The 60948-nt window shown below is 40.5% G+C and overlaps 1 protein-coding gene, 1 long non-coding RNA gene and 1 other non-coding gene across 4 annotated transcripts; 1 reads left to right on the plus strand and 2 right to left on the minus strand.

The window, feature by feature from the left end:
* Positions 1–31513: 31513 nt before the first annotated feature.
* LOC141573185 (uncharacterized) lies at positions 31514–35323 on the minus strand. The gene is made up of 2 exons (XR_012498854.1): positions 35116–35323; positions 31514–31699 (listed from the first exon to the last, which is right to left on the minus strand). It is a non-coding gene; the product is annotated as an uncharacterized LOC141573185 (long non-coding RNA).
* A 39-nt stretch (positions 35324–35362) lies between these two features.
* On the plus strand, positions 35363–59953 carry SYPL1 (synaptophysin like 1). 2 transcript variants are annotated; one of them, XM_019745376.2, is made up of 6 exons: positions 35368–35483; positions 35734–35805; positions 51041–51165; positions 52446–52653; positions 56832–57017; positions 58524–59953. In XM_019745376.2, the coding sequence occupies exons 1-6, from the start codon at positions 35433–35435 to the stop codon at positions 58656–58658; spliced, it is 777 nt and encodes a 258-aa protein (XP_019600935.2). In that variant the 5' UTR covers positions 35368–35432; the 3' UTR covers positions 58659–59953. The 2 variants fall into 2 exon arrangements, with proteins under 2 accessions (XP_074196683.1, XP_019600935.2); XM_074340582.1 differs by lacking the exon at positions 51041–51165 and having other exon boundaries at positions 35363–35483.
* On the minus strand, positions 50833–50906 carry LOC141567013 (small nucleolar RNA SNORD113/SNORD114 family). The gene has a single exon (XR_012489414.1). It is a non-coding gene; the product is annotated as a small nucleolar RNA SNORD113/SNORD114 family (small nucleolar RNA).
* Positions 59954–60948: the final 995 nt, after the last annotated feature.

The following is a 60948-nucleotide window of genomic DNA, read 5'->3' on the forward strand; positions in this document are numbered from 1 at the left end:
AGCCCCACAAGACTGTCAAGCAAGAAGTTCTTAACAGGGTTCAAAGCACCCTCCCTTGGCTGTACATCCAGGCTCATGGTTCCTCCCTGGAATGAGCCTAATTGCCCAGCTGCTGCCTGGGTCCAGCTTCCGACAGGCCTGCGTCTAGGTCCTGACTGCGACCCTCCCCTTTGGGGCACTTATGGGTCTTGACACACCCCCAAGTCCTGAGAGCCACAAAGAATGCAGCTTGGACAATCACAAAGGTTTGAGAGGCCACCGGGAGCAAAGCCAGGCTGCCTGACGAGATTCATCTCTTACACAGACTACTCAGTCGAGATTGGGAAAGGTGACTGTGGTATCTAATGCAGACATGACACAGAGTCCAGAAGAAAGAAGGAATAGAGGAATATGTTCCAAACAAAAGAACAAAACTTCTGAAACAGATCTTAATGAAGTAGAGATAAGTGATTTACCTGATAAAGAGTGCAAAATAACAATGAAAACAGGATCTTGAAGAAATATCCGCACCCCCATGTTCATTACAGCATTATTCACAGTAGCCAAGATATAGAAACAACCTAAGTGTCTGCCTTCAGATGAGTGGATAAGATGTGGTGTATATATGTATGTATATACAATGGAATATTTCTCAGCCACAAGAAAGAAGGGAATCCTGCCATTTGCAACCATATAGATAGACCTTGAGGGCATTATGCTAAATGAAATAAGTCAGAGAAAGACAAATATTGCATAATCTCACTTATATGTGGAATCTAAAAGACCTGAACTCGTAGAAACAGAGAGCAGAATGGCAGTTACCAGAGGTTGGGGGCCGGGGAGTGGTAATGGGGAGACATTGGTCCAAGGGTACAAATTTCCATTTCGAAGATGAATAAGTTCTGGGAATGTAACATACAGCATGGTGATTATAGTTAATAACATTGTATTATATACTTGAAAGTTGCTAAGAGTAGATCTTAGATGTTCTCACCACAACGAAGAAAGGTAGTTATGTGAGGTGATGGAGGCGTCAGCTAAGGCCATCGTGGTAATCATTTTGCAATATACACATCAACACACTGTACACCTTAAACTTTCACAGTGTTATATGTCAATTACATTTTTAAAAAGAAGTAAACATCATAATCCTGCTGAAAAACAAGGTCATAGAACTGCGGCTTTTCTTCAGCAGCGTTGCAGTGTCTCATCTCCATCTTTTCGAATGTTGAGAGTTAGTTTTGAGAGTGGTAGCACTAATCTCCAGAAACTTAAGTCCGGTCCCTGGCTTCAGGGGTGTAGTGAGACAGGGGTGTGGTGAGGAAGGCTGCTTCCTGATCCCTGGATTGTAGCCTGGTGGTCTGTCTTCAACTCAAAAGCCCCAGTGCCACCACAGACTGCCACAAGACACCCCCCCCCACTCCCCCCACAGCCTCTGGTTCCCATCTTACTGCCTGTGGTGGAGGTCAAAGCAGTTACACTCAGGACATTTGTTCTGGAAATCTCTGGAAGCCTCACCTAAGAAGTTCACTTCTCTGTCTCTTCCAACAATTTTGTAATTGCCTAGTTCCCAGTATTAATTCCTTTTTTGCCTAAAATTACTCGAGATTTTTTGAGTCACTGCATGCTGAATGATACAGAAGATTGTTTTTGGTGTTCACTATTTACTCGTGTGTCTCACAATTGGATTGTTAGAGAATATGTTCTGTATGATACTGAATCTTTGAAATCTATAAAAGCTAGATTAGTGATCTAGCATGTGGGCAATTTTATTAAATTCTATATGTTCTAAGAACAAAAATGTGTACTCTCCAATTGTTCGTGTATGTTCTTTATACAATGCTTGCTAATTGTGCTGTTCAAATCTTACATCTCTCACTGATTGTTGTATGCTTTACCCAAAACTGACTGAAAGTGATGTGTGAAAATTCTATACTATAAAGATGGATTTGTCACTTTCTCCTGGTAGATTTATCATTTTGCTTTAAATATTGTGATGCTGTTCTACCAGGTACATACAAGCTTAGAATTATTATAACTTCCCAGTGAAGTAGATTTTTAATCATTATGCATTAACCAGCTTTTCTATCCTTTGACTTTTTGCATCCTTATGTCTCATTTAACAGCATGATTTTATTTTAAATCTAGTCTGACGTTCTTTATCTTTTAACTAGATTGTAGTCCATTTACTTCTCTTTCTCTCTCCCTGTCTTCCTTTAATGAAAACCCCTAGATATTTAAGATGCATTTTAATATGCATATTTTTACAAAGACTGAACTTAATCAACACCTTTAACCTCCCAAATAATACAAGAACAGACTGTTTTAACTTCAATCACACAATTATAACCTATGTTATTGGTGTTCAGTATTTTGACTATTTTGTTTTACCTCCACAAATATACACTTATTAATATCATTATTTTAAAGGGTCAATATTAGTTCATATATACCCACACATTAACCATAATCTTTGTTCATTGTTCTTTTTTGCATTTCTAGAAACTTTCCTTTCTTCCTGAAGTTCATCTTTAATTTGCTTCTAGTGGAGTTCTGCTGGTAAACTCTCAAATTTTGTTTCTCTGAAAATATCTTTATTTTGTCCTAATACTTGAGAAAAATTTTGTGAATATATAATTCTAGTGCGAAATTTTTCTTTTAGCAAATTGAAGCTATTATGACACTGTGTTCTGTCTTCCATGTTTGTTGTTAAAAATCAGGCTTTTCTAATTACTGTTCCTTTCTAATATGGCTATTTTTAAGATATTTTCTTTAAATTAGTGTTCTGTGGTTTGGTTAAGATGTATCTCAGTAGATTTCTTTCCATCTATATTGGGATTTCTTGAGCTTCCTGAATATAAGAAACGGTTGCTTTCACCAGATTTGAAAAATTCTCAGCCACTGTCTCTTTGAATGTTGCCTCATTGACACCGCCTTCTAGAACCCTAGCTGGTCATCTGGTAGATCCCGTCTCTTTCCATTCTTGTTACCGCTCTCATTTCTCATGTTTTCGTCCCTCTGATCTGCATTATAAATAATTTCTTCGAATTTATTTCCCAGTTGATTAGTTCTCCCTGAAGTTTCATCTAAAATGTGATATTTAAATCATGCTTGTAATTTTTATTTTCAAGTATTACTTTTTTATTATTGAAATTCTATTTTTTTCAAATTTACTTGGACATTCCTTACAGTCTCTATTCCAATCATATTTTCAAGTTGCTTTTATTTAAATACATGAACTATGTCTGTTTTATAGTTTGCATCTGCAAATTCCAATATCCAAAGTCTTTAGGGTCTGTTTCTGATACCTATTTTTTCAACTGGACCTCAGTCATGTGCTTCCTCTTCCCTTTCAAACTTTTTTTTTACCTTGAACTGTTCACTTCCTTGGAAGTGAAAACATTCTCTGTAGACAATCTCTGAAGCTGTTGCTGAGGTTGCATTCCTCCAGAAAAGGTTTATGTTTGATTCTGCCATTTTCCTGGAGGCATTATCAACTGAGAACCATCCTAAATTTAATTATCTGTTTGAGGTCTTTTTCAACACACACATTACATAAATTTGGACCACAACTCTAAGACAGCCAGCTTGTCCTTACAAATTCTTCAGGGAGATTTTTTTATTCGCTTCCATCTGGTGTCAAGGTTGAAACAATGAACTCCTTGCTGCCCTCTGCAGCATGTCAGATTCATTGCTCGCTCATGCCAACCCTCAGATTGTAACCTATTGGATTCCCATCCTCAGCGGAAGGGTCTCCAAACATAAACTTCCCCATTGGGAATGCCCTACCCTCATCCCTTATCACTGAGTCCCTAGCAACTAGCAAAGAGGTAGTTCAGTCTCCACACTTTAGCAGAAACCCTCTGTGCAAAAGCCAGCTTTGTCATTCAATTATCTTACAAGATTCCTGCTTTTCTTTCTTTCTTTCTTTCTTTCTTTCTTTCTTTCTTTCTTTCTTTCTTTCTTTCATTTTTTTAGTTTCAGGTATACAAAATGACATAATGATTAGACATTTACACCCCTCACAAAGTGATAACCCCAACAAGTCTATTACCCATCTGACATCGTACATACCTATTACAATACATTGACTATATTCCCTATGCTGTACTTTACATCTGTGACCAGATAGATAGATAGATAGATAGATAGATAGATAGATAGATAGATAGATAGATAGATAGATATTATTTTAGATTAGTTACAGGTGTTCCTTTCTTTTCTTTTTGTCAACATCTGCATATTTATTTTAGGGAAGCTCGATGATATATTTTTTAAATACTTAGCTAGCATTTTGGTGTTTTTCAACTGGAAGATCATTTAGAATATCTAATCTGCCATATGAACAAAAACAACTATCTCACCCCATGGAGAATGGGTCACCAATGAGCAAAGGTCCTTTGATTCTTGGTCCACAGGTGGCCAGTGCCAGCATAAGCAGGCCAGTGTTTCTGGGGCCAGCTTGTGCTTAGCCAAGTCCTGTGAGAACTGACTACTAAGGGGTGATGCTTAGGAGGCTTTGAGAATCCCAGGACTGCGTAAGATATTAGCATTACCTTTCTATAAAGAAACACTGCCATGGGAAAGCATCTCCTTATAGATGCGGTCTAACTAATAAATGAAATGAAAAAGAAATGATAGTTTCAGAATATGACCATTTCTCAATGCCCAATGAATTAATAGATTTAGACACTGAGAATCAATGGCTGCTGACATCGCACAGTCAGAGGTTTTGAGATAAAAGAAGTCTCATCACCTAACATCTTACCGAAGGGCTCAAACCCAAGTGTGGTCCAGCCTCTGGATCCAGCTTCCAATCTGCAGGGAACATGGAGGTCAGAGGAACACAAGAGATGACAGGTGCTGTTAAAGCCTGAAATCGTCCCCCCCTCAGACAGACAGAGGACACACACAATAATGCAAGTCACACAGCGAGGTTTATTTCCAGCTAGCTGGGGTCCCCGTTTCTGCCCGACGCAGCAGGTTTTAACAAGGACCCCTAGCCCTTAAAGTTAAGGGTTTTCATATCGTTTCTAAGGCACTCAGTAATTTTCCATAGTTTTAGGGAGTACAAGTTAAACTACAATTCTCACATAGCTAAGGCATTTAGTAATTTTTCATAGTCTTAGGGAGTACAGGTTGAGCTATGCTTAGGGAGTACAAGTTGAGCTATGCTTCAAAGAGATTACAGATAAGCTACAAAAGCCTCCATAGCTTCAGAGAGCAGGAGATAAGCTATTAGACATCTGGTCTCTATGCCCACATCCTGGAATTAACAATTAGGCCATTAGGTTATTTTAAGCTCAGGGCTGTTAACCCTACCTTGACCTTAAAGTAGCAGTTCTCATGCTAACTTAAGCTCAGGGCTGTTAACCCTACTTTAACCCTACTTTAACCTTAAAGTAGCAGTTCTCATGCTAACAGTCTCTTACAGTGCATGCAATCACAAGATCCAAACTCCAGGTCAAGTGGCCCAGGCTCGGCAACCAATACATTTTAAAGAAAAGAAAGGGATGGCAGGGGGTCTGTAGATTAAAAATTACCTGAGGGATAGATCAAATCATTTTTATAAGGGGGAACACTTTTAATTACAGTGTCTAGAATTGCACACTTAGAGACCACCTAGAAAGAAATGAAAGAAACTCAAGAAAGTAATTGCTGCAAAAGAATAGTGGTTACTTTTGGGGAGAGGGAAGCAGTTGTGTTTGGATGTTCACACAAGATGGATGTTCACCTCATAATAATTCACTAAGGTATACTTTTGCATTATTTTCTTATCTGGTTGAATTTTACAATAAAAAATGACAAAGGCAGGGAAAATTATTCATATATCAAAATATTATCTCATGTATAGTCTTATTGGTTCAATCCCACATGGCACATTTAATAGCTCTCAGGATTAGTTTCTAAGAAACCCAAGGAAACTTCATACCACTCTTTTACAAACATATAGGTACAAATACATATAGGTCTTTCACATTTGTGTATATATATGTAGATAGTTAGCATGATAGTAAGTAAATTTCGTTTCTTAACCATAAATTTAAAACAATATCAGAACATAGAACAAAGGGGGAAAAGAGAAGTAAATTTCTCCCTGCCTTCCCCAGCTTCTCCCTGTCACTCCATATGCACTCTAAGCTCGGGACACAATTGAAAACTCCCTGATTCCAAACAGGATTCCCTCAGAGACAGAACTCCTCACAGCAAAGCTGCATTGTGCTTTTCCGAGACCCACCCTGATCTCCACCTGAATCGAAGCTCTTTCTTATCGGAGTCCCATCACTATTGGGTACTTGCTCCATGGGATTTATCTTGATCCATTTCAATTTATAATGACTTCCCCTCCTCCTGAATGATACGATTATAAACTCACTGCAAAGAGAAACTGTATAACTCATTTTATGGCTTTAAGGATGAGCACAATATCTTGGACAGTATAGTCATTGATAAGTTGTTTTTAAGAAGAAATTTGTCTTGCCTTTCTTGGTTGGTAATTAATTCTTTCCATCCGTTGCTTTTTTTAACAATAACGTTGCTCAGTCTGTGATAATAAAGCATTGATTTTACTTACTATTCGGTTATAAGTCGCAAAAATCTGTCATTTGCTTGTCAGCTTCTCTGTTACCGACCAAAAAGGAGTATCAAGAATTGGCCAAGAGCCCCAGAAAGCTTTGAGGATAAACTCTAGTGGTGCTGGCAGCACCCTTCCAGCAGAGGGCAGCAGAGGGCCGAGGGAAGGGCGGCAACCTGCTCGGGGCTGCAGGAGGCTTTTAGGAGCTGAGTCAGGGTGGGTGGACCCAGGGAAATCGCACGTTTTAGGGCAGAACGTTTCCAGAGTTAGAAAATAAGCAGAGCTAGAATGCTCCACACGCCTCTGGGATCTCAAAGCGGCCATAGCCCTGATGGGATCTGCACTTGTTCAAAGTTCAGACTGTGGGGGCCGGGGGGGTGAGGGGGAGGGGTCAGAGGCCTCCATTTTCTTTTATGAAATATCCTATGGCAAACTTCCTCCTAACTCAAAATCGGCCTCCTAAGAAAAGCACCTTCCTTCTTAATAATGTTTCTCCCTGGGAGTTCTCCGAGGAGAACTTGCTCTCCGTTCTGAAAGTGGCGCCGATTTTTGAGGCAGCCTTGTTTTCTTCTGTGGACTTACTTCGTCTGCCTTACCTAATTCCAGTCAGCAGTTTCTTTCTAGTTAAAGCGGACCCACTAAGGTTTGGAAAGAGACCATCTTTGTTTCAGGCTAGAAAACATATTTTATTCCAAACTTTAAGGAGCACATGTTTAAAAAGGAAATTCCACTTTTACTCTAAGCATTTTTCTTACAAGAAGCCCAACTCTGGCCATTGGGAGTCTTTGGGTCTCACTGCTCCAGGACCTCCTACCCCCAGAAGGGTGTAGGATTCCCTCTAAAAACTGCAAGGCCAACCATGTCTGCGACTTTAGTAACTGTCAAAAAACCACCAGTGGGCCCTACCGTATGGGCATAGAGAGAAATCCGGGGGGTGACACATTAGAACCCTCTGCTCTTGTACTAAATTTGCTTTGGTCATCCGCATTGAGATCATTGCACACCACTGACAGATGCCAACCCAGCAGCAGGTGGGCACCCCTGAGCCCTTAAGGTGAACTGGAGAAGATCCCTGCTGACCAACTGCAGCTAAAGAACCGTCTTGTTGAGCAGACTCTTCCCATGGGAATCCACAAATCCACCTCCATTCTCCCATCCCTGACTTGCTAAAGGAAACATATTAATGTTCCTTCTCTTTTTATTCTAATTACAAAAGTCACATTAAAACTCATTTAACCAGAAAACTCTGTAGATCCGTAATACAAATACAGAGAACACAAAGACATGAAAAAGTACCAATAATCCCACCCAGAGACAACTTTAATGCCATGGAAATAACCTCTCAGATCCTTTTAGACAGATATCTATACATATACGCATTTATTATTAGATGAGATCATACTATAGGTACAATTGTGGTATTGTAATTGTGGTATTGCCACCCCTTTACAGTGCATGCAAACATCTTTCCATTTCAGTGTAACAAGTGCATCTTTCCCCTGCCCAGCTCCACCCAGGTACTGGACCTGGGACTGTTTTTCCCATACGCCACCTCTCTCTCTGTTTCTAGAAGGGCTTTCAAGGGATCTTCAGAGAACGGCACTGAGGCCAGGGCAGTCACAGTGTCTTCTCTGCACTGTAATCAGCTGGCATGGCTTGGGACAGTGGTGGACTGGCTGGCTGCCCCTGGGCATGCAGACTTTTCTGGCTGACACCAACTACCCCATGCGGTTCCCCCACCCCAGCCCCTCAACTCTCATAGGATCCAACTCTCCACTCCTCTCCAACCTTCAGCCCACCCAGTACACTCTAGGGTACTAGCTGCTTTCCAGTCTGTTAGAGGTATAACCTCATTGCTTCACCCCACTGGGCTATTTCATTTTGGTTCCCCAATAAATTGAACATAAACTATGTTCCCCCTCAGCACCTCAGAAATGCAAAAGGAATATGCTATTTTGCCATTCTCCTAGATGAGTCTCCAAACCCTTAGAAGGAAGAGGAATTCTTCCAATAATGGTTAACATTTATCAAGTACATATTCCATGCCAAGCCCAGTTCATATATTATTGCACTTAATCCTCACAAACACCCATGTTGCAGATACTCTTATTATCCCATTTTACTGACAAAGAAATTGAGGAAGGGGAGGTTAACTAACTTGCCCATTGTCACATGGCTACTGGTTGATATATCTGGGAATTGAACCTGAAATCTAACTGCAGAGCTCATTCTCTCCTCAGGGTGCAGCCCCCAGAGAAGTGTTAATCACTCAGTCAGCCACCCATTTCCAAAAATCAGATAATTTGTCTTAAAAAGGTCACCGGCTATTTCAGATTCAATTTCTACACTTTAGCCTGTTCCAAAAGTAGAACGTAATAAATATGGGGATTCCATCAGACTTGCATGGGCTCAAATCAGATTTTTATTTAAGCCATGGATGGGAAAGCCCCTGGAAAGAACTAACTGGGAAGTTAGATAAGTCACTTCCAAGAACATAGCCCAGGAAAGAATAATAACCCTAGCATACTTATTCCAAAAGGGAAGCTCCAACTTTGAGTCTGTTCTTATGTAAAATGTCAAAATCTTAGCCAAGTCATTCTTGTAATGCAGAGGAAGAACTTGCATAGTTGTATGTGAAGACTTATTATGAAGCTATAGTAACTAAGAGAATATGTTGGTGCAAGGATAGAAGATAGACCAGTGGATAGACGAGATCCCCTCCACACACAGGGACCCTTGGCTTCTGATGAAGGCAGCACTGTGGGGTCCTAGGGGGAGGAGATGAAGTCTGCCCTGGAACTCACCCCATGCACAAAAACTCTCCCAGGGGTACTCTGGATCCAATTATGAAGGCAACTGAGGACAAAACCAATATCTCCTTGACCCCAGGGTAGGGCAGTTTCCTTAGAAAAGTCACAGAAATACTGATATATTGGATATTAAAGTTAAGAACTTCAGCTCATCAAAAGATATCCTTACAAAAGTAAAAAGTCAAACCACGGAATGGGAGAAGATATTCAACACATATTGGAATAAATAACTTCTACACATCAGTGTTATTAGAAGAATAACTCCTACACCCTAGCTGCTTTCCAGTCTGTTAGAGGTATACCCTCATTGCTTCATCCCACTGGGCTCTTTCATTTTGTTTCCCCAATAAACTGAACATAAACTATGTTCCCCCTCAGCACCTCAGAAATGCAAAAGGAATATGCTATTTTGCCAGTAAGAAAAAGAGAGACAATAGAGTACAAAAATAGGCAAGGCCTTGAATAGGCACATCAAAAGTGAAGAAATCAGGTGGCCAACAAACAAAACGGTGCTTAGTCTCCTTAGAAATCCAGCACGTAAATTAAAACGTAAATTAATCAAGTCTTCAGCCCTAAGTACAGTGGCCGACAAAGTGGGCTTTGCCTGCTCCAGATGTGTCTTACATGATCCACTGAGATATATGAAAAAAAAACAAAAGAATTTCTATTTATTTTTATCATGTCTGTTTTCATTTTCGACTACCCCATTGTGATCACGTCTCCCCGTCACGGATCCATGGAATCTGCAGTGAGTCAGTTCTATACAATGTGCTAATCAGAAGTCAGGGCACAAACCTCTGAAGACAACAGCAGATGTACCCTGAAGTGGCAACATCTCCCCACTATCTCTCCTTGCTGGTCTGGTCTGAGCTATGGGTGTCTCCCAGGAATTCCCCCAAGCAGAGAGTAGTGGTCTGTAATTCCTTGCAGGCAATTTCTTCAGGGAGTTTGGTGGATTTTCCATACTAGAGGAGTCTTGGACTCGCAGTTCTGTCTTCAGTCTGATCAGCAGCCCAGGTATTGGTCAAAACCAAAAGACAGGAACCCCCCACACATTCCTGCACATACACACCATCACCCCATCACACTGAACAAGTTGTGCTTTCCTGGCCTCTGGTGGGCTCCCTCTCTCTTGGTAGTTCAGGCCTGCCATGTACAGGTAGACAGATTGTACACTGCACAAGATACCATACCTAAGGAGACATCATTCACATTGTAAATGTGGTAGACTTATTGTGACAACTGTCTGGTATATAGTAGCATCCCGTTCTAACAAAATCAGTACATTATGACAATTTCGGACCAATGTAAAGTGTCTTGAGGAAGGGGTGCCTTTTTCATTCCACAAAGGCATTGCGGGCTAGCAGCAGCCACAGCTACATGACACGTCTAGTAGGTAAAGAATGGAAAAGAAGAAAAAGCACAAAGTACAATAGATTCAAACTCTTCCAGGGAGGAGAGGTCTTGTGAATGCCCTGTACAGTGCAGGGGGACATTCCAGAGGGAGCCAGAGTTTGAGTGCTGAATCGTTAACACAAACCTCTCTAAGAGAAAGGGCCCAGAGCTGATGGTGTACCTTTGAACAGTCACTTTTACTCATGACTGGAGGTGAAGGGACAAAGGAGCAGAAATTATGTCTTTCCCCATCCCGGCTGCTCTCCCTTTCACACAGAGAAGAGGAGCCGGAAGAGGCAGTCAAAGCTGTGATGTCAACCCACACAGAAGCAAGTGAGGAAGTATGGCTCTCCTGGCACAAGAGCCAGTTGTAGTCTTGAGGCTGCCCATTCCCCTTTCTCCTGGTAACAGCTCGCCACTTTCCCATGGGGAAAGTTTCTGGAATTTCCAAACAAAACACGCTGCCTTCTACTGGTTAAAGAGATGTCACGTGACTCAAGCCCAGCCAGACGTGCTCTCCTTCTCCCTCTCTGTGACAATCAATTTTATGTGTCAACTTGACTGGGACACAGGGTGTCCACATATTTGGTCAAACATTATTCTGGGTGTTTCTGCAAGAGTATTTTTGGATGAGATTAACATTTTAATCAACGGCGTAAAGCAGATTGCTCTCCATATGTGGGTGGGTCTTCACCTGAACAGGACAGAATAGAACAAAAAGACCCTCCCAAGGAAGAGAGTTCTGCCGCACACTGCCTTTCGGCTTCGTCTGCAACATCAGCCTTTCCTGCCTGACAGCCCTTGAACTTAAACATCAGCTCTTTCTGGGTCTCCAGCTCCAACCTGCATCCCATCCTGCAGGTTGGGCTCGTCAGCCTCCATATTCGTGTGAGACAATTCCTTATAGTAAATCAATATCTCTATGTCTCTCTAAATACATATAGAGATACAGACCCAGATACAGATATAGATACAGATACAGATGTAAATATATCTCCTACTGATTCTGTTTTTCTCTGGAGAACCCTAATATACCCACTGGGAAGTTAGGTAAGTCACTTCCGAGAACATAGCCCAGGGAAGAAGAATAACGTGAGGATACTTATGCCCAAAGGGAAGCTCCTCCTCTGGATTTTGATGCGTGAATATAAACACAAGAATACAAGAATAACTGAGTATTCATTCCAGCATCCCTGATGAGACAGTCAGGAAGCCAGTTCCTGCTACCTAAACCACCTCCAGAGATACTCTCATTCTTACTCTTTTCTGAAACTGGTTCTCAGCCCTCCTAACAATTCTTTGATCCACCCTATATCTTCTTTCAGTTACAAACATTTACTAAGAGCCGACTATACACAAGGTAGTGTTCTACTGGGGAAATGGCAGTGAACAAACTAGCCCTGCTTTCATGGCCCTTATTTTCTAAAAAGTCCTTCTTAAGTAGGTTAACTCCTATAAAAGAGTTGATTTCTGTTGCTCGCCACCAGAGTCCTGACTGATACTAACCTTCTCCCCTCAGAGACAGCTAGCTCTGCGCCTTCGCTGGCTCATCTTGGATAAGCCAGATGCCAGTCCCCCAGAAGACGCCAGAGGAAAAGACCCCAGAGGAAAAGACCCCGTGCAATTCTTGAAAGCCACTTCTCTATGATTACCTCAAGTGAAAACCTGAGACCCACCAGTGGACTTCTCTAATGTATTCACTTTAGGAGAACGAATGGTTCAATGGAATACGAACCTGCAGAAGAGTGATTTCTCAACTGGATGCCCTCAATCTAAACCAGCTTTTCTCCTCTCCTGCTTATGACCTGAGAAGATACAGTACAATGAGCATTACATTGCTTTCACCTCATTATGACTTGTTTCAAGTTCATCGTCACCCCAGAAGCCTTTTTAATGCACATCTCCCCCCACCCCCGCCCCGCACCCCCCCAAGGCCCACTGGATTTATTCTGGGATTAGATTGGAGACAAGATGAGAGAAGCTGATGGAAGTGGCCAGACAGGGCTTTCTCATCAGGTAGCACCAGACATTTATTTAACACAACTGAAACTCTGTCTTGCACCAAGTAAGCATGCTGTTTGCTCTCTGTAGGGGTTTCAATGGCTATGACTGGGAACTGTCACAGTTTAGTTTAGCACTCCTGGCAAACTTTGGAGCCAGCTTGCATAATGCAGTGTCTAAAGAACATGATTCCACTTGAACAGAGCATGTTTGCAGTTAAAAATAGACTCGGTCACATAACAACTCAGACATACACCGTGAGGCTGGGGGAGGAACAAAATTAAATAACAGTCACTGGGGGTTTCTGAACACCTGCCCCAGTCACTCAGAGCCTGCAGTCTCCGGGAATTGCCAGTACACTGAAGCCAGCCTTGCCCTGAAATCAAATGGCAAAACTCAACAGCCTAACTGACCCAGTTAAATCTAGAAACATGAGTGCACCTTTAAACAGGCAGCAATTCAGGTGGCCTTTCCAGGTCAGGCCTCCATGGGGATTTAGCTCTGTGTTCTGAAAGAATTAACTGTTGTAGATCCAGTGGCGGACATGCTGGGTTTACAGTTGGATTGAAATCCGAGACGGAGTTAGGTCTGAATTCCACCCCCACTGATGCGTTTTCACTGCACCTGCACGTGTTATGCTCTATCCAGAAAGCACCAAACAGGGTCCTGGCTCCTTCTAAATGCACGCGAGAATCTCATGACCCATCACTCTGGCTTGCAAAGAGCTAAGAATTCCAAGTGAAAGATTCAGGTTTCCATACCAGAAAACACATTAAAACATAGTATAGATCTAACTGGAAAGGCTGTCCCAGATAAGAGGGAATCTCATGCCTGTGTACCTATAAAGCTAAGCCTCCAGAACTATTGGTTCTGTAATATACTACCAGAAAAAAAGGGTGTGGAGAACATAAAGCAAAGGAGGCTCCCTCCTACCCCAACCCTGCCCTCACCAGCCCTCTGGCCTGGCAAATCGCTTCTCCTCCCTCTGCCTCTCTTCTCTTTAAACTCGGTCTGCAATGCCTATTTCCCTTCCAAACTCACCAAAATAGTGGAAAGTTTAATTGGATACTTGCGTGAGTTCATTGTTTCTGGTTCTGAAATTCTAGAACAATAATACCCTCTGTGCTCTACAATCACCTGGGGAGCTTATAGAAATTACAGTACCTGGGCTGCACCCCCAGAGATTTGTTGGGTGGGGGGTCCCAGGCAGGGGTAGAGTTAAAAAGCTCTCCCAGGTGATTCTAATATGCAACCAGGACTGAGAACCATGAGCCATGACAAGGAGAATGATCTCTCCACTGTTTCCCCAGGGAAGGGTGGCAGATGAAAGACACGTGGATTCTCCCACCTGCCTCCTCCAGATCTTCAAAGGGTTTCCTTTCATGGGGTTGGACAAATTATCTCGTTCCAGACATTCCTTCACCAACTTCCCCCATCTCTCTGCCAGCACAGGAATCAGCTCAATAGCTCAGAAATGTGGCTAGGGAATTTTTATTGTTTTTAATGGAAGCAAAACTTGAAGTAGCTCTTAAGTGTATTATAGCCTTTACCTCAAAGAAATTTATCTTTTAGGATTTACTCAGAACGGGAACATTTGCAACTAACCAGAAGGTCTTATAATCCTCAGTGTGTGCTGCCTCCACACCCACCTGGTGACACTGCACCCTCTGCTGTGCCTTAGGTCCTCAGTAGTAAGGGATGGTGTCACGCGGGGTGTCATGTGAGGTCTCTGGTCCCGCTCCCCACATAAGAACGCAGGACACAGTGAGGCTGTCATGCAAGGCGGCCTGCGGGGTCTCTGGTCCCGCTCCCCACATAAGAACGCAGGACACGGTGAAGCCAAAAAGGAACATCCATGGAGCCATAGGTAGGGGAGTCATACCACTATAGTCTCACTGGCGGCTGGGTTGGAGACACAGGAGGCAGGAGCCACATTATCCGCAAACTGCTGTCCACTTCTCTCTGCCAACCCACCTCACTTGCTAGCTGCAATCCGCCTTGCTAGCTGCAATCCGCCGTGCTAACCGCAACCCGCAATCTGCTCTTGTTATGTTAGCTCAGCCACCATCTTCTTGCTAACCCCCCTTTTCTGCTAGCATAGCCACAGCAGTTATATTAGTGCCCAATGGCTCACTGGTTACAGCTGATGGCCAATAGCCACAGCTGATGGCCATCCAATCACAGTTGATGGCCATTTACCACCTGAGCCAACACCTTTCCACATGAGGCCGAGAGTCTGGAAACTGTACTCCTGGCTCTGTCCCCTCAGATGCCTTGGTGTTAAGCCTCCATCCTCCTATAAAATGTGAGTGATTTAGAGCAGAGGGTCTGTACTGAGTCCCTTAGTGAGGAACCTAATGCCTCAATGTGGGCTGGTGTGGGGACAGAGCCAGGAGTGCAGTTTCCAGGTTCTCAGCCTCACATGGAAAGGTGCTGGCTCAGATAGTAAATGGCCATCAACTGTGATTGGATGACCATCAGCTGTGTCTAGTTGGCCGTCAGCTGTAACCAGTGAGCCATTGGCCACTAATATAACTGCCATGGCTACGCTAGCAGAAAATGGGGGCTAGCAAGAAGATGGTGGCTGAGCTAGCAAGAGCGGATTGCAGTTTGCACAGCAGATTGCAGCTAGCAAGTGGGGTTTGTTGGTTGGCAGAGAAGCGGATGGCAGGTTGTGGATCGTGTGGCTCCTGCTTCCTAAATCTCCAACCCAGCTGCCAGCAAGACTATAGTGGTATGACTCCCCTACCTATGGCTCCGTGGGTGTTCCTTTTTGGCCTAGCCATATCCTGCATTCTTATGTGGGGAGCGGGACCAGAGACCCCGCAGGCCGCCCTGCACGACAGCTGGTCAGTCCCGTTTTCTCCACCGGCTCCATGCCCATCCTCACTAATACATGTGTTATCGCTTTGCTCTGCTGGTCAGCTGTGTTTCCCGCTGGGGTAAGTCTGGGAGGACCCGTTGTTCATCCTGTGTCCTCCCACAGCCTGTATGTTGGTTTTTGCTCTTGAAAGCACCCTATATATTTCTGCTGTTTTGAATCAGACATTTGGAAGGAACTGGAAGCCTTGAGAGAAAAACCAAAGGACACAACAGGGTCATAGAGTGGAGTGATTAAGAGCTGGGGAACCAAACAGGCCTGGGTTTGAATCCTGTCTCTGTCACTTACTAGCTGTGCACCCTGGGATAACACACCTAACCTCTCTGTGCTTCAGTCTACTCAACTGTAAAATAAGTTTAGTTATAAACTCTATATCATGGGATTGGCATGAGGATTAAATGAGATGTGCCTGGCATCATGTAGCTAACCCCAAATGTTAGCCACTATTACCACTGTCATTATTAATAAAGAATGAGGGGAGCATGGTGGAAAACTGACATCTCCTCAGAATCAATGTGAATTGTGGAGCAACAGGACTTGGGCAAGAAAACCTGAGTTTAGAGCCATTCCCTTTCTCTATGATTTTAGACAAGTCATATCACTTCTTTAAGCTTCAGTTTACCCAATTGCAAAATTTTGATAATAATAATTAAATAATAATGCCTACTTCACAGGGTGATTGGTAGGACTAAATGCAATAAAGCATGTGTCGTGCGGGAGACCCTGCTCGCTGCGCCATTTGTCGTGCGGGGCGGCCTGTGGGGTCTCTGCTCCCGCTCCCCTCATAACGCAGGATATGGTGAGGCCAAAAAGGAACACCCACGGAGCCATAGGTAGGGGAGTCATACCACTATATTCTCTCTCTGGCGGCACTATACTCTCACTGGAGGCTGGATCCACACTGTCCGCAAACCACCATCCACGCTTGCCAGCCCAGCTGCCATCTTCTTGCTAGCCCCCATTCTTTTTTCTCTCTCTTCTCTTGCTGGCGTAGCCACAGCAGTTATATTAGTGGCCAATGGCTCACTGGTTACAGCTGACGGCCAACTAGCCACAGCTGATGGCCATGCAATCACAGTTGGCCATTTACTACCTGAGCCAGCACCTGTCTATGTGAGGCCGAGAGCCTGGAAACTACTTTCTGAGGCTCTGTCCCCACACTCCACCCCTACAGGCTCTCGCCTCACAATCTACGCGACAAGCGTCTTCCGCGAGGGGACCTGTGCGAGGAGCCTGGGGGTGAATGCAATATCCTGGACACAGCCAGGCTCTCTGGGCACAGCCAGGGTTTCTCAGGGCACCACCAGTGCTTCTGGGCACGGCCAGACTTCCTGGACTTCTTAGGGTACCACCTGTCTTCCCGGTCACAGCCAGGGTTTCTCAGGGCACCACCAGTGCTTCTGGGCACGGCCAGACTTCCTGGACTTCTTAGGGTACCACCTGTTTCCCTGGGCACAGCTAGGATTTCTCAGGGCACTGCCACTCTCTGTGGGCACAGCCACACTTCCTGGACACAGCCAGGGCTCTCAGGGCACTGCCACTCTCTGTGGGCACAGCCACACTTCCTGGACACAGCCAGGGCTCTCAGGGCACTGCCACTCTCTCTGTGCCTCTCAGGGTACCCTGCTGGAACAACAGCGACTCACAATCAAGGTGCTTACATATTCTCAATGGCGGCCAGTCAAGAGACAAAAGCAAATATCCCCCAGTTCCACTAACAACAGTTCCCAAACAAACAGTCAAGCTGTCCATTAAATTAGGGATGGAAGGCAATTCCCCATAGTCCATAGTCATTCACCAGGGCTGTCCTGGGGGTGAGGGACGACCTTGACCTCACCCTCATCTCCCACGGAGGACTCAGCAAGCGTTACCTCCTGGGACTATAAGTCCTGCATCCGGGCTGCCTGAGCAGGAACTTCCCCGGCCCACAGGGCTGCAACGACCTTTGCTTTCTCCGGCCTGTGCTGGTTGGGGAACCGTCCACATCTTTCCACCTCTCCATGGGGCTCCATCTCTCCAGCAGCTGCATGGCTTTTCCTGTGCTGGTGGGAGAACCGTCCACGTCCTCCCACCCCTCCACGGGGTCCAGCTCTCCGGCAGCTGCTCCTCCTGGTCTTCCTGAGACTGAGTGTTCATACACACAAACTGCTCCACCGTCCTTCGGGGAGCTTTGGCCGGCACCATACCCTGCTCGCTGCGCCATTTGTCATGCGGGAGACCCTGCTCGCTGTGCCATTTGTCGTGCAGGGCGTCCGGCGGGGTCTCTGCTCCCGCTCCCCACATAACGCAGGATATGGTGAGGCCAAAAAGGAACACCCACGGAGCCATAGGTAGGGGAGTCATACCACTATATTCTCTCTCTGGCGGCACTATACTCTCACTGGAGGCTGGATCCACACTGTCCGCAAACCACCATCCACGCTTGCCAGCCCAGCCGCCATCTTCTTGCTAGCCCCCATTCTTTTTTCTCTCTCTTCTCTTGCTGGCGTAGCCACAGCAGTTATATTAGTGGCCAATGGCTCACTGGTTACAGCTGACGGCCAACTAGCCACAGCTGATGGCCATGCAATCACAGTTGGCCATTTACTACCTGAGCCAGCACCTGTCTATGTGAGGCCGAGAGCCTGGGAACTACTTTCTGAGGCTCTGCCCCCACACTCCACCCCTACAGGCTCTCGCCTCACAATCTACGCGACAAGCGTCTTCCGCGAGGGGCCCTGTGCGAGGAGCCTGGGGGTGAATGCAATATCCTGGACACAGCCAGGCTCTCTGGGCACAGCCAGGGTTTCTCAGGGCACCACCAGTGCTTCTGGGCACAGCCAGACTTCCTGGACTTCTTAGGGTACCACCTGTCTTCCCGGACACAGCCAGGGTTTCTCAGGGCACCACCAGTGCTTCTGGGCACGGCCAGACTTCCTTGTCTTCTTAGGGTACCACCTGTCTTCCCAGGCACAGCTAGGATTTCTCAGGGCACTGCCACTCTCTGTGGGCACAGCCACACTTCCTGGACACAGCCAGGGCTCTCAGGGCACTGCCACTCTCTGTGGGCACAGCCACACTTCCTGGACACAGCCAGGGCTCTCAGGGCACTGCCACTCTCTCTGTGCCTCTCAGGGTACCCTGCTGGAACAACAGCGACTCACAATCAAGGTGCTTACATATTCTCAATGGCGGCCAGTCAAGAGACAAAAGCAAATATCCCCCAGTTCCACTAACAACAGTTCCCAAACAAACAGTCAAGCGGTCCATTAAATTAGGGATGGAAGGCAATTCCCCATAGTCCATAGTCATTCACCAGGGCTGTCCTGGGGGTGAGGGACGACCTTGACCTCACCCTCATCTCCCACGGAGGACTCAGCAAGCGTTACCTCCTGGGACTATAAGTCCTGCATCCGGGCTGCCTGAGCAGGAACTTCCCCGGCCCACAGGGCTGCAACGACCTTTGCTTTCTCCGGCCTGTGCTGGTTGGGGAACCGTCCACATCTTTCCACCTCTCCACGGGGCTCCATCTCTCCAGCAGCTGCATGGCTTTTCCTGTGCTGGTGGGAGAACCGTCCACGTCCTCCCACCCCTCCACGGGGGTCCAGCTCTCCGGCAGCTGCTCCTCCTGGTCTTCCTGAGACTGAGTGTTCATACACACAAACTGCTCCACCGTCCTTTGGAGAGCTTTGGCTGGCACCATACCCTGCTCGCTGCGCCATTTGTCATGCGGGAGACCCTGCTCGCTGCGCCATTTGTCGTGCAGGGCGGCCTGCGGGGTCTCTGCTCCCGCTCCCCACACAAGAACGCAGGATATGGTGAGGCCAAAAAGGAACACCCACGGAGCCATAGGTAGGGGAGTCATATCACTATATTCTCTCTGGCGGCACTATACTCTCACTGGAGGCTGGATCCACACTGTCCGCAAACCACCATCCACGCTTGCCAGCCCAGCCGCCATCTTCTTGCTAGCCCCCATTCTTTTTTCTCTCTCTTCTCTTGCTGGCGTAGCCACAGCAGTTATATTAGTGGCCAATGGCTCACTGGTTACAGCTGACGGCCAACTAGCCACAGCTGATGGCCATGCAATCACAGTTGGCCATTTACTACCTGAGCCAGCACCTGTCTATGTGAGGCCGAGAGCCTGGGAACTACTTTCTGAGGCTCTGCCCCCACAGCATGTAAAGTGCTTTGCAAACTACAGAGAACCGTATAATAGTAATTATTATTCACACCCAATTCTCAACATTTTCTAGGACTGGTCCTGACAATCGATAAAAGGAGCAATGGATGCTCTAAGAGTAGAAATGGAAGGAAATGAAGCTCAACTCTCACGCCTTTAATCCAGCAGCTCAATGAAGTTCAGGCCAAAGGGCAAGCCCCACAGAGTGAGGAATCTGATTAAAAGGGAACACCATGCTGGGCTAATTGCGGTCCTGAATGATCCCTTCCTTTGATTCAGCAACTCCGCTATTTACTTACCATATTATCTCACATCGCCTCAGGAGACATACTAACATTAGTTAAAGTTATTGATTTTCATAACAGATGACCTTCATAAAAGATGGCCTAATGTCACAGAGCAAGAAAAAAAATTAAAAAGACAGGGTAGAAAATATGTTTCTTTTGAAAACACATGTTTTCTTCCTTTGAGAAGCCTTTTTTTTCTTGGGTCTCACGTTTTTTTTAATATTTAACTTTTTAAAAAAAATATTGAGTTTTGGGTGACACTTTTCTGCTATTTATTTTTTATGGATTTTCTAACCTCTGCTGATTTCGGTAACCTACAGTATTTTCCCTTGCTACCATAAATAAACATCTCGAATTTGAAAGTTAAAGGCAGGGAGCAGCTATGCCAGCAAGAGGGAGAAATCAAGGACAAAATGATATGTGCCACCTGTAAGCAAGCCCAGGTGGCTCCTATCAAAGTGGCAGCTCTCCCTGCGTCCTGAGCCACCTAATTACAGCATCTCGTCCTCCTCCACCCCCCAGCTGTCCTCAGAGCCTCCTCTGACCCAACCAGCTCTCCAGTCACAACAAAGACAAGGGTGACTTAGGACCTTCAACGCCAGTCCTCCAGTACATTGATCTTTTAGGGACAGTCAACATTTAGCCAAAGGAAAGAAGTTCCAGTAGTAGAATTCCAGGCTTTGCACCTGGGGGACAGGCAGAAAAATCATTCCACCAGTAATACTTGAGTCAGGGGTGTGAAGTCTTTAAATGACTTCTTACTCTCTTGCCCACTGCCCACTAGAAAGAAATTGGGGCCAGCTGGATCCGTGGATATAGGAAGTGAGCCAGAAGGGGGAAGCCAAAGGAAATGTGCCAAGAGTGTGCAGGAGTGTCACTCCTTCAGAATTTTTTACATGTTTGTGAAGGCCATGCAATGAGCTCAAAGGAAAGAGAGGAAACCTAGGGATTAGGAATGTACTCTGTCCCCAAAAAGGCTCTGAGGAGGAGTAACTTGGAGCTGGGGCATGAGGAAAATATGCGTTAATGATAAGGAGAGCCGACTTTGAGAGTTTCTTTCAGCCCCCACATAACTTCATTTTATCCCCATTAGAAAACAAATTACGAACAAGAAAAGAAAATTTTAAGTCATTCATCTAAAACTACAAAATTAAAACCCACACTTATGAGGTCTGACAATTAAGTTCGCGAACCCATCCTAGAAAAAGTGCTACATACCTCATTGCTGAATATCACTATGGTCACCTTCCAAGTACACCCCTTGGAAAGCTATGCACTGACGCCAGCGCCTAGTCCACCTTTCAAAGCAATTTTGGAACTCTTTTTCTGGAATGGCCATCAGACCTGTCGTCCTATTACCCTCGAGGTGCTGAATGTCATCAAAATGTCTTCCTTTCAATATTTTATCTTCCGGTAAAGAAAAAGTCATTGGGGGCCAGATCAGGTGAGAAGGGTGGATGTTCCAATACAGTTATGTACTGGCTAAAAACTCCCTTACAGACAGTGCTGTGTGAGCTGGTGCATTGTCGTGATGCAAGAACCATGAATTCTTGGAGAAAAGTTCAGGTCGTTTTTGTCTAACTTTTTCATGCAGCCTTTTCAGCATTTCCAAATAGTAAACTTGGTTAACTGTTTGTCTAGTTGGTACAAATTCATAATGAATAATCCCTCTGATATCAAAGAAGGTTAGCAACATTGTTTTGACTCTTGATTTGAACTGACAGAACTTTTTTGGTGGTGGAGAATTGGCTGACTTCTATTGTGTACTTTGATGCTTTGTTTCAGCGTCATATTGGTACACCCATGTTTCATCACCAATGATAACACAGCCCAAAGCATCATCTTGACTCTCCAAAAGGTCTTGGCAAACTTCGACTCTCCTTTGCTTTTGTTCATTGGTGAGCTCCTTCAGGACCATTTTTGCACACACCTTTCTCATGCCAAGATTTTCAGTTAAGATTTTCCTAACTATTTCTCTGTCAATGTTTAACTGGTCTGGTATGCTTCTCACAGTCAGCCGATGATTTTGACGCACAATTCACAGAATTTTTGTGATGTTTTCATCAGTTCTGCTCATTAGTGGCTGCCCTGGCTTCATCAGTGAAGCGTTCTCTCCCCACAGGAAAACGTTTAATCCATTTGTACACTGCCATTTTCTTCATGGCATTATCCCCATAAACTTGGGATAACATGTCCCTGATTTCATTTCCACTCTTGCCAAGTTTAACAAGAAATTTAATGTTTGTTTGTTGCTCTAATTCAAGCTCAAATATTCTCACGACGGCACACGAAAACACACAATAATGAATGCCTCTCCGCAAGACACCGCCACACATCAACATGAACACAGCTGTGAGACACTGATATATCAAGGTTATGAAACCTTACCGAGCTGTTTGTACAGTGCAGCCAATGTAAGTGCACAGTGGCAAGTTCGCAAACTTAATTGGCAGACCTTGTACACAATACTACATTTCATCAGCAAAATAGCCGTATGCATTTATTTTAGTTCCTGGCATGTATGCAAACATAAGGGCCTATGGAGGTGTTATGAAAGGCACTGGCACTTAATTGTATAAGGCAGGCAAATCAGAAAATGGATATTTTTAAATGACAAAAAAAAGGGGGGTCTTGAATTAAAATGATATTTATCAGCTACCAAAAGTTCTGGCTGACCTAGTTGCCCTTTTGAGAAGCTCTAAAAACATAAAGGAATGACCAAGTGGACAGGTGGCCACAGTAGCAAGTCATAAAGGGGATGGCGAACACATCCCTGAAATAAATTGGAAATCTGCTGTTGGTGACCTCAGGTCCCATGCTCGCTCCCACCACACTCATGAAAGGGGCCTTTGTCATGCTGGAGCCAACTCTGTCGCCAAGCAAAATAAATATTGGACAAATATTTGAAGAATATCATTTGGAGTGGGTGGCAAATTATCTGCCTGCTTGAAATACCCATCGGTGTTTGGGATGCCTCTTTAAATCCAATAGTTTTTCAAACCGAGAGTGCGGAGGAAAGGTAGAAGCCCAGGGCCATCAATGTTGGGAAGGGGGTAAAAATTGTCTTTTCTCTTTCATCTGATAACACCGGTGCCAGTGCCCTTAGGCTGCCCAGGGTCAGGTAGAGGGTGGGGTGGAATGAGGAGAAGAAAGGGGAAAGAAGTCAGACCTGCTCTCCCATCCCAGTACTGTCTAATTATGCTTCATGGCATGGGGTAGGACAAACGGGAATACCATTTCTGAGAACTGCTTAGGTGCCAAAGACTCTGCATATTGCCTTATACACATGATCTCTTTTGAATTCTCACAACAGTTATCATTATTCTCATATTCCATGAGGCTTAAGGGAAGTTAAGGAATTTATCCAGATTCACAAAGGGTTTTAAACCTGGCTTCGACTCCCAAGCTCCTACTCACATGGGACACATCTTATGCACCTTTTAGATTCTCTCCGTGCCATTCTGGCCTGGACCCTTGGCCACCAGCTCTGACTCAGTTGCTTCCACAGCCCAGGAACTTGTTGCATGGCGGGCCAACCAGAGTCTTGCCTGGGAGGGTCAGGACCCTCCCCTTGCTGCCACGGGACAGCTGGCCTGATAAAGCTACAGGCCCTGAAATTTTGGCTCCTCCCACCATTCTGGATTTACCTAAAACAGGCTGTGGGATCTGCTTCTGCCACCTAGAGGCAAGCCAGAGAAGCAACCCAGAAGTGGTTCCCAGGAAAGTCACTTCCCATTGGAGAGACCACAATTTTCCTCTTCCTCCTCCCTCCCAAGGACTGCTCCAAAGCACGGTCGCTCTGGACATCCTCCATGAAGGCTTTCCATGTAGCTGAAGAGACACAACTGCCCACATACTGGCCGTGTCTTCAGAGCTCCTCGTGAAGCAACGTTAAGGTGTCCCCTGGAATTGATGCCCATCCTTCCCTGCCTCCCTTCACTTTTTCCTCACCATGATTGCTCTGAGATTGTACTTTCCAAATGAAGCACCAGCCTCAGGCTCTTTCCAAGGGAACCCAGGCTTTCTAGTTTTGTTTTTACTTATTTCATTATTCTTAATAATGTGATAAATACCTGCAAGACTACCACCCAAAACAAAAGCTAGAACCTTGACACAACCTTCATCTAAACATGTGATCCCCACCCCATTGCCCGCCTCTTTCCACACAATATAACTGTCATCAAGAACTCCTTTGCTTTTTAAAATATGTACTTTAACTGCATATATATCTATATATGTCTATAAAGTATATTCTTATTTAGTTGTTTTCAACTCTATAAAAATTATATATTTTATATATTCTGGACATTTACTTTCTTCACTTAATGTTTTATTGTTTTATTACTAGGATTTATCCACATTGTTGTGACTTAGTGTAGTTCATTTGTTTTTATTGCCATGATATTTCATTGTGTGAACATATCACAATTCATCCATCCACTCTCCTGATGGGCATTTGACTTGTTTCCGGGTTTTTGCATTGTGATCATTGCAGCTATGAACATTCTTGCTTATCTCCTGTTGTATACCTGCACATGTCTCCCTTGGATCAATTTCTCAAAAGTGAATTGTTGGGTCTTGTGTATATGAATGTTCAATTTTAGGAGGTAATGCCACACTGTTTTCCAAAATAGTTACACCAAGTTGTATCCTTTCTATCACACTAAGATTATTCTCTAAAATCAAATTTTTATAGTTGCCCTTGTTCTGATAGCTGCCAAACATAAGAATTGCTGGGTGACAAAAAATGCCTTATGTCTCCTCTGAGTATTTGCATTTTTTAAGAGGATGCTTGGAGAGGCAGTGCTTTAATCCAAAACAATGAATTTCTCAGACTGAATATTTCAGGCCTCCATACCTACATGCCATATCAGATTCACTATTCAGTGCTTCATTTAAAGGCTTACTGAGCTCTGGGACTGTGCTACACCTGAAAATCCAGTAGTTAGTAGGAGATACGGGACCTGCCTTCAAACATCTGAAAGTCTGATGCATGAGAAAGACAAGAAGACTAATTATATTGAACTTGGATGCTATTTCTTCTTCACTCTTTCTCCCAGGTGAATTGGGCGATTCAGGTCAATATAAGCATCAGGGCACATAGGAGGGCTTCAGGGAGCGTGGGATGCTATAACCTTGAAGTTACCCAAAGGCAAATAACTTCAAGAAGTCCCAGTATGGTTATTTGCTATGATCAGTCCCTTTCCACTGTGAATTTCCTGGGAAAGCTTGGCTCCTCCTGACAAGGACGATTGTTTCTAATGAGTCACAACCCTGATTGCCCCATTCTCAGAGACTGGTAGAAACCTGTCCCACTCAGCTGCATCGACACAAGGATCTCTTAGAACAGATATAGTATTATTTGGGACCTCTCTTCCACACTCCTTACCCATTATTTGTCTCTGCTTGTCTGCATCTTCCAGTTGACGCCATGTGGCAGCAAGATGGACTTTGGCTGCCCCAGACCGCTAGAGTTCTTAGAGCCTATGATCCTAGAGAAAGGGTATTTTTCTGGAGAGCTGATAAAATGCCCAGAGAGACGTCTGACTGGTTAAACTTATATCACATACTCTTTCATGAACCAATCACTGTCACTAGGAAGATAAAATACTCTGACAGATTCTGGATCACATACCCATCCTGGGGCCAAACCGCTGGAACAGGAATACTTTGAAATGAGGGTGGGGGATGTGTTCCCCCAAAACAATGCTGGGCACACACACAAAAAAGGCTCAAGAAGATAGTTTTACTTGATTGCTCTAGTTCATGTTTCTCTTATTACCTCTTTCACTAGTGGCTGTGGAGACAGAGTCCCAGAGAGCAGTTTCCAGGCTCTCGGCCTCACATGGAAAGGTGCTGGCTCGGGAAGTAGATGGTCATTAGCTGTGACTAGTTGGCCATCAGCTGTTACCGGTTAGCTATTAGCCACTGATATAACTGCCGTGGCTAAGCTAGCAGGCGGCGGAGTGTGGGTTGCGGATTGCAGAGAAGTGGACGGCAGGTTGCAGATAGTGTGGCTCCTGCTTCCTGTGTCTCCAACCCAGCCGCCAGTGAGACTATAGTGGTGTGACTCCCCTATCTATGGCTCCGTGGGTGTTCCTTTTTGGCCTTACCATGTCCTGCGTTCTTATGTGGGGAGCAGGAGCTGAGACCCCGCACGACAGTGGGTATGTGAGAACAAGGCGTAAATACATTTTACATTGCCCCTCAGGATTCTATCAACTACAGCACAATTATCCTTGTAATATAAAAATAACATAAGTCATATACCTGACTTCCTGCTTCTAATGGCCTTAGTGATCACAGGCAGAAAAGGATATTTAGGACTGTGTGCAGTAGCCTATCACAGTATATATTTACAGTCTCCCCAAAAACCGAGGAAGCAGGGACCTCAAGTGGCTCCCCACTCTCCACTGTTAAGTTCAGGAGGAATTGTTCCCCACTCTGCCTCCTCGCTTTTCCTGCGTAATTGATCTGAAACTGTTGTGAGTTCACTCTCCTGGGTATGTGGACTAGTTGCAGTCAGTACTCTTGTTAGTTTTCTGGAGCTCTGGATATATCCCTTTTTCCTCTATCACCAGCAATTCCATGACTAATCACCTTTCTCTGTTTTCGTCTCTTTAGACCAGTATACCCTATTTCCCCCAAAATAAGACCTAGCCGGACAATCAGCTCTAATACGTCTTTTGGAGCAAACATTAATATAAGACTTATAGTAAAATAAGACCAGGTCTTTATAATATAATACCGGGTCTTATATTAATTTTTGCTCCAAAAGATGCATTAGAGTTGATTGTCCGGCTAGGTCTGATTTTCAGGGAAACACAGTATTAGAATTCTCAATCCTGGAATTTCTGGAAAAGTAGCCAGATGGTGGGCATTGTGTTGGGAAGGAGATAGCAAATAGAAAGTATTGTCTTAAAACCAAAATTCACAGGCAGCGATTAACCTCACCTATTTAAGTAGAATTGGCTCTGAGGAGCCCCTCGGTGTTTATGATGTTGAGAATTTCAAAGGGTTCTGAGAATGTTGAAAGATTATCCCTGGAAATCCTACATAGTTTCTTACACAGAACCTCCTAACTTAGGACCTCCTCATCACCATTGCTCGGAGATTGTACTTTCCAAATGAAGCACCAGCCTCAGGCTCTTTCCTAGGGAACCCAGGCTTTCTAGTTTTGTTTTTACTTATTTCATTATTCTTAATAATGTGATAAGTATCTGCAAGACTACCACCCAAAACAAAAGCTAGAACCTTGACACAACCTTCATCTAAACAAGTGATCCCCACCCATTTCCCACCCATTTCTTACCTCTCTCCACACAATATAACCAACATCCAGAAGTCCTTTGCTTTTTAAAATATATACTTTAATTGCATATATATGTATATATATATATATAATTTCTATAAAGTATATTCTTATATTAGTTGTTTTCAACTCTATAAAATTATATCATTTTGTACATATTGTGGGCATTTACTTTCTTCATTTAATGTTTTATTGTTTCATTAGTAGGATTTATCCACATTGTTGAATTAGTGTAATTCATTTGTTTACATAAGACCTAAGTCAACAGTACTTGATTCTGTAGATTATGAAGACTGCAGTCGTTGCCAACTTACCTGTTTTTGCAGAGTAGCACAGAAAACAAAAATATAAAAAGTGTATGTTTTGTGTTCTTCATTATACATATTACAACTTGAAAATATACTTTCATTTATCTTTTTTTTCCTTTGGTCTATCTTAGAATGTAAACTCTTTGAGGACGAATATCTTGTTCCACTTTGTATGCTTAGCACTTAGCAAAATACCTGGTCCATATGGGTGATCGATTAATACTGGAAGGAATAGGGCTGTATTCAGGTCTCTCTTCTCAGATTATTGGCAATCATTGATTAAATATGCTAAGAAATTTCAGTCTTCCCTAAATTGTGCAAGAATCCAAGTTTGCTTTATTTCTGCTTCCCATTTCCCTTTTCTTCAGTCCTGAGAGGCTTCTTCGCAGTATTTCCCAAGCATTCATTATCCTTATTGCAACTTTTTGGCAGCCCAGAACTTTTTCCTTTACTTAAGGCTGTCCTCCTGCAATGGTACCCCAGGTTCCAAGATTATTCCTTTTTTCCTACACTTCCATTAAAACTCCCATTTTTCTCACTGCCAGTTGAAAAAAGTAAGATAATTTTCCATTAAATGTTATACTGTAATAGACCATTGGATGCAATAATTTTCCAGTATGTTTGTATTTTAAAACATGAAGCTCTTCACCTAAGACAAGGAACGCAGTATGATGGCATTTCAGGATTCATGTGACAGTGCAGTGGGATGTATGTGTATTTCCAGAGGCAGGTGGTGGAATGGTTGGGGCTTTCCCTGTCCTCTCAAGGTTATACCTTGACAACAAAGTCAAAGTCAACAAATTGCCCGCCTTCTTGTCATTTGGTCATTCTAAGAAATGAAAAAAAGAAAAACAATGAAGAGAAAAAAGAAAGCAGAGGAGTTTAAATACAAATGAACAACAACAAATAAAAACTTGCTTTTGTGTAGAAAAAACAAAAATAATCGAAGAAATTGTTTCAGAAAGCAAAAACCAATTTAGTTAGCTTGTGAAAAAATTAGAAATGATTGTTGTGGTAAACAAATTGGGATGGGTGGAGATATAAAAAATACAAACCTACGAAGCTTAAAGAATGATCACAAAGAGGTTCTCCAAAAGAATCCTTTAAATGAATGGCCAATTCCTAAAAAGTATTAAAATGACATTCCATTTGCAAAAATTACCTTTACAGTTAACTTTCTAGAGACCAAGCTACTGTATAAACGTTCGTCTGCTAGAGAAATTAACAACAAACTTCATTGCCATCATTTTATCAGCATCAGCATTTTCTTGGCCAGCTCCTACTCAGGCATTTCTTTATTTCCTCTCTTCCTATCATGTTAGAAGATTGATTTGTATTTTCGATAAGATTATAGACTTCCTGGACATGTGACTCGTCAACATTAAAAATGTTCATCTTCAGTGATCTATTTTCTGTTAATAAATGCTATACTGTCACCCAGATCATAGGGGTCCTGACACAAAATCTACAGAATCAGGAGGGAAGGGCTACTGTGCCTTTCTTTGGCTTCCTATGTTAAATACAGGAAGTTCAGATCCTGGGGAGATCCTGTACAGCCTGCTAAAAACAAAGCACTTCAACACTCAGTCAAAGATCCCAGATCTATCACACCCTGTTCTCTTCCTGGCAGGAAGTCAAGTCTCCATACCAGCAAATAGAATAAACAAACCACTCGGACAGAAATAGTGAACATTTTTTTTTGCTTCCCACCTGACTTCAAGAGAGATTCCTGAGTATAATAAAATAATATAAACTTGAAATCTCTGTATAAATCTTTAGGGACACTCTGCTTTCCAGGGAGACAATAAAACCTGGAAGTCCTTGGAATAATTACTTATGATAGAAGCAATTCAAAATTGGATTCTAAAATCCCCATATCCACCCTGCTACATAAGTTTAGGCAGCCTGCTGAACCCTCTACCCCTGGATATGATTCTGGGACCATCTTGTAACTTCTTCACATTTGTCTTAATCCCCAAATCCTGATTTGTTGCCGGAAGTACTCCATCATGTTAATTAACATATGTAAAGCTGGTGCTACACAAACACTCCGACTCCGAGGCGGCCAAAGGAAATTAAGTGGTAATGCTCCAAGACAAATGTAGATGTGATAAAGCCAGGGCAGGAACCCGGGTTTCTGCATCTAAATCTCGTGCTCTGTTGCAGGCAGTATTGTGCTGCTAGTGAGTGCCAAACTGGCTGTCCCCTCTTGCTCCTTGCCACATCTGGGACCTGAGGTCTCATGTCCAACAGGTTTTGAAAATATCAACCAGCTTGACCCTATCTACTAAAGATTTTCCGAGTTCATCTTCTATACTACTGCCATAATGATCTTCCTAAACTGAAATCTGATCATGTTACTGCTCTCTTGTCTCAAAGCAACTCACTGGCAGAGACTCCAGTGCAAACTCCTAGTCTGGCATATAAAGTTCTGCCTCTATACTGCTCCCCTTACCCAAAGCATCAGACATACTGATTTTGGCCCCACGAAAGAACTCCCGTCTCCTCTATCACCATGCCCTACTTTCTGCTGCATCTCTGCCAGCAACCCCCCATCCACGTGGGGCACCCCCTTCACATCTCTTATGTGTCACTGCTGTGTCACTTCCTCTAGGAGGCCCTTCCTGATGCTTTCTTCCCACTGAGCTTTCTTCGCAGCAAAATGTGGAAAATAATTCATACAGCCTCTCTTAACCCAAGGGTCACATGAGAAAACTATGACAGGTCTCTGAAAAAAATGCCAGTAGCTATACAACTCCAAGTTATGCTATTATAAAAGTAATTATACAATGAACCTTATTTCTTTAGAAACCTAATTACAGTACTTGCAAAGCTTGTGGACAAAAAAGTGCTGCATACTAAACCTGACAAGCTCAGGGGAGGCCACATGAGAGGCCCTACAAACTCAGAGACTGAAAGTAACCACATAGGATGGTCTGAACACAAAAATTGCTAACTAATAGGTCATGGCCCGTAGTCAACTCCTTGGCCTGTAGCTTCCTTGACAAAGGTCAATCTTTACCTTAAGTGAGCCCCTCTATTGTCTTTGTGCATCTAAGGTAACATACCCTTGGAATGTCAGAGTCCTTTTTCCAGACCCCTCAGGGCACAACCCACCGCACCAGAGCAGGAAACTACAGAATCCAGCATTTATTTATTTATTTGTTTGTTTATTTATTTATTTTTAAGGAGGGCACAGCTCACAGTGGCCCATGTGGGGATTGAACCTGCAACCTTTGTGTTATTAGGACCACGCTCTAACCAACTGAGCTAATCGGCCACCCCCAGAATCCCTCATTTTTGTTCTTGTCCCTTGATTTCATCTCTATGTGCTGTAAAATGCTGTTAACTATCCTGTACCCACCAATGTAAAAGAAGTCTCTGTCTCCCCAATTTATTTTTTATCCAATCCCAGAGATTGCGCCACTTTGCTTTCTCCCACCCCCTTAATCTACCACCAATGGATTTCATGTAACCTTCCTCCTTTGATTCTAAAGTATAAAATAAGTTGCAAAACTGCCATTTTCCGGAGCATTTTCTCAATCCACTGAGATTTTGCTTCCCGGCAATTGTCATCAGTTTGTCTCAAATAAACTCTTGTAAGTTTTCTCTTAGGCTGGATGTTTTATTCATCAACAAAATTATTATAAAATTAACTTCTACCAATTAAAACATTTTTCCTTGTTCACTCATTGGTTAAATGTGAGCTAAAATGGTGATGAGAACGATGCTCACTTCAGCCAAAAATAGATTAAAATTGGACGCATACAGAGGGGATTAGAATAACCTTTTGCCCCACATGAGTTTTCAGTAGTGAAAAACTGCATTTTATTTGCTTTCTAGAATTCTATTTCCAAGTTTCATATTTCTTTCCTTCTATCAACAGACTCGTCTTCCTTAAGTTTGACTTCCTTAAATGAATTTTGCTGTAGCATTGAGTCTTTGTTACTTCTTGACTACCCAATCCAGAGCTTGATCCACGCACTGTTTCTGGAACAAAGTGATAATAACAGGTTTAACTTTTACTAAGTGTTTAACTCTGTACCAGGCACTCTTCTGTATGATCTCTGAAGATAATGAAATTTAAACCTCACTACAACTCTCAAACTTCTCTGAAAAATGGGCATGAAAAAAATGGAAACTTAGGAGGGTAAACCTCTTGCTGCAGGTCACAAAGTAGAGGCAGGATTTACCCAAAGTTGGCAACATATTCCCACTGTTACCCACTGAAGTGTACCCCAGCTCTAAGGGACTGTGTAGCAATGACAGGGCTCCCCTGCTCTCCAGAAAACTTACGCTTAGTGCAGGTGGTAGGGTCCCAGGGCTGTGTGAGCAGACACCAGGATTTGGGTGAAACAATCATGTGTAGGCCTCTGTCCCAAATTGGGACACCAAGACCTAAGGGAACCAAGGTGGAGCAGGTGCTGACACCCAGGCAGCAACCACAGAGGAGGGGGCTACGGGCGTCAAAACAATTTACCACATACTCAATCCTTTTCATGCATTTTGTTCAGTTTTCACCAGAATGGAACATGACTTTGTCTTACTCATTTCCCTCCACTCCTGAACATGCCTTCAGAAAAGACCTCATTAGATTAAATGTGGTATTCTGAATTGGATCCTGAAGCAGTAAAAAGACACTAGTGGACAACTGGTGACGTTTGAAAAATTCTGTAGTTTAGTTAATAGTAATATACTAATGTGAATATCTTTGTTTTGACAAATACGTGTATATGTTGGTTATAGAGGATGTTAGCAAAAGGGGAAACTGGGTGAAGTGTATATAGAAATTCTTTGTACTTTGCAACTTTTCTGTAAACCTAAATTTAGAGTCATTTTTAGATATTTCTAAAATGACTATTGCATTCATCGATGAAAAGAATTGTTTATAGGCAAAACTCAAGTTTTGTACTCATTGGTGTTAAATACTATCTTTCCAGGGGGGGAAAAAAAGACAAATATTGGTTAGGAATGTGTTCTAAAGTCTTATCTTCCCAACAAAATGAATAGAACCTTGTATTACTACTGAGAAACACAAAAGAATGTTGTAGTTAGCCAATGATACGATTTCCCTATACACAGCTTCCTTCTGACCTCTTGCACATCTTTAAGTGCCAAGTATCTTAACCTGGCATATGCTTTATAAACTGCAAAGAGAAAGTAAAACAATGACAAATTAGGTAGGTAACTTAGTTATAATTATACTACCACATAGGACTGAATTATAATACCTCAGATAGGATAATTTTGCATTACAAATATTATTTTCTATAACAGCCCTGGGAGAGAGTGGAACATGTTGTGCCCAAAGCTTCTGGCTCTTTCCTCAGATTTGAAAAACAAATAGAAAATAATCAGTATTGTAGTCAATGTGATACAGTCATCTGAACATTCTTCCCAGATTTTGAACAGTTGTGCCTTCAATGAGATGCTATTGTTTAAACACCCTTGTTTTTTTAGGATGAAAAAGATTCACAACCCTCTGGTTGCCTAATCAGATCTCACTTGCTCTGCCAGCCACTACCAGCTCCTCAGGAAAGTAGGAGTTCCTCCCAGCTCAGCTGACAGTTACATGCTGGGCTACATGTAACTGAAGGTAACAGCTGTAGCTTACTCCTACTTTGTTCTGCCCAATCAGATCCTGTGCATGAGTCTGACAGGTGACCAGATACTATTCTTCTGTTCACTGCAAGTGGTCTCTATCTTTTAAAAACTACTGGCACATGATCAAGAACGGGAACTTTTTATAAAGTTCAAGGCGTGTACTCTAGCACTAAAGGTTTTCAGAGGAGAAACAACCATGCCTTCCACTGGCTGGCATGAACAAGCACAACAGGAGAGAAAGCCAGGAGAGTCAGAACAGAGGAAATAGAAAGTTAATCTCAGAATGTGAGAAAGGGCTTGGCCAATTCCAATTTCTGAGACCTTCAAAACATGAAAAAATGGAGAAATGCCAAAACTGGGTTACTAAATCACAGAATTTAGATTTTAAGTTATAAATAGATTCAGAATTAGATTTTTAGTTTGTAAATTGCAAAGTGAACCTCATTCTAATCTGGCAGTGTATGTCTCATTTGGAAGTAACATTAGTCTAATTTGATTCTTTGTGAATCAAATAGCACTAGTACCCACAACTCACCTCCAGGTGCCCAGCCCCAAATCCTTAACAGAATGGGAATAAAAGTTTAGGAAAAAATAGGCTAAAGAGAATACAAAGAGAAGAGTAGCAAGAAAGCTATAAGGAGATCAGTATCTTGGGACTCTGATAACTGGGAGAAAAGGTGCAAAAACAAAGTAGAAAGAAAGAAAGAAAGTAGGAAGACCTGGAGTATTCCTTATAGTGGTCTCAGGTGCACTGGATATCAAATGCATGGTCACTTTCCACTGATGTAGCCCTGAGTGGCATCTCTGATGCCTTTTTGTTTAGTAAGAGGAATGTGCAATCATCCACAAGGCGCCCAATGACAGAGAGCATTGTGCTAGGGACTGAGGAGTGGGAGTCAGGATAAAAAAGAAAAAGATTGTCTCTGTCAACAAGGAAACTAAAATGTGTTCTTTGCACTCTCTGGCAAGCAGATAAGGAGGTAAATAGGTCTCAAAAGAGAAAGGGTTAGCTTCCAAAACGACCTTCAATAACAGTTATCAAACCCTCCTAGAATAACTTCAATGGCAAGGAACCTGCTAATTCATAGGTAAGTGCTTGGAAAATCAGTTAGTATAATAGGCAATTACTTGGAACATGGTATTGAGATCTTACTGTGCTAAATTCCTTTCCTCCTTATTTACTAAGTGTTACATGGTGTTAACCACCTTATTTACCATACGTGCCAACAGCCACCATTCCAGCTCTCCAAGAACTTCTAAGATATTGGGGAAATCTATAAGGTGATCACTACCTTGGGTCTCCGATAACTGGGTGCCAGGAGGAAAGTGTCACCTAAGCTAAATCTTTAAGGGAGAGCAGGAATTAGTCTTCTATAGAAAGACACTAAGAGCGCCCCAAGTAGAGGACACGTACAAAAGGGTAGGCGAGGGGAGGCCTGATGGCTCCAGCAGCAGATCTCAAAAACAGGGCTGCCGGCTTGTCCCACATAGGATGGTGGGCTGCGCCCCCTGCAACTAAAGATAGAAAATGGCGACTGGACTTGGAGCTGAGCTGCGCCCTCCACAGCTAGATTGAAGGTCGACTTGGAGCTGATGAATCCTCCAGAAACACACTGTTCCCCAAACTACCCCCCAAAAAAAGAGGGTAGGAAAGGTGGGTGGGGGATCAGGAGGAACCTGTCGGGACAAGCCTTTTTCCATTATGTATAACCTTTCTCCTACACCCTTCAGCCCTGACTCCAATGATAACTGACAATAACTTTAATTTCCGTAAGACTGGTGAAACACGCTGAAATACCTACATCGTATCGTGGTCGTCCAAATCCGTTGTTGTGCAATAACTCTCCACCATTTTAATAAAAGGCCTCCAACAGCCTTGAAACGCGGCTTCACCTGTATCAATATTGTACAAATCTATCTAAAAACTGAGAATTGTGAACGGAACCCGGTGGAATAGGATAGTTGCCCCACCCCGTGGGAGCCAAACAAACCCCGTGCGTGAGGTTTGCGCTGGACACCGATCTTCACTGCGCAGACGCGGAGGTAGACGCGCGCATGCGTGGGAGGAGACGGAGCGCCGAGGGCCGGACTTCAGGGAAGGGGGAGCGGTGCACGAAGCATGGCGTCCAATGTATATTTGTTTCGCCAGAGGATTAGCCGGCTCGGCCAGGTGCGGCCTTGGGAGGCTCCTCCCCTTCACACCCCCTGTTCACCCCTCACCTCCCGTGGCCGCTCCTTTCCGTCTCCGCCCCAACGCTTGGGCAAGCGGCTCAACCGCCACCGCCCCGCCCCGCGGCCTCCGGGGCCCGCCTCCCGAAGCCCGCCCCTCCTGCCCTTCCACGCCGCTGGGCTGCACGGTCTCGTCGGTCCCCCTCCTCCTTCGCCCTGCTGTCCTGATTGTCTCTCCCTCCTTCCCTCAGAGGATGTCCTCCTTCCAGCTCAACCTCAACCCTCTCAAGGAGCCGCTCGGCTTCATCAAGGTCCTCGAGTGGGTGAGTGCAGCCCGCACCGGCGAGGCCGGGAACCGCGACGCAGCGCCGGCTCGTTCTCCGGCCGGGCCAGCGCCCTCGGCGAGGGAGCCGGGAGCCCCGGAAGCGGGGGCGCGGCCGGGCTCGCGCGGGCCCCGAGGTTGTCGCTTTTCCCCGGGGCGGGACGGGACGGGGTGGGCAGGGAGGGCACGAGAGGCCGCGGCCTGGGCCTGCGCTGGGCGAGGACGCCGCGGTCGGCATTGACTCACTAGTCCCTCCGCTGCCGGATCGCAGGCGGAGCCGCCCTCCCACACCGAAGCTCACCTCTCGGTGCCCCGGTGGGAGTTCAGATTTCTCCTTGGCTTCACTGCTCCCCGCAAGTGAAGAGAAAACTTCCTGTTGCGGTCTAACCGAAACCAGGAGGGCCCGAGTCGCGCCCCGGCCTGCGCGTGGTGTGGCAAGGGCCCGCCCGAGCTTTTCTGTCTTGTGCCGACTCGAGGCCGCTCCCTCGAAAGCTGGTTGTGCCTTTTCCAAGTGATTTGACGGGCATTCACTTCTTAATTTGCTTTTAAGATTGGCTCCAAGCTAAAAGTGGGTAAAAATAAACTGTGGGTCAGGGTAGCGGGCGGGGATGGTGGCGAGGGAGGGGGATCTGGTCAGCCGGATCCACTTAAACACATGCGAGGAATCGCCATCACTTTTGTTTTAGGTATTTCCAAGCAACAACCTACAGTCAGCTTTCAGTCCTTTCCTGGGAACACTCATTAACATCAAAGGAGATTTATTAATTCGACCTTGGCAATGATCAGTCACTTGGAGGAGTTAGTGTATTCACACCAGGCACTGCAGATTTCCTTCAGACTTCATCGCCTAGTACATATTTTAGTGTTGATTTCCAAGGTCTCATTAATAGGCAGCTGGCATCCGTCCAGCGTGTGCAGGCCAGTTGTTTTTATAGCGAGCAAAATTTACATCCGTACTCTTTATATTTTAGTGATGTAGCGGTGAAGAGTAAGAACTTACTATTTCCTGTTTTAAATAACCCACCCAGGATGTTTTTTAAAGTAACACAAACTCAAATTCTCTAATGGGTACTCAATCTGATCTCCTACCTACATAGTTTCCTACCTTTCGCTCAAAATTTCACTTGTTTTCTGAAAACTGAAATCGTACTAATTTCACACAAATTACTACTTTAAAGACACATAAATATATATACTAAGGGTTCTGTAAACCTAGGTACGCATTTAACCATAAAGAAAATTATTGAGTATGTAAAATTACAGGAGAGAAATTTTCTTTAATGTAAAAGTTAAGAAATTTTATACCTACTAGATTTAATCTCATTTAGGATTATAATTAAATTTATAATTTAAATTTTCACTTAAACAAAGAGGCAGTTGATAATTGTCTTTTTTTTAAAAGACAGACTTCACTTTTTTGTTACTATTTTGAAATAACAATACATTTATTAGTGATTGTACTTTCCATATATTTTGAATAATCTTTTTAAGAAAATACTGTTTGAACAACTTATTACACAGGAGAATCATTTGATAAAAGATTAATTGTTAATGATATGAATATTCAACTAGTATTTGAGTATGTATTATATACAGGTGGTGAGCTAAGTAAGCACTAGCATACAAACATGAATACAACATGGACTTTTCCTCATGAACTATTAAGAGAGATAGAAAACAAATATGAAAATGCATATGATGAATACTATAATGAAGGTAGAGGCAAAGTGTAGTAGGGGAAAGGAAGGAGAACTCAATTGCTTAGAGGAACTAGGGAGGATTTCATAGATGAAAGAACACTTGAAAGATGAGTATTTGTTGACTTGGGAGTGGCTTGCCAGGCAAAGGGAATCATATGTTCAGTGGTGTGAAAAGTTGAAGCAGCATAGCCCTATTTGAGAACTTGTAGAATTTGGCCAAAAAAATGTATAGTTACCGGTATATATTGAGTATTAAATTTTAATACAGTTTCTACCTTTCTTAAAATGTATATACATTTTGTTGGCACCCTCTGTAGTTCGGAGTTTATTCTATGGGCCAGTGGTTTTTATGGTTTTAAACCCTCTGGGCCCTTTCCTTAGGAAAATGCTTATGTGCTGGGTACAGAATTTTGGGTAATTTATTGGAGAGCTTCCATTTATACCCAGAATTCCTACCATAGGGTGAGGACTCACTCATTCAAGGGTTTTAACAAGTGAATGATATGATTAGATTTGCCTTTAAAATACTGTGTTTTGTCAACCGTGTAGGGGATGGATTAGGTCATAATTGAAGGAAGGGAGACTTGTTGCTTGAGAAATTATGAAGGCCTAGAATTAATTGCAGTGGTAATAGAGAAGAGAGGTTTAGAAATTAGAATATATTTGAAGAAGAGGGAGGACTCTAACATGGCTGCTATATTTCTGACGGGTTGGTAGTGACAGCTCTATCAAAGATAGATCACTAAGGAGAAGAAGCAAATTTTTAGTGGAGGGTAAATAATGTTTTGGATGTATTGAGTTTGTCTCTTTAGATGATATAAGTGGAGGTATATAGGCATTTAGATACATGGATCTAGAATTTAAAAGATAAATATGGGTTGGGTAGATTCAACAGATAACTGCCAGCAAAGAGGAGTGGTTTATAATATGGAGAGAAAAAACACCTTGGCGTCGCTATTAGAATTTCAAGAAGAGAGTACTCAGCAGTATCAGGTGCAAGAGAGGGTAAGTAAAATAAGGACTAAAATGCATACTTTGGTTTTGGTAATTAAGAGGCTATTGGTGGTTTTAATAAGGGCAGTTTCAGTAAAATCAGAAACCAGATGGTGGTAGGCTAAACAGATGTAAGAAAGTGAAGACAGTGAGAGTAAGCCATTACTTGGTTGAAAATGGGAGCACTTTGGTGGTAACCCATTTGTGGGCTGTAGAGAAGAGACTTATGAATAGAATTGTTAGAGGTTAAAAACAGGCAGAGGGGATGAGTGATAAAAGAAGGTTTAGGGGAGAAAGGCCCATTGTAGGAATTTTAAAATGTTTTGAATGACTAGTTCAAATTTCATAAGGCATTGATTGAGGTGTGTTGGGAGGGTTACTTCTAGAAATAGTCAATAAATAAGGTTATAAACAAACCTAATAATTCCCCAAATCAGCTTATCTCTAGCAAGGCTCTCAATGATGTTAGACTAAGAGATATAACCTGATAATATGTAACTTGCAATGGATTACAAATCTGAATGCCTCACAGACATGAAGGCAAGATGCCCAGTAAATATTTATTGACAGAATAAAAATACAGTTGCTGAAGCAGAAGCATTTTTATGTTGCTTCTAAACTGCAGCCACCATATTGAGTGTGTGTGTAATATTTTTAAAAATCTATTCCTGGTCCCTAGTTACAGTGCCTAGCAGTGGCATTGCTTTAGTTCTCTTTATGTAATTCAGTAAAGGTTGAATTTTTGTTGCGTTTATGTGGGAATATCAGTGCTGTTGGAATGATTAAGTTAGCATATAAATATGTCACTGATAATGTACTTGAACAGTTCTTAGTTGGTTCTTCAGGACTGAAATCCTGTGTTCATAGAAGACTAGACCCAGAGGGCAGGTAGAATTCAGCACTATGACTGACATGTCTCCTGGTCCTTCAAGATTACTAAATTCTCTGTTAGATAGTTTAAACTTTAGAAATGATATATTGTATGCTTCTCATTTGTCTGCATGTTTTCCTGCCTTTAGCAGCCTCATCAAGGTGTCACCTATCAAGGTGACAATATAAAATTTACATAAGAGTAGATGACCCACGTGTAGGAGTTGAACACGGAAGTAAAAGTCAAGGATTAATTTTACCAAAGCAGCTTTTTAAAGTATTTAATATTTCTCTGGTAAATTTTAATTTGGTTCTCTATAGTCAGTTATCGCTACTATTTAGATCACAATTTTTCATTAAAATGATTTTATTGCCTTTTAATATTGAACACTGTGTTTTGGGCTTTCATGTTGCTATCTTGCATTGAGTAGACACTGAATCTGAGTAATAATGCTTTTCTGATTCCACACACAAAATTATGGAAGAGACACTGTTTGGGGAGTACATAAGGAATTACAGACTAATTAAGCTGAATTTTAGAATTATTAATCATGTCTGAATAATTTTGTCTGCTGGTCACGTTTATTTGTTAATAAGAGATATTTATTAAATACATTATATGTGCTAGGTCTTTACCTGTATTTTTTTCATTTAATCCTCTTTAAAACCTGTGAGGGTTATCATCTCAATGATACTGCAATTTAGAGAAATTTAAGTAATTTACCCAATATCCTATGATTGTTACTACATCAAGGACTCTTAACTGTCTGTTCTTAGTCGTTTTGATAATTTACTTTTATGTTTCTAATTGGTCTTTTAATAAGTCGTTGGAAAGATCACCAAAAATTTCAAGCTTAAAAAACAAAGCAAGGTATCTGAAGTAATTTCTTTCTTGTTTGTTAGATGGCATGTTTATAAGATCTTCAGTTAAAAACAGTTAGGGTCTTGATTCATTTATCAAGTTTGAAGTTTTTTTCTGATTTTAAAAACATTACTTTGGAGTAAATTATTATTCAGGAAAATTAGTGTTAAAAAATTAAGAAAACCTGTAAGCCTTTGAGCATTACATATATCAATTTCTTTAAACCACAAACTTTCAGAAATATATTAGTTTACGTAAAATACTTAAAGTTTAGTCATCCCAAGTAGATTTCAAGATTTCTGCAAACAGGGACCATGTTTTATCCTAATTTTGTGGTTTACAGTATAGCACAGAGGAACACCACAGATAATAAAAATTGTACTACGGAGTGTGGGTGATGGAGCATATGTAGACTGATGTTTGTCTCATCCATTTGCTTAGTTTTTACATTTTTAGGCTGTCAGCCTGTAACACAGACTACTTTTTAGGAAACCCTGCCATTTGTGTTCATTTTTTCCCCCTATTAGGAAAGAGGAAAAGGATTTCAAGTAGCATTTGGTGCCTGCCAGGACTCTTCTATACACTTAACGCTTGTTAATAGGCTTATAGACAACACCTCTATGCCTTTGCTTTGTTTTTTTCTACCTGGAGTCCTCTCACTTTCATGGGGTGGATCAGATATAATTTTCATAGACAAAATATATGTGTTGTGAGTGCTTTCAGAACACACAAACACATACAGATACACACACACATACAAATAGCAATCTCTGATAAAATATGAAAGGGAAAACATCAAAGATAACAGAGCGATGCTCTCATACAATGGTTCTAACACTTTGGTCTCAGAACTCCTTGATGCTCTTAAATATTGAGGACTTCAAGGAGCTTTTGTTTATGTGGATTGTATATCGATATTTACCATATTGGAAAATTTAAGCTATACATTGTAAAAACATTTATTTTAAAATAATAAATCATTTGAAAGCTTGAATTACATCAGTGGCAACAAATCCTGCCAGTTTTCCTTATGTGAAAGGCTCACTTCATTTGTTTTTGAGAAAAGTGTCTGTCAAATATCCAAGTCTAAATAACTGTATTTTGTGACTTATTCATACAAGTAAAATTGGTGTTCCAGAAAAAAAGTAACTAGTTCAGCGTATAATTCAATTGTTTAAATGCTTTCCCTGGAGACAACCACTGTATTTTGGTATGCAGTGAAAGTTTTTATTTGTACATCCTATTTCATCACAGAATATTAAGAAGACTCAGGTGTCAGGATTTAATAAAATAATAATTTTTACTGTTTCATCAAAGGCATTCTTAAGTGAAACTGGTTTTAGTTTTTAACTGGAAGTGCGTGACAGTTGGGTGTTATTGCTGATTCTTACTAAAGCCCAGCAGTTTAGCCCACCAATGCTTTTGCTCAAATCAGTGCAAATGTCAACACAGTGTAAAAGGCAAATAATGTGTTAATAATATTATGATGGCGGCCGGATGGCTCAGTTGGTTAGAGGGCAAGCTCTCAACAAGGTTGCCTGTTCAATTCCCACATAGGATGGTGGGCTGCGCCCCCTGCAACTAAAGATTGAAAACAGCAACGGGACTTGGAGCTGAGCTGCACCCTCCACAACTAGATTGAAGGACAACTTGGAGCTGATGGGCCCTGGAGAAACACACTGTTCCCCAGTATTCCCCAATAAAATTAAAAAACAAAAAGTTAAAAAAAAATCATGAAAATATTTTTGACCTCATAGACTCCCTGAAAGTCTTGGGTACTCCCAGGGTCCACAGACCACACGTTGAAAATTGTTGTTGTCGTATAGGGTGACGTCATTGGGGACCAGGAATGGGACAGAAAATATGGGTGGGAGAAGGATGGTTCCCAGCTCTGGGAAATCTGGAAAAAGATTTTAACCTGTTGTCTGGATTTATGACTTACATAGAGTTGAGTATTGAAAGAAGTAGAAAGAGATACAGCCTCTGAACCAAGACCTGAATCAATCTACCTGCCCACTTAAGGTCTGGATTTCTGATAAATATTATTTTCATATGTTGGTAATTTGGGGGTCCCATCCTAAGATGTGTTTGTGGGCTAGGTGACTCAGAAGGCCAGGTAGAAACAGCCATAAAACTAGCAGACAAGGAAATGACTATAAAACTACTTGACAGGGATAGGAAAGGGGGGAAAAACAAATTTTCAAGTTGAGCCTACATCATATATCCTAAAACACATGAAGAAAATTTTCACTTAAAAGCTCAAATTATATGACTGGCAACAAATGACAGACTTACTTTAAGACAGCCAGCCAGCTCAACAATAAGGATATTGATTCACTCCAAAAGACATAAAAATAATAGAGTAGTCTGAAATGATTTTAAAATAAGGATAGGTTCCTTGGAGATTTCTAGTACCATACTCAGGTTAATAATTTAATAAAGGTGACATAGGTGTTTTCAAGATACAATTATTAAGAGTTAGCAGAAAACTTCTAGCTGTTTATTTCAGCAGGAATTCAAGTTTACTTGCCTGATCCAAATTCTTAAGGATTGTGGAACTGTACTAGCAGGAACTGTACTATTTAGAACTTTGTGATTGTATTTTAGCAGAGGGAGATTTAAGCTATACATGGGAGATGGTAGAAGGGGGAAACTGAAGCCCTGGTAACTGACTTCACTGCTCAGTGGAAATTAACTGAAATGTTAGCATCAATAACAAAATGTTTTTAAAAATAAATGTGTTTACTAAATGCTTCAGACTTTGACTCAAAAATAAATATCTTGGCTCTAGGCTCTAATCTTATTAATTATAAAGGCAAACATGATGTGATAGTTCATGTTAAATACTAAATGATGACTTGATTTAGTAAAAGCGTACATTTGGATTTGCACATAAACATGCACAGTATACTTTGTTTCTGAAGATTTTAATTATATATTTCATTTTCCTAAACTATCCTATAATATCATTTTCCTAAGCTAAACCTTGGACAGAAAGAAATTTAAATAGATGATGTCAGATTAATAATGAAACTAAATAGCAGTGAGGATCTTGCAACTGGAGACATGTTAAGAGACACCCATAAATTAGATGAGTACCAGTGTTCCCCAATAGAACCCTCTGAGCTGAGCAGGCTCTAGGAATAGGAGTGAAGCCTGGGACACTGGCTGTAGGATAAATAACTTATTGAAAATACTAGAGGGCGTCAAACCTTTTTAACAATCATGAATCCCTAGCAGTATAAAATTTTATGCACAGAGCTCCAATACGCATCTACATAACTTAGATACATATTTTACTATGTCAGTATCTTAGGGCATATTATACATTGAGGGTAAATTTCATTCATATTTTTAAATTTTACTTCAGATACTCTTCTTATAATACCTAATTCCCCTCCCCCTTTGTGTGATCTGAATAGTCTTTTTGCCTTGTAATGTGGCTGATGAATATAGCTCATAAGGGTATTAATACTTCTGTTTTGGCTGTGAGTTTTTGTGTTATTGGTCTAGTTTTCTGTGAAGACGTTTTTAAGCCACTGGTCTATTTTGTGAAATTTTATTTAAAAGTAGGTAATTTATTCCATAAAGTCACTTGGCCAGGCGCATTTTCGCTGTAGCACCTGAACACTACAAGTGAAAGAAGAGGTGAAGGTGTCATTGTGCTTCCATGTGGTGGGACTCCCCTTAACCTTCAGGACACCCGCATGCTGACACGTGATTCTCTGACATGCACGTCCAGCATTGGTTTCAGTGGTGTATTCATTTCAGTAAAGCTTTGATTCTTTGTGTAGGTCTAAAAGTAGATATAAATAGAAGGGCAAATATTTTCTTCTTTTTTTTGGGGGGGGGGTTACTGATCTTATTTATTTATTTATTGGGGAAGGGGAACAGGACTTTATTGGGGAACAGTGTGTACTTCCAGGACTTTTTTCCAAGTCAAGTTGTCCTTTCAATCTTAGTTGTGGAGGGTGCCGTTCCGCTTCAAGTTGTTGTCCTTTCAATCTTAGTTGTGGAGGGCGCAGCTCAGCTCCAGGTCCAGTTGCCGTTGCTAGTTGCAGGGGGCGCAGCCCACCATCCCTTGCGGGACTCCAGGAATTGAACTGGCAGCCTTGGGGTTGAGAGCCCACTGGCCCATGTGGGAATCGAACCGGCAGCCTTCGGAGTTAGGAGCATGGAGCTCTAACCACCTGAGCCACCAGGCTGGGCCAATATTTTCTTCTTGTACACCAGTTAACTGAGTTCTGCAGTCTGTTTTGGAGAGTAGTGGTCTGAAGAACCCAGAGTTACAGATCTCTTAATTAGTGAGGGATCTGTCGTGTCTCTGGTATGGGCCTGGTAGACAAGGAGATAAGTGAAACTGTCTGTCTGGTAACTTGAGGCTGTCATAATGAATATGGAGCCTTTCTGATCTGAAGAGAAGCTTGTTGTCATTCTGTCCCTGGATTCTTACTGTTACTCTATAGACAAGAATTTCATGTCAGCAGTTTCAGTCATTCTTTATGGGGTAGAGAGGGATGGAAAATGAATTTCACAAATGACAAGAAACATAAATTAGCATTCCAGTACTCCTCATTTTAGATGAGGAGTACACACTGACGTGCTCATAGGAACCACTCTCATAAAGTAAATGACTGAAACAAGCTGTTCAGAAGAAAAACAATATTATAAGTTCATTGTTAACTTGTAAACCCTAACACACATCCTGACGATTGTTGAGACACTAGAGAGTGGTGACAATCTGGAAAGCATATGCCCTAACTTAAGGGTGATGTCACTCAATTCCATGTGATTGTTGCTTTATGAGAATGTGGGCCCGATGTTGCCAAATCTTCAGTTTCCGCACACCCACTCAGGAAAAGCGGGAAATCCACATTTTTATGTACAGTATGATGGTAACAAAATACTGATAACAAATTCACATTTTTTATGAATACTGGGAAGGCCGCACAAATATATCTGCAGGCCAGGTTTCACCCATGGGCTACCAGTATATAACTACTAATCTAAATCAAAATAGTAGTAGAATGGGAGAGGTGAGATGATTGGATAATTTACCTTCAGACTGTTTTGTACTCCATTTAGTAAAAGTGTGTCCTTGTCCTTTTTTTCATAAGTAAAGACCAGAATCACAAACATGACATTTATTTATCCTCGTAACAAAAAGGCAGCTTTTAAATGATGGTTATGTAAAAGTTAAAATATGGCTTTATTTGTAGATTATTGGAAATTGACTTTTTTCTTTTATTAAATAGTTACTTAGTGCAAATTTGGTATGTGCCAGGCCTGATAATTAGGCACTAAAAATCCTGTGTAAGACCAAGTGCAAAGACAAAGGCATAGTGCTCAAAAAGCAATAAGCTAAAGTACAGGATGCCATTTATTTACTAATTTTTATATTAAGTAGGAAACTAGATTTTATTTTTTTATTTTTTTTAAAGATTTTTTATTGGGGAAGCGGAACAGGACTTTATTGGGGAACAGTGTGTACTTGCAGGCCTTTTTTCCAAGTCAAATTGTTGTCCTTTCAGTCTTAGTTGTGGAGGGCGCAGCTCAGCTCCAGGTCCAGTTACCGTTGTTAGTTGCAGGGGGCACAGCCCACCATCCCTTGTGGGAGTCGAACCGGCAACCTTGTGGTTGAGAGGACGTGCTCCAACCAACTGAGCCATCTGGGAGCTCAACGGCAGCTCAGCTGAAGGTGCTGTGTTCAATCTTAGTTGCAGAGGAGAGAGCCCACCATCCCTTGCGGGACTCGAGGAGTTGAACTGGCAACCTTGTGGTTGAGAGCCTACTGGCTCGTGTGGGAATCGAACCGGCAGCCTTCGGAGTTAGAAGCATGGAGCTCTAACCACGTGAGCCACCGGCTGGCCCTAGATTTTATTTTTGTTTTGGAGTTTTTTGTTTTTTTGTTTTAAACAAAGCAAGATACACAAGGGAAATGCCTATGATAGAATTAATGGCCCAAGTCTGTGGCAGCCCAGGAGACAGAATAGTTCTACCACAAGGAATGGGTAGGGTCTTAATGGATGAGCTTGTTAGAAAATGGGGGTGGGAGGTGAGCAATTCCTGGCAGAAGAAACTATACATCCAAGACATAAATACATGGTGTGTTTCAGGAACTGTAGGTAGTACAGGGTGGAACAGTCGCACAGTACATGGTAGGGAGTATAGTGCACATAAATCTAGAAAGACAAAGTTGAAGCTACCTCGACCATACCTCTGTGCCAAATTAAGAAGTTTAGGGTTTTTTTCTTAAATTTAAGTCTGGAAAGCCAGACCTAAGGAAGCCATTGAGGAAATGTCTTTAAATGGGGGTGATATAACCAAATTTTTATTTCAGATCAGTGTGACATCACTAAAGTAGCTCTGTCCAATAGATACACAATACAAACTGCAAATGCAAGCAACATAGTAATTTTAAGTGTTCTACTAGCCACACTGAAAAGGTGAAAAGAAACAGGTGAGATTCATTTTAATAATATATTTTACTTAATCCAACACATCCAAAATATTGCTTCAACAAGTAATCAATATAAACAATTATTGATGAGATATTTTACATTTTTTTCATGCAGTTTTTGTAATCCATTGCATGTTTTACACTTACAGCCACCTCAATTCAGACTATCCATTTTTAAAGTACTCAATAGCCATGTTACTTGTGACTACCTCACTGGACACTGCAACTTTAGAACCCACAGTATAGAAGATGAATGGTGATGGGAATGAAATTAGAAATGGGAGGAAGATTGTTGGATTAGTCACAGTGAAGAATGGTGAGGGTCTGAACAAAAGTAGTGGCAGGAGTGATATAGACAAGTAAACAGATCTTTGAAAAGACTACATCATACTCAATGTAATCTTAGGTAACTTCTTTTCACTTAGCATTAGGTTTCTGTGATTAATCCATGTTGACATGAGTAGCTGTAGTTCATATATCTTTATTGCTATATAACTTCCCTTTGTGAATATATACCACTATATTTTGTCCATTTTCCTATTGCTTCCTCCCTCCCCATATTTTGATACTGTAAACAATGTCACAATGAACATGGTTGTGTCTGTCCTGCAGGACACATGAGCAAGAGTTTCTCTTAGATTATATACTATTAGGTTGGTGCAAAAGTAATTGCGGTTCTTGCAATTGTTTTTACCTTTTAAACTAATTAGTTTTGCACCAACCTAATAGCAGACACTAATCCTTTGTGACATTATTGCAAATACTTTCACCTAATTAACAATTTCTTATGGTTTGTGGTTTTTTAAAAAAATCTTAGAGATTCTTCCCTTCTCTATGGTCACTGATTTTCTTTTATATTGTCTTTAAATAAATTTTTAAAGATTCACTTTTTTACATTTAAATATTTAGTTCATCTGAACCATTTATTGAACAGTTCTTTCTTGTATTATCTATTATTACGTAACAAATTGCCCCACGCTTAGCCTGTAAAATAATAGACATTTATTATCTCAGTTTCTGGCTGCAGCTTAGCTGAGTGGTTCTAGCTGAGGGTCTCCCATGAGGCTGCAGTCATCCCACGCCCTCCAGCTTGCTCACATGGCTGTTGGCAAGCCTCAGACCTTAAGCTTCCAAGGTCACTCACATGCTTTCTAATAGTACTGGGCTCCTCACCACGTGAGTCTCTCTATAAGTTGCCTGAGTTATCCTCCCAACATGGCAGCTGGCTTCCCCCAGAGCCAATGGCTCAAGAGAGTGAGAAAGGAAGACTGAAGTTGTAATCTCTTTATTACCTACTCTCAGAAACAACATTCCATTTCTTCAACCGTGTTCTATTCAATAGAAGTAGTCACTATGTCTTGTCTACACTTAATGGGTGGAAAACTAATCTCCACCTCTTGAGGGGAGGAGTATCAAAGAATTTGTAGACATGTCTTTAAAACCACCACATGCCTTTCCTTGGCTATCTGCAGTGCTAACTCTGAGATACAATTTGTCTATACACACAAATCTGTTTCTGAACTCTTCTGTTCCATTGGCTTAATTTGTATATTCTGCTTTTTTCTAATCTTAAATGTGGGTACACACCCAAGATTTATTTCCTGGTCTTCTGTTTATCCTTCTGCGTATCCTTACACATTCATGCTGAGAGAGTATCCATTCTTCTATCTTAACCTATTAACTCTTAACTGAAGACTCCAAACTATGTGCTGGACATTATCTCAGACTCTTCATATCTGTAACCAGATTGTGTTTCATGTATCTCTTCTTCATGGACAAAATATCCCTTGATAGTTATGATCCTGGTTATGGCTGGATTCAAGGCCCTGGGTTAGTCCATGGACAGCATTATAACACTGTTCAGCAGTATAGGCTTTGATATCAGACCTGCATTGAATGTTATCTATTTGCTGGATATGCGTGACCTTGAGCAAAACAAAGTCCCTGACCTCTTTGAGTTTACATTCTAGGGAAAAACAAGACAAATAATACTGTCAGACAATGGTAGTTACAATGGAGGAAAAATAGAGCAGGATAAAGGGAATATAGGTAGTGTGGGTTTGGGGACACTGTTACTCAATGTGCTGTGGTTAAGGAAAGGCCTCTGTGGTCAGGCCATGTTGTAACAGGGAGCTGTGAAGTCGGAAGTGAACCAGTGCAGTAGTTTCAACCGTTCACAGGGATACAATTCACAGGGATACAATCCAGGACCCACAGTAGATGCCTGAAAGCACAGACAGTATTGAACCTTACAAATGCTGTTTTTCCTTATATGTATATACCTATGATAAGGTTTAATTTATAAATTAGGCATAGTAAGAGATTAACAACAATAACTAATAAACAATTATGACAGTATACTATAATAAAAGATGTGAATATGGTCTCTCTCGAAATCTGTTGTACTGTGCTCACCGTTCTTGTGGTGATGTGAGATGATGCAGTGCCTGTGTGATGAGATGAAGTGAGGCGAGTGACTTGGGTGTGTAATGGAGCCTTAGGCTACTATTGACCTTCTGACTGTGGAACAAGCACTTGAAGGCTTCTCTTTGGCATATCCAAATTGCCCAGCAGCATCACTCTTCATTATTAAGTAAAATAAGGGTGACTTGAACACCGTCCCTGTGATTCCATGACAGTCGATCTGATAACCAAGAAGGCTATTAAGTGACTGATGGTGGGTAGTGGATACAGTGAAGATACCCTGAACAGAGAGGTGAGGACTCACATCCCAGGTGGAATGAGACGACTCGAGATTTCATCACACTACTCAGATGCCACGCAATTTAAAATTTATGAATTGCTTATTTCTGGAATTTTTCATTTAATATTTCTGGAATTTTCCATTTAATATTTCCAGACCATGGTTGACCATGGGTAACTGAAACCATGGATAAGGGTAGACTACTTTATTCCAGGCAGAGGGAATAGCCATTGCAAAGGCTCTGAAAGAGGAGTTTATCCAGTGTCTTTAAGGAATACCAAGGAGACCATTTTGTGTAAAGAGATTTGGCAAGGAAAAAGTAGCAACATGAGGTCAGAAATAAAGGGAGGAAGGGATCTTGAAGACCATGGTATGAACTTTGGTTTCTTTGGTTAATGTATAATTCAGGCAAGAGGTTAATGGTGGTTTAGGTCAGGATGTTGTGATGGTGGTGGTGAGAAGTGATCACAATTCCAAATACATTTTTAATTTATTGGGGTGACAATTGTTAGTAAAGTTACATAGATTTCAGGTGAACAATTCTGTATTACATCATCTATAAATTCCATTGTGTGTTCACCCTCCAGAGTCAGTTCTCCTTCCATCACCATATATTTGATCCAAATACATTTTTAAATAGAGCCATCAGCATTTGCTGAAGGATTGATCTCTTGGTCACTACACCATATCTGGGTTGTTGTTTGTTTTGTTTTGTTTTGTTTTTGTAGAAAATGTATAATATATAAATAGAAAAAGGAATTATCTTTTGTCTTCTGTTCACAGGTGACCACTGTTAAAATGTTGATGCATAACATTTCTAGTTTTTGTTATGTGTGAATGCATAGATGTAGACACATACACAATGGATTGTTTAAACAAACTTTATATTTAATGAACTTTTTTCTATATCATTGGATAGTCCCTAACATTGTAATGACTGCATAATGCTTCGTTGTATGAATGAATTATAGTTTATTTGGTTCCCTGGCAACATTTAGGATGTTTCCAGTTTTTTCCTGTTATGGATAGCATTTGAGAGCATCATCACATTTTCTTAAACATATTACCTGATCAGAAAAACAAATTTCCAACTACTTTTTGAGACCTGGAGTACCCTCAATGAGGCCTTTGCTAAGCTCATGAAATAGCATCTTTTGGCTTTACAGTTACTCTTGTGTTTTAAATAAATATTCCTCCAATTCACCCCTTTTGATTTTAATAGTAATAAATAAGACTTCCTTTGAGTTTCATGCTAATGTTTAGTAGGTACTGTGAGCAAAGAATTTTCATATTGGCTGGTATACCAATTTCTATATTCAAGGGAAAATAAAACCACATTTGTTGAGAGTTGCAAGTAAGCTTTTAAATGTTTTTCACCATCTATGTTTAATTTGTAATTAAGAATTTATATATATGTGTCTATTTTTTTTTTTTTTGCAATGGACCTCAGTGGTTCAAACAGTGATTGATCATAATTTTTATTCAGATGCATTCCATTCACATCATTGGTCAAGAATGTATATTTTCTATAACATGTATTTCTATAGTTAGTGAGCCAGTTTTTAATAACCAATATTTAAGGTTTTAAGAACCCATGTTTTGGGTATAGTAATACTTCTTCCCTTTTTTTGGTTTCACTTTGTGTAGATTGCTTCTATCTTTGCTTTTGCCACCTGTGGAGGTTTTAAGGGCAAAACAGAAATTCTAGTGGGTTGTCCTAAAGAAGGTCCTGAAAATAAAACGATTACAGCTTCTTTTGGTTATCCGTTCAGGTGAGTTACTTGTTTTTATGGTTTAACAACTCTTTTTACTTTCATAATGAGCCATTAAGATTTCCAGGAATTTATTAATCTTGGGGGGTAGAAAATTTTAAATTGCATCCTCATTTGTAAATGGTGATCACTGCTCCTCAGACTGTCGTACATAGACCAGTGTCTGTCTACAAACTGTTTTCCTGATCTGTGATGAAATAGGATAGAAAATGAGAGTAAGCATTTAGAAACTTTTATTTGACATCTTTATTCTGTCATCCCACAGTGCGTTAGAAATTTTGAAAACAATACAGAGGCTGCTCCATCACCGCAGTGTGAGAAGCCATGATGTGGGAGCAAATGCAACTTATGAAAAATCTAAATTTCTCATGTGTTTGCCATTACTAAATAGTAGTATTATTTATATAGTTTTAGGACATGTATTTATATGAAGAGTTCCTGTGCTTCTTTCACTAGCATAAAACTTTATTTTTTTTACTCTCAAACAAAATATTCAAACTAAAATGAATATTTTGTTTGTCAGTTTTTCTGTTTGACTTTAGTATTTATTGAACAGTTTATTGAATGTGTCCTGTGTTTAATTAAGCCAGGGTATGAATCTTCCACTTACTACTTCCTTGAGCTCTCTAGGACTCAATTTTTCTGTTCAGTAAATTGGAAATACTACCTTTTAAGGTTGTTTTTATGATTAAGTAAAATCTTACACATTAAAGCTATGTCAGATAGGTAGTGCTTGGTATCATTGCTCCCATCTCCCACCCCCTCTATAAAGTTCCAGTACAAGAAACTGTTACTGCATCGTAGTGATAAATGCTCGTGTGATTTATGGATAGGGAAAATTAAAGACAATGTGAAGTTAGTAGCTAATTAATCCAGGGTTAAAATGTGAATCATTATAATTGCTTTTGTGGTGCTAGTCACAGACTGTCTCCTAGAATGGATTATCAGGTCTCAAATTGTAAACTGTTTTGTATCGGCCCTCTTAATTTGCTAAATTTTTATTGCAGGAAGATAGTATCTGGTCTTGAAAGTGTTTAATTCAGTCTATATTCAATCTATCACAAATCAGTTACCAGGTATAATTTATGTATATATCTTAGGAAATTTTAAATTTACTCAAATAATTTGAATTTCCCATTTTTTTTCCCCAAAAGGAAAACGTTTTTAATACATTTGGGGAGTATTTTTTGAAATGTCATTTAAGTATTCTGACTGTATGTCTCTTTTGAGAGAGTCCAGGTAATTCATAAATTTATTTGAGCCTTTTTTTTTTTTAATAGGTTGAATCAAGCATCGTTTAAGGCATTACCAGATGTAAATGTGTGTGGTATAGACTGGAAAACGCAAGTCCTTATTGGAGATTACTCTTCTTCTGCGCAATTCTTCGTCACGTTTGCAGTCTTTGTCTTCCTGTACTGCATTGCTGCTCTTCTGCTCTATGTTGGTTACACAAACCTGTATCGGGATAGTCGCAAACTTACCATGGTTGTAAGTAATCACTTTCTTTTTATAAAAAATAATTTGTATAAGTGTACATTATATTTGAAGTTAAACGTAGATTTTCATACACTGGAAATAAAAATTCTTAGCATAAGCCAGTTCAATATATCGTGACCTGTGTTTGCCATAAGGTTGAGCCTTGTCCTGTTGTCATGTTTAAGCCAATTCTTTTAGCTTGTTTGCAGCACTTTTTCTGCACTCTAGTGAGTGCAGAGGTTTGTTTCTAACTATTTTAACCTGGGAAAAACTCAAATATGTGATAGACTGTAGTAGGTTGCAAGTAGCAGAGAACTGAAGTAGAAATTAATTACTGCCTTTGATTTGAGGAATTACTGATCATGCTAGTAGTCTCATAACTTGTGTTTCTACTTCTTACCTTTTTCCTCTTTTCTCAAAGGCCCGCTTTATACCTCTGCATTGTCTTACTGAGCTGAGTAGTCTATATCAGGAATCAGCAAACTATAGTCCATAGGCCAAATCTAATTCATTCTGTGATTTTCTAAATAAAGTTTTTTGGGAAGGCAACCATACCTAATCATTTACGTATTGTCTAAGACTGCTGTCATGCTGTAGTGGCAGAGTTATTTGTGACAAATATCACAAATATTTACATTTGGCCCTTTCCAGGAAAAGTTTGCTAACTCCTGGTCTTCATTATTTTTTTAGTTTAAAATCTGACCCAGATAATTCTATAACAATTAAAGATTTCAGCAATAGTACCATTCATGAGCTATTTTTGAAACTTAGAGATGGCAACAAAGGATTTGGATTTGAATTCTTACACCTTTTGGCTTCAGTCTACTGAGCTAAAAATAAAAATAATTTCTGATATTTAGTTAGTAGAATCTGCCTGGGATTCTTGGCAGCAGATCCAAAGATAAGTCCTGGTTTGAAGATGGACCTCCCTCCACCACAAAAGGACAGAGTCAGCGGTAGTCTTACTGACTTGAAGGGAGAACAGGGGTGTTTTTGGGATACTGGTCATTTATTATCTTGAGAAAATACTGATATATGCTAATTATTTGTGAAATTACTTTAAAGGGAAGGTTATTTAAGTGAAAAAATTAGCAAGATAACAGGTTTTATTTATTTATTTATTTATTTTTAATTTTGCTGCGTGGATCATAAGAATGCAAATGGTAAGTAAGGAATAAAACAGTCTTTTGTCTTCATATTTCGTTTCTTATATCTGAGAAGAGATTTTTAATCCTGACGTTTTTGTAAAATATTTCTTGGTTGTTAGGTACCTTTCAAAAAAACAGACATTATTTAATTTTCAATGCTTAATCAACAGAAGTGACATTAGGAATCTATAACTTCTGCAGACTTTTCAAGCCTTATTTTGAAAGGAACTGTGATGATCAGATGCTATATTTTGTTAAAGTTAATTTATAAATTCTAAATGAAGACATTTCTTACCATTTTGTCATTATATCAACAAATTTTTAAGTTAAGTTTAGTGAGCTTTTTATTTCTCATTTTATTTAGTAAGCTTTAAAATTACCACACTTTTTTAAAAAAGCAACAGTCAAATCTTTTTTTTTTTGTAGAGGGTTTTTCTTGTCTAATAAAACTATAAAATTGATATAGTTGCATTATTATTTGATATAGTCAAAAGTGATTTTCCACCTCAAGAGTGATCAATTAGTGGTCATTCAGAGAGAAAATCCAGAATTAGTTTAAGTGGTTTTTTTTATTGCTGTAATATATAATGGACACTTTTCTGTGAAAGTCCCGCTTCTAAATTAAATTGTGAATTCTGCCTTTAGCCATATAAATATAAAATATAAAAAGTTTTCTTGAGATACCCAAATTTTTAAGTATAGCCAAATATGATACAGAGATTGTTTAGCGTACTATTTGTTAGTGAGGACATGCTTTTATTTTTGCAGTGTTCTCAGTTGTCTGGTAAGGTATTTCTAGGAACATTGCGATTTTGATATTTTAAATCGACTTTAGTTCTTTTGTAAGTAAATGTACCACTTTTTTGTGGTAACTAGCAGGAGCTTAAGGGTCCTAGGTCATGTGGATAATCAGAAGTACCATATCTTAAAACTCTGTTATAGATCATATTTTGATTATTGGTAGGAGCAGAGCTGCCATAGGCCACTGCAGGTTGCACAGTGCAGAACTCCGGGTGTGCGCGGTGCAGTTACCTAGCGTCCCGAGTAGGACAAAGGCTGTCTTCAGAGGTCCATGTTTCCCCCTCTCCCTAAGGCTACCCTGTACCTCATTTTCGGAAAAGAACCTGCATTTGAAATACAAGAATGTCATTTCTTAAGCAAAGTAGATTTAAAGAGAATAATCAAAAAAAAGCAGGATGTTCTTTAAGAATTTGGAAGGAAGAAACCTGAAAATTAAAAGGATTTGACATACATTGGTCAAAGCTGTGAATTTTAGCCCAGAGAAAACTTGTTTAACATGTGATAACTTCATACTATTTATCAGCTCTCCAAAAAGCATTGTATTTCTAGCAAGTGTTCAGGAAGTGTCTACTGCAGCAAAAAAGTATAGCGGAGTACAAGAGCAAAAAGGAGAGTACTCCCTCAGTGCAAAAATTTAAACTTGTTTCTGTCCTTTTCTCTTTGATTTACTTTTTTTTTTTTTTTTAAGAGGACCAGTAACAGTGGAGAGCTCAAGTGCAAAATGCAAATACCTCCATGTTATAGAATAGAATTAATCATGTTTTTTGGTTCTGAAATCACAAGATATTTATTCAAGATATTTATTCAAATAGGTAGACAAGCTATATATAGCACAGTTTCTATATCTCATAAGTGGTCACTGGTGTTTATCCTAAATAAAGAACTAAAAGAAAAGCTCATTGGCAAAAGTAATTAAAAACCAATTAAATTTATTTTAAAAACAAAACACTTCAGTGGTAAGCTCCAGAACCATTTCTGAGCTTGGACAGAGTTTTTCTGCAGTTGTGTACAAACTCATAACCTTGATTATACCCAGATACTCAATACATAACATTAAAAGATACAAATTTTACACTTTTCCCACGTTGGTCATTAATTTAAAGGAGGACCAAGCAAGGTGGGACTTACACTTTATATTATACAAATGCATACCTTAAAAATGTGTTCTTTAGATCTTTGTAACAATACTAGTTGACAGAATTTTAGTTTCCCAGTAGAATAGATTAAGGAGAATATTTTTTTTTCCTTTCTTCATCTTACTAGTTCAATAAGAAACTATCTAAAATAATAAAAAACAGTTCTATTCTTGAACATGTAATAAGTAGAAAAGACTTTAGTAGAAAATTAGTGATAAGATATCAGAGAGATTTCTTTTGTTCTTATAATGAGCATTCTTAAAATTCTTTCATCATGAATTTAAAAAGACAAGTCTTGCTGGATGTATGCTTTTCACCATTTCATTATCCGTATTACAGAGAACTAGATTTAATTAAAGTTAGAGTTTGCCAGAACAATATGAAGAAGTAAAAGGGTAAGGGAGTTGAGAGTATATGTGAGGGATTATAATGAAGAACCTTAGAATATAAATTGAGGGAAATGAGAGTGTGAGGTTGAGAGACAGTAAAAAAAAAGTGGTACGGTCAGATTTTTGAGGTTGGGGTGCCAGAGGGAGGGAGCTGGAAAGAGAAGTGATATTGGGGAGTGGGATGATTGAAATAGAGATTGTGGAGGGATACAGTTATCCGTGATAGCAGCATGTAAGGTATAATCCCAGGAGTGGATGGCTTAGGTGTGATTGTGGAAAGGGCCATGTAAATCCTTGATTTCTATTGTAAATATCTTTGACTCCTAAAGAAATGACTGTGACTTGTTTAGTATTATAGCTATTTATTATCACTGAGCTAGTAATACTCAACAGCAAGTTTACTGTGTTGACCCTGGCTTTTTTAATAAAGTATACCATGAAGGCTCTTTCTTAGTACTATAGGGTCCAGTGTGATCTCAATTCCTTCATCATGGATTTAAAATTAGTATTTTTAAATTAACTGTTTATTATTATTATTATTATTTGGTGCCAATGATATTTTTTTAATTAAATTTATTGGGGTGACAATGGTTAGCAAAATTACATAGGTGTCAAGTTTACATTTCTATAATACATCATCTATCTGTCACATTGTGTGCTCAGCACCCAAAGTCATTCAACTGTTCGTTATTAACTCATACTTTCTTTTGCTCTAGGACTTCGTTGTTACTCTCGTGGCCACTTTCTTGTGGCTGGTGAGCACTTCAGCCTGGGCCAAAGCTCTTACGGACATTAAAGTAGCCACAGGTCACAATATCATCCAGGAGCTCGCGCCTTGTAAACAGGCGGCGACGTGTTCTTTTGGCTCTGTGACTAGTATGGGATCCCTAAATGTATCTGTGGTACGTATGCCGTATTTATAAAATATTTTATTTCACTTATTAGAAAAACCTTACTAGTAATTTAAGAAAACAATCACTTTTAATAATCTCTAGATGAATATGTTGGTTTTTATTTTTACTGCACTGTCAGAATCCTAGTTACCATATAGTCTTTACCTTTATACCAATGAAGAAAAATTTATTAAGAAAATTAGGAAACAAGTTTGAACAAGATCGTAATTGAGTCTTTTCTTTTTATTAAAATTGACTGGTCCAGACTTTTACCTGGAAGACACTAATAGTAGTCACTAACATTTATATGCCAGGCATTACACTAAAGCCATTGCACTCATATGTTATCTGACAATCCTAAGAGAAGTATGGGAAGTGGTATTATCATCTTCATTTTACAATTGGGAAAAAATGTACTTTGTATTAATTTGCCTAAGTTGACTCAACTAGTAAGTTGGCAAGCCAAGGTTTGAACCAGATCTGACTTTAGAGCCCATTCTCTAATCCGACTTTCTCTGAGTCTTTCTTTCCATAATACTTTTGTGGTTTCTTAAATAACAAAAAAAAATCAGGTCTATATAAATTATCTATTAGTCCACTATTTTACCAAACTACAGATAAATATATTAAATATATAACAATATACTGAGGATATTATGTTTAGGGAGGTCTCGTGTCTTTTCAAGAAAGTTATTTTTCCTGTGCATGAATGAAGTCAGCACTACCTTATAAAGTGACTTGGTCAAGTTTTTGCTTTATAACTTTGTAATTATAATTTAAAAGTCACCCTTTTTTTGTATTTATGTTGAAAATGTCTGAGATGGACAGTTTCAGAAATGTTATCGTATGCAAATATACAAAGAGCTGTCAGGCATTTGGCCTTCAGTAATACGATAGTATTCTCAAGCTTCTTATCCCGCTCTTACTTTATTGTTACTATCTTTCTTAGAAGAATATATTTATATTTCTTATACAAAACTGTGAAGTAGTGTAGCTGCAGTTAATTCATCTCTGAGACTTTCATCTTGTCAGATTTATACCTGAGAAGACTGGTTTCTTTTAGGTTAACTAATGCAAGATGTGAAATAAAGTTCTTCTGACTCCTTTTCTTTTCTGGCTGAAGCTATTGGAGTAGGAAAAAAGGTAGTGGAGTGATGAAGTAGGGAAATAGGAAAAGATATACAAGGCAGTTTAAAATGTGGGTTTTAGTTACTTTTCTCAAATTTAATACCATCTTTTTGGTAACAATAAGCATGTAAAAATAAGATTTCTTTTCGTCATAATTTTATGTTACAAATTTAGACATTTAGCTTTATTTCATTGTGAATAAGTCATTATATATCCAAATTTGGCATTGAAATGTAAAGTCTTTTTATTCCACTTCACATGTAGTTTAAACTTGAAACAAAATAATACTATAGTTCCTGGAAATATTAAATGTTTAAATAAAAACTAAAATGCGCCAGAATTTTTAAGTAGATACTAGATTGTCATGTTTGTTTTTCTCTTTCTTAGATCTTTGGCTTTCTGAATATGATACTTTGGGGAGGAAATGCATGGTTTGTGTACAAGGAGACCAGCTTACACAGTCCATCAAATACTTCTGCTTCCCATACCCAAGGAGGTATTTCACCTCCTACCGGAATGTAACTGAAGGGAGAAGTACACTGTATGAAATATGTTTATACTTTGCCAACATCTTGAGAAGCATTATTTGTTTCTAATAAAAGTAATGGCAGTTTCAGTAAATTGGTGGGTTTAAAATTTTGCTGCTTTTTTACATAAAGCCTGTGCCTCTCCTGGAAATTGAAGATGTAATGTATTCTCACATGTAAGTTTGAAAATTCAGGGGCCTATTATGAGATGATGCACATTTTTAAATGAATGATAATTTCTTCACTAAGTTGTTTGCCTTCCAAAATGTTTACACCTTAAGCCTTAACATATATCTTCACTCAGAAAAGAGTTATATTGTCATATAATAGGAAGAAAATCCGTATTTGGAATATATACACTTCTGTAAGTTTGTACAGATCATATACCTAAGACCTGTCTTAAAGAAAGCCTTGATTACATAAGTCATATTTAGAAGAAACGTTTAATTCAGAATTTATATCTGAACATTGTTTATATGTTATGAAAAATTTTTAATGGCAAAGACTGGGTGTATGTTTTATTTCTGTTTTTCTAAATGACCTACAGTACTTAATAGGTGTGCTTAAAGTTGTTTGGGGAGTGGGGTTAAAAATTTCTGATAGATGTATAGGTAATTTAGTAATTCCAGCTCATGAGATGTAAGCTTCCATTATGCTGGTTGTTTAATAGACTTGCTATATAAGTAGAAAGAACATGGTTCAACTAGATTTTTGATATGTATGGGCATTATTCTTAGTAATAGTTGTTTGCTGTCCTCTGTTGGTCTTACCACTTAAGTGCCAGCTGAGACCTCGTGTCCTTGCAAGTAGAGTAAAATATAACCCACCATTTTTTTTGCAGACCGTATTCAGAAAGTTAAAAAAATTAAGATTGCGCTTTACTTTTGAAACATTTAAGACTTAGATTCAATGAAGTTGCTATTTTGAGTTGAACATTGATAGTGTGAAAATAAATGAGATTCGGATTTCATGTTTCTTAATGTTCATTCTTATTTCACAAATGGATTAAGGAATTATGCATCATAAACAAGGAGCCTAAGTAGCTTTATTATGGATGTACTGTCTTTGCATACACATTAGGTATGTTCTGAATACAGAGCTTATTCACATTTGCTTTCTAATGTTTTGGTTGTACAGAGCCAGATATCCTACTCTTAACCACATGATTGTTCATATGTGAAGCACATCTTGCTAGTGCCTTATTTTTGTTGATTTTGTTTATGACAAGAATTGTCAGTATGAGAATGTATATCTTTTATGCAACCAACTTAATAAAGAAGTTAAAAGAAAGAGTGCATTGATTGTTATATTACAAAGAAATCTTCATCTTAAAGACAGGAGCAATGCAAAATGGAATTAATTTCCAAAGCAAGAAATAGAATATCACAATAGTTCTTTTAAATGCTTGGCAAGGAATAAAAGAGACAGAAAATGCTTTGGAGGTTGTGTTTCTATCCTTTTTTTCTTTCAATCTCATTTTTAAAATTCTTGTTTGTAACTTTCAGGTGGTTTTCCTGTAAACCTTTTCTAATTGACTGTCCATTCAATTGGGCACACAGATTCTTGATTAAGGGTGTGTGCTCTGGAGCCAAACTGTCTGAATTTGAATCTTGGCTTCACCACTTAACTAGCTAATTAACTTTAGGCAAATTACCCTCTGTATGCCTCAATTTGCTTATCTGAAAAATCTGACTAAGAATACTACTGACCTCAGTATTTATGAGGCTGAAGTGAGTTAATATAAAGTCCTTAGAAACAGTGTTCAGAATATAGTAGGCACTTTATAAATGTTGATTGAATACTAACTTTTGATAGCATGTAATACAGAGACTCTTAACCTGGAGTCCATGGGGCTGGAAAGGGGAAGGGTCTTGGGCAGAGAGGCAGGGTGGGTGGCTCGATTACATGGGTCTCCCTTTATATTCCTCAGAGAGTCCGGGATGTTTCTGGATTTAATTTTCTGTTGGTGGTAAATGTACATAAAGTTAATGACATTAAGTTAATATTAATGAGCTTACAGTAGATTTAGAAAAGTTTATTTTGTTGCCTTTTCACTCCCTGATTTTGAGTCAACATTACAAGGTTAAGCAATTTATAGGCTAGTTTGCAGCACAGGAGCAATAGAAGCTTTGAACTTACTAGGTGACAGGTTATTTATAAACAGCATCATTATTAATATTTTTGTTAGTTGAAGTCACTTGGATAAAGATACTTAAAGTAATTATTAACCTGCTGTAAATGTTAAGGACAGTGCTGCTTGTTATGTACTTTGTTTCACACTTAAT

This window comes from Rhinolophus sinicus, linkage group LG09 (genome assembly GCF_036562045.2).
Source record: "Rhinolophus sinicus isolate RSC01 linkage group LG09, ASM3656204v1, whole genome shotgun sequence".
Classification (NCBI taxonomy): Eukaryota; Metazoa; Chordata; class Mammalia; order Chiroptera; family Rhinolophidae; genus Rhinolophus; species Rhinolophus sinicus.

Bases quoted from the DNA above. Each gene is read 5' to 3' on its own strand.
- SYPL1 (XM_019745376.2), top strand. From the start codon at position 35,433: ATGGCGTCCAATGTATATTTGTTTCGCCAGAGGATTAGCCGGCTCGGC. The intron at 35,484-35,733 runs GTGCGGCCTTGG...TCCTTCCCTCAG, and splicing joins GGATTAGCCGGCTCGGCCAG to AGGATGTCCTCCTTCCAGCT. The intron at 57,018-58,523 runs GTACGTATGCCG...TCTCTTTCTTAG, and splicing joins GATCCCTAAATGTATCTGTG to ATCTTTGGCTTTCTGAATAT.